Source organism: Onychomys torridus, chromosome 23 (genome assembly GCF_903995425.1).
Source record: "Onychomys torridus chromosome 23, mOncTor1.1, whole genome shotgun sequence".
Lineage (NCBI taxonomy): Eukaryota > Metazoa > Chordata > Mammalia > Rodentia > Cricetidae > Onychomys > Onychomys torridus.
Window position 1 is genome coordinate 19635076 of NC_050465.1, and position 72089 is coordinate 19707164.

A 72089-nucleotide genomic window follows, 5' to 3' on the forward strand; every position below is an offset into this window, starting at 1 on the left:
TTAGGCCTGCCTGACTTGTTAAAGACCAGAATGGGGAAACATGGTAACACATGGCACAACCTGCCAACTGGGACACGTTTCCACTCTCTGCAGAGAGCTGCTACACAAAACTCCACAAAGGAAAACTTCCCTACATATGTGTTCTCCAGTGTGGAAGCCACTGGCCATTGTGGCTCTGGGATATTAGGAACAAAATGGGTGGAGCTCATTTGCTGAGTAGTTTAATTCAACTTGAACTGCAGCATATGGCTCTTCTTCTGGAGCATGTCCTAAGTAGACATAGAATAGACAAGCATTAGGCCAAATTTGAGGCCACATTTTGCTCCAATCCTCCTCCCACTGTGGTGGTCAGACCCAAAGCATTGGCTGTCCTGGAAACTTGCTGGTACCACAAACCCTCAATCTTACCCCAGACCAAGGGACTTGGAATCTGAGTTTTACCCATCTTCCTTGAGAATCTGTGCCCTCAATGATCACTGGCCAAGCCAGCAGTCTAGGAGCCTGGGAGTCTCTGCATGTTTCCTAAATAGCCCTTGACTATTTAGAAATAGTTCTATGTACGTTCTATGTACTACAGAGGCCAGAAGACATGCCCAGTGCCAAGTGCCAGAGTGTTACCTCAGGCTCCTCTCAGCTGCCTGCTTGCAGGCCTGCTGATTTTAGGTTTTGCTTTGTTTTTCCCCACACAGAGGCCAAACTGAGCTTCTAAAAAATATCCAGGCTTCTTCCTTGTTTGTTTCTGTTTGCCAACACACTTGAAGAGGCATAAAGTTGTGCCCAGGCTGGAGAACCCTCCCTGACCTGAACTTAATTGTGCACACTTAGTAATTCCTATTAGACCAGCGGCCATGTGTTCCATGCTGCCCATCTCCCCACTGACTGTCTTCACGGATCTCTGGTGTGCTATACAGGGCCTTGGCATAGGGCAGCCTTCTCTCCCTGCTCATCTGGAGGATCCCCCTTTGCCCAGCAAGTGTTTGGTGGCCCCTCCAGCACTGCTCTTTTACAAGCCATTTTCTTGCCTTGCTTATCTTCCCACACCTGACATCCAGTAGGTTGAACTTGCCCAGAATGCAGGCTCTTCATCCTGTCTGCTTGTATCCTTTACAGAACAGGAGTCCCCCATAAATATTCATTTGTAGTTTTTTGGTTGTTGTTTTGTTTTTTAACTCTTTGAGGGCCCTCTACCCAGCTCCCCCCCCCCAAAAAAAAATACATGGAGACTTATTCTTATTTATGACTATCTGGCCTTAGCTTGGCTTGTTTCTAGCCAGCTTTTCTAACTTAAATTAACCCATTTCTCTTTAACTACATTTAGCCTCTGGGCTTTTCCCCTTTCTTTATTCTATATATTTGTCTTTTCTTATTCCATGGCTGGCTGTGTGGCTGGCCCCTGGCATCCTCTCCTTTTCCTTTTCCCCTTGCTCTCTTCTCCTAGATTTCTCCTCCTCTTTATTCTCTCTGCATGCCAGTCCACCTATCCTTTCTCCTGCCTAGCTATTGGCTGTTCAGCTCTTTATTAGACCAACCAGGTATTTTAGACAGGCAAAGTGGCACAGCTTTACAGAGTTAAACAAATGCAACATAGAAGAATGCAACACATCTTTGCATCATTAAACAAATATTCCACTGCATAAACAAATGTAACAAACCTTAAACTAATATTCCACAGCACTCATTCAGTAAGTAAACAATAGGTTCAACTCATGTAAATTTTGAGAAGCAAAAATTTTGATTTCAGAATGAAAGGATGAAAATCCCTTAACATTTAAGTATTATGGACTTAGGGATGGGATCATGCTGTCCTAAACTAGTTTAACTCCCTTTTCCAGGCTATCTGTTTACCTTGGGAATTGACATATTACATACTCCAGTCAATGAGCTGTCAAGGGCAATTAGTCGAGGGCTTGTGAAAGAGGCCTTTTCTCTCTGTCTTAAGAGGAGCTACCATCTTCCTTTCATGCAACAAGTTCACTGTCAATACTGTGGGATAGTTGATGGTAGGGCAAATGTAGACATTTGCAACCCTGCAAGCACAAGCCTGAGAACCAAGATAAAACCAAGTAAAGACAGAATAGAGGTGAGGTCCCTGACGCTGAGTGGCTAAATGAACCAGCTCCAAACTTCTTCCATGTGAAATGATAAGCTACTTGATTTGCAAGTCAGTTCAATTTAATGTCATGTTTCATGCTCATTTCAACTGACTCTCTCAGGGTGTCATCACTACTCCAGAAGACAACTTTCATATATTCACTTTGCTGAATATTATATGTTCTTTGAGTGGTTTTTCATTGGTTGTATACCTGAATGTGAGAATTTAGGTGTTCAAGCTGTCTACTGCTGCCAACCACCTTGCACATTTTCCTCAAAATGTTTAATAAAACTGATTAACTCATTGTATAACAGAGAAGTTTTTTTTTCCTTGACCATAAGGTGGGAAGGGGGAATTTAAAAATTGTCAAATAATCAATGATGTGAGTAATGCTTGATGAGTGAAAAGTTATCTTGACATATCTACGCAGAGAACATTTTGACTCAAATGTGAAATTTTTGACTCCTGTGATATAAGATGAACCTCTAATGTCAACCAAAAAGAGGAAATGTGGGGGAGGAGGGAAGGGGTAGGTGTGGAAACTGAGTCCATGGTGGCTAGCTTCTCTGAAGCATCTCACCCTTAAATAGCCTCAGATATTTTTTTATTTGTGTCATTGGAGAATGAGATGTGGATTTCTGAATCTAGAAACGAAGGAAGCTGTGGAGCAGTGTTGAATAAGATGATTGTTCTTGGGGGGTCTAGTGTTCTTGATTCTCAGCCTCTGCATTGCTTCATGGTTTTGTTTGCTTGTTCATGTGTTTGGTTTAATTCACAGCAGAGTCCAAGATCTCCAAGGGAGTGTTAGTGAGGACAGTGTGTCCCTGGTGCTAAGTGTGTCCTGCTTCACTAATCCAAAGGCTTCAGTCATTGGTTGGCTACAGCAGAAGGCTCAAAGTACTTGCCTTTCCTGGAGTGGGTTTCTTTGTCATAGGCAGAACCAAAATAAATTCACACTGACTCTATGAAGTGGGTTTATCCAGAAGATAAAAAAAAGTTATGCCTCCCTTGTATCTTTTGTCTTCCTAAATGTATTTTCTAAGTACAGTGAATACTGTTTTGAAATGTAAAATTATAGTAAATTCCACAGCTTTATCTTCACAGAATTTATGATATCTTTAATCAAACCTGAATATACTTGGATCTTTCTTCCGGCCACCAACCAGCTCACAAATCATAACACGGGGACTTATTATTAGTTTTGAATGCTTGACCTAGCTTAGGCTCATTTCTGGCTAGCTTTTTTAATTTAAATTAACCTGTTTCTCTTTATCGACCTTTGCCTTTTACTTTTCTTTCCTTCTTTATGTTTTATTTTAACTGCTTCTCATGTCCGCTGGCTGGTGGCTGCCTGCCTGGCCCCTGGCATCTCCCTCATTCTCTTCTCCTTCTCTCAGTCCTCTCTCAACCCTAGATTTCCTCTCCTATCTATTCTTTCTGTCCATTAGTCCCACCTATCTCTTCTCTGCCTAGCTATTGGCCATTCAGCTCTTTATTAGACCAATCAGTTGCCTTAGGCAGGCCAGGTGAAACAAATGCAACATATCTTTACATAATTAAACAAATGCAGCATAAACAGAAGTAACATGCCTTTACACAGTTAAAGTAATTCTGCAGCATAAACAAATGTAACACGTTTGCCAAGTTAAAATAATATTCCATAATACCTGAAGGCAACCACTTTCAATTTTTTATCACACCTGAAGGCCACACTTCCAGTTGTTTTTTTTTTTTTTTTTATCATACTGTCAATTAATAAACATTAACTCAGCTTTTTCATTGGTTAAGGGACCTACGCTGAGCTCTGCAGTACTTCTCTCTAAAGAAGTCTAGTAGAATTAAGGTGGCCTGGAATGGGAGAGCAAGAGGGTATGTTAGCATAAATGACAGATACTCTGGGATTTCAGAGGAGGGAGCAACTCAGCTGAGCCTAAAGGGTAGGTTCATCCCCAGTTAGGATGGGAGAGAACAGAAAGTTGAGGAGAATTTGGTGGGAATTTGTGGAAGAACAAATTAATAAGAGGTAGGACAGGAAATGTCCTTGACTAAAAAATCCCTGTGCTCGGGATCTAGACATTATACTCTACATAAGGAAAATAAATGGTTGTATGTATGTTAACACAGGTTTAAAAACACTGCAAATATGAAAGGAAATATGGATGTGTGTATTTTCCAGAAAAAACTCCAGTTGGTCACATTGTTTAATCTGTTGTGAAGGAAAGGATATGCATGTATGTCTCAGAATTTGTGAATTTTTTATTCTAGCCATGTCATGCTTCATTAAGGCAATTATGAAATTTAAATGCCTTATTCATGAGTTTGTTGATTCCAGAGCTCTGTAATAAAATACTCCAATGAAACCCTAAGACTGGAAAGGTAAAATATAATCTAAGTTTGGACAGAACAGTATTTATTATAAGGTTATTAAAGTAGCTCCATTCATTAATCTTCAGTAAATCTATTTTAGGGGTATGTTTAATTTGTCAACCATGAACTTAGAAATATTTGTTGCATGGACAAGACACTAAAAATTAGTAAGATACATATGAAAATAGTGTTAGCTTTGTAGGTGATCTATATATTTTAACGTTCATTTATTTTAATGCCCATTTAGAGCCTTGTCATAATACAATCTTTGGGGACTCTGCCGTTAAACTGTTGTTATAAGGATGATGTTGTTTCACTCAGTAAAAATATACATTAGGTAAAGAGATTAGGCCACCATCTCCCAAACTCTTCCCTATTTACATGATGGGAAATGAGAGCACTTTCTAGTGAGTTCTAGCAGAGACACATATTTATTCCTGATACTTTAATACATAAAGGGGAAGGGAATGTCTTTGATGCATGTGATTCAAATCAAAAGAATTCAAGGAACAGAGTGGTAATGGCAAAAATGGTTGGTCTTTGAAGTGCTGCACCTGGCTTCATTAAAATCTCTAGAAATAATCAATAAAAATGAACCTGATTAATATTTAAAGGAGAACTATTTGGGCACCTGGTATCAAGGAACCAGGAGGTTGTCTGGAGTTGTGAACTTTCCAGAGTTCCAAATAAAAGGCAATTTGCTTGTCTAAACCACACAAAGCATGGTTGAAATGGAGAGGGTGTGGCTACTGCTGCGTTCTGGGACACTGAAGTTTAGAAAGCAATGTGCTGGTTAGTTTTTGTCAACAATGCAAACTGAGTCATCACTTGATGACTTGCCTCCATTAGACTGGGGGACTGTGGGTATGGTACAGTTTGGTTTTTTGATTAATGATAGAATGCCTACCACCATCCATCCACCTCCACCCCTAGGAAAGATGGTCCTGGGTTGTATAAGGAAGCAAGCTGAGCAAGCAACTGGAAGCAAGCCAGTAAGCAGCCTTCCTTTGTGGGCTCAGCTTCAGTTCCTGATAAGTGGTCATAAGGTAGTGGTTCTCAACCTGGGGTTTGAACCACCCTTTCACAGGGGTCCCATATGAAGTAGCAACAAAAATAATTTGATGCTTTGGGGTCCCCACAACATAAGGAACTGAATTAAAGGGTCACAGTGTTAGGAAGGTTGAGAACTATTGTGATAAGGTGAAATAAACCCTTTTCTCTCCCAGTTCCTTTTTGGTTATGATTGATGTTGGTCACAGCAACAGGAAGAAATTAGGTTAAGGAAGGAGCAAGGGGTGGGGGTGGGGGAGTGACAGTGGAAAGAAGGTATCTTTATTGTTAATCTTTTTGGTTCTCTTCATCTTTCAGAAGACATCAGAAGTAAAATCATAGCACTGTTACATGGTACCTAACATTCATCATGTCATGGCGGGCATTGTAGACCTATCTTCTGTCTCTTAACCTTCATAGCCACACAATAATGTACACATCTTTGTCACACTCATTTTATAGTACAGAGAAGTGAAGACAGGTGGAAGTGGATTCCAGCCATTGTCTATGCAGGGGTCTGAAAACCTTAGCCAGAGATAGCCCAATGATTGTTTTCATAAACACATGGAGTCAGTGGTAGTGTTTCTTTACATATTTTGTATGGCTACCTTGTAGCTAAATGGTAGAGATGAGCTTGCAAAGCTGAAAACATTCACTAGTGGTCCTTTCTAGAAAAGAAGGTGTTGGGAGAGGCTGCAACCTCTTAGAGGATTGCGGAATAGGGTTATTTACAGGAGTTTCCACTTCAGAGGGAACTGCCACTGGGGTTGTCACATCAAGGAGATGTTAATTAGAGAAGAGAATAGGAAGTGTGTGGTGGCAATAACAGAAGGAATGCTGGATTGGTGTCTGCCAATCTGGATCCTAGTCTTAATTATACCAAATGCTGCTGTGGGACCTTGAATAAGTCACTCCATCTCCTAAGAAATTGTTTTTTCCCCTGGTCTAATTAAAGCCACACTGTAGAGTTTCCAAATCAGGTTTTCGGAACACTTTTTCTGGTTTGGGAAGAGTTCTTTCAACAGATGAAATGTATTTTAACTGGTTCCCCATGGCAACACTTATAGCTATTTCCAAATAACCTTTTGAAGTCTCCCTGTTTTGGTTGGACACCTTTGGGTGTTTAGGGTTGGGAATAGAATGATCTTAACGCAAAAACTTATTTTTGTTTTCTTTATATTTATAAATGCCAGTGATTTCTTCCCCTGAACAACCTAAATCTGAAAGACTATGTTCGTGAAGCTTTTCTCTCTGGAGAAGCTGAAGACAGAATTTGAAGGGCAGTGTGAAAAATTCTGAAAGGATTGTATGAAAACAGCTGTGAGTCTTTACTGGAAGCTCATGAATGTCATGTGTCCAGACCAGTGAGGCTGAAACAAGAATTCCCTTTAGTACACTGGCTGAGCTAGGCACTCACCAGATCTCAACGAACTTGGTCACTGAGCTGGAGAGATGGCTCAGCAGTTAGGGGCACTAATGCATTTGATGCGCTTGTAGAAGACCCGTGATCTACCAACCCCTGTAGGACACCCATAGCAACTTCTGACTACAGCTCAAAGAATCCTGACTCCCTCTTCTGGTCTCCTCAGGCCCTCACTCACGTGCACAAACCCACACACACACTCACAAACATACACATGATTGAAAAAAAAAAGAAGATTAAAAAAAGAAATAGGTGAATCTGAAGAAGAAAGGAAGAAACCTTTGTTTTGGGCTACCTGTAGTTAAGAATTAGTCTTACAATAGCCCTGCCCTGAAAAACTAAGGGAAAGGACTGGCTAGGAAGAGCAAAGGCTTCCTTGGGGAATGGGCCACACCTTATAGGGCAGTGGGTGCTGATGGAAACCTTGTCTGCTCTCGGAATGGGTCCTGATGGCAGAGGCATGTGTTAGTCATCCGCTCCTGTCTTGACTCTTTTCTATTTAGAATGTGAAGAGGAAGAAGGTGTATTCTGTGTATATTTTTAAAATCCAATCTCGGTCAAAGTAAAGTCCAAGTCTAGTTATATGTGTATTTTAGGAACAGAGAGATATCAGAAGTTCAAACTCATTTAGCTAACACCAGCTGTGGCCAGGTGGCTTTACATGCTGACTCAGCACTGCATATACTGAGCCTGCTTTACATCCATTTCCTCTTAGGAGATACTTGTAGTGGTTTGAATAGTAGCTTCCAAAATGATGCATTCAGGTCCAACCCCTGCAGGCTATAAGTAGGACCTTATTTGGAGGTAGGGCCTTGGCAGGTGTTGTTAAGTAAAAGGTTTAGAGAAGACACCATTGCAGAGTTCCTGGACCGGCCCTAAGATCACTACCAAATGTACTGATGAGATGGACACAGAGACCAGGTGGCAATGTGACTGTGGCAGGACCAGACCATGGAGGCAGCAGCCGCTGTTGGGATGTGGCTGCAAGTGAGGGAATGCCAAGTAGAGGCCAGGGAACAATGTCCCTAAATTCCCCAGAGGAAGAGTGGTCCTTGCTGACACTGTTGGAATCAGAACATGATGGAATAAGTTTATGGTGGGCTAACAGCGTTGTCATCATTCCTTCTGACTGCCTCCTAGGGCAGACTCTGTGCACCCTGTGGCCCTGCCTGAGAATGAAGAGCTAAGTGAGGGATCATGGGGATTCCCAACACATACAGGTGTGCCAAGATCACAGCGGTGCTCAGAACTCCATCCGCTTTGATGGGATGTGTAATGTGAAGCTTAGAACATACGTGGAAGGAAGGAAAAGAGTAGACCTTTTTAATGATTCCCCTCCATTTGCACAGAATGCCACTCCTTTTTCCTTTAGGTATCTTGACTAAAGTCTCCTAGAGATGGAATCACTGGATACTTGTCTCTAATATAATATAATTAATATAATATAATAATATAATTAATATAATATAATATAATATAATATAATATATAAATAATATATATTATAATTAATAATATAATTGTGTGTGTGTGTGTGTGTGTGTGTGTGTAGTTTCCATATCTCGGGAACCTTTCATTTTCAGAGCACTTTATATATGCAGATGAAGTTCTACATCACACACACACACACACACACACACACACACACACACACACACACCACCCCTCCCCCAAGTCTCACAGTAACTCTGAAGCAGGTCAGACCATGTAAGGTTGGGTCCTTGAAAGTCTTGTGGCACAAAGCCAGGGAGCTGATAAAGAAAGTCAGGCTGAAAAGTAAGCTTTCCCAGCACAGTGCACGGCTGATTGGCTTACCCTGTGGGGAATGACTGACAGACTCAACAGTGAGTTGACAAACAGAAACTGCCCTTACCAGGAAAGGGTTCTTACATGAATAAAGAGTAAAAATCAGAAATGAGGAAAAACAGACAGATATTGTGGGATATATGGTAACACTGTCAACCCTGAGTTTACATTTGTGTTAATTAAATAAAATCAACTTTGGGCCAGGAGGTGGAGCCAGCAACTCTTAAGTAGTACGAGAAAGTAATCATAAAGCTGGATAGAGAGAAGTAATAGGGAGGGACTTTGAGTGTCGTGGTCCTTTTTGGTTTGGCAGAGTAGAAGGAAGGTTTTTTTTGTTTGTTTTTTGGTTTTTTTTCCAGTGACATCAGGGAAGAGAGAAGGTCAGCTAGTTGTTCCTCAGCCTCTTTGAGCTAGCAGGTTTTCACCCCATCCTCTGACTCCTAAGTCTTATTGATAAACAGAATGATAGAGATTTAGTTAAAAACTGCATTTGGATGCTGGGCGGTGGTGGCGCATACCTTTAATCTCAGCACTCGGGAGGCAGAGCCAGGTGGATCTTTGTGAGTTCGAGGCCAGCCTGGTCTACAGAGTGAGATCCAGGAAAGGCGCAAAGCTACACAGAGAAACCCTGTCTTGGAAAACCAAAAACCAAAACAAACAACAACAACAAGAAAACCCCTGCATTTGGTGGCAGGAGGTAAGATGAAAAAGTCCTGCCTTGGCCACTACCAGAGAAGCAAGCCAGCAACTATAGAGCTGCAATTCCCGGCCAAAACAATAGATTCAGGTGCAGCCATTATGCCGGAGATAAAACAATAGACAGATATATATCACATACCAAAATGTAGAGTATCACAGATAGTTGGATATAGGATATGATGATGGAATAGAGTTGATCATTTAATAATAGCAGAGCATTAATTAGGAGGAAAAATAAAATTAAATAATCCATCTCAAATAGATGAAAATGGATTTGTACACTAAAGATCCAATTGCAAAACCAGAGGTTGTATGTACAATGGGATGAAAAGGATACATTGTAATTGTTTGAAAGTAAAGGCCTTTCTAACCTTGGGGTAAACTTGAGCACTACAAAAAAAATCAACTACTTTGATTAGAAAAATTAAAAATGACGCTGCTGGTGGTTGTGCACACCTTTAATTCAAGCAGTTGAGGGGCAGAGGCAAATGGAGGTCTGTGAGTTCAAGGCCAGCTGGGTCTATAAATCAAGTTCCAGGAAAGATAGGCAGAGCTGTTAAATAGAAAAACCCTGTCTCAAAAAACCAAACAAAAAAAATTTTTTAAATGATGTTGTTAAAGATGCTATACAGGTAAAAGAAAATGAAAAAGTATTTGCATTATATGTTGGTAGTTTCTTTAGCAATCACTGTGGTACAACAGAAACTGTAGTCACTGCTAGGGACAAAATGGAGATAAGTAGTCTTGACCTCAAGACACTTGGTCTAGTGAATAAGGGACAACATGGGAGAAATGCTCCAGAATATGATGGGTATTATAAAGGTCACATCTAGTTGTCATAGGAACATATAATGCAGACAAATAAACAAGACTTTACATCTCTCATGTATAAAGAATTTATCAAAATCAATGAGAAAAATGTTAACATAGGCAAATTGGCCAAAGATATACATTGGAGATTCCTTGATGAAAAAAATACAGTTTACCAATAAACGTGAAATTATCTTCATGAATAATCAAATGTATGCAAATCAAACAAAAATATTATGTCTACCCACTAGATTAGCAAATTATAATATAATCCCTAATAAGGTTCTACTGACAACATGTAGGAAATTGGATGCTCTCACAGACTTTGATAGAACTATAAACTGTAGAAAATCTAATGATATACATTAATATTTATAATTTCAAAATCCACTTTTCTAGTCAATGTTGTGAACTAACTTGTTTTGTTCCTCCAAAATTCATGTGTAGGGTAGTAACTTATACTGTGATATTTGGAGAGACACAGTCATGAAAGAGGGGCCTTGTGATCATTTTTAGTGCCCTTAAAAATTGAGGTACCAGCAGGCATTAATTGCCTATAACCCCTCATGTAAGGATGGGGCCCTGGGATATTTCCCACATCTTTGTTGGCATGTCCACTAACTCCTGGTGTCATTCATTGCTCAGGTCTTGATTAGGCTACCACATCGTTGACATTTAATAGATGCAGTTTCTCCATATAGAAGACATAATCTCTTTTTTTTCTTCTTTTTTTTTTTTTTGGAGCTGAGGATTGAACCCAGGGCCTTGTGCTTGCTAGGCAAGTGCTCTACCACTGAGCTAAATCCCCAACCCCTAGAAGACATAATCTCTCAGCAGATATCCTGGTCATACAATACTGAGTGGTTAGCCCTAAAACCAAAGACGTATGAGCAACACTAAATGACTGAGCAGGTTGTATTTGTACATTCACATGTGTGTAATGTATCTGTTTTATCATAATAGTAATCAAATAAAAAGAGAGAGGAGAGAAAGGTGTGCACTAAAGGGTAAAGTACACATTGAATTTTGAAGATGCAGTAACCAAGAGAGGATGAAAAAAAGGTTATAATGTTTAGATTAAATGCTGTACATTTTACAAAGACAAATAATATATTGAGTTAAGTATATTAAATTTTTAAAAGAGAAGCACCAAAAGAGCTCCCTCTTTCTTTTCTTCCCAGACCTCTAATAACACTACAAAAAAATGAGGAACCATGAAGCTCCTGGCTTCTGTAAGGAGAGCCCTCACCAATAGCTAACCAGCATATATTTTCATCTTGCGGCCTGGTCTCTAGAGCTATGAAAATCACATTTTTGTTGTTTGAAGCTGCCAGACTATGGCATTTTGTTATGATGACCTTATTTGATACTGTATATGTGTATGCATGTATATATGCATTTAAAAAATAATAGAAGAAGCAAGACCATGGAAACACAGTAATATCTATCCAAACCTTATATCAGAAATTCTCAAGCTACAGACCACAGCCAGGTCTAGTTTTGAAAATGAAGTATTGTTGGAAAATAGCCATATTCATTTTTAAATTTACCATCTCTGGCTGTTTTGTTTTCATAACAATAGAATTGGATAACTGCAAATGGAGGCTTTATGTTTGCATAAGCTGAAAATATTTATTATCTGATTCTTCATAGGAAGTTTGCAACCATTCCTTCCTCTGGGGAATAGATTAAAATTACAAACAATTAGAATATTCATTAGTTATATTTGTCTAAAATTATCATCTATCCATACTGTACAACATTATACAGCAATTGATAAAGTAGATTATATATAAAGACATGTAAATATTTGTTAAGGGATTTTGATAAGTGAGAATTATAGCTCAATATGTAGAGCATAACTCATTTTATGTGAACACTGTGTATACAGATGCATATTGATGCATGCTTCCATTTACTAATTATAGGCGGTGAATTGTGATATTGTCACATTAATGGACAAACATTGAAGCCTGTCATTTATGATCATTTCCTAGCCATTTAATTAAGCAGTGATCAGAAAACTAAATCAGAAACGGGACAGCAGCCATTTCTCTAGGAAACTCACAAGACATGGACCGTAGTAATGAGAGTCTTGGCCTTCGTCTAGAGCAATCACCCACCATGGATTTCTGAAGTGTGCTGTTGGTGAGGTTAGAATTTTCTTGCCATGGCACGTGGCCTGGTGGAAATAGGTCTCTACTAAAAATGCATTAGGCTGAATTAAAATAAGACTTGGATGTAACCCTTGTCTCTGTCATTTTACAAGCTAGGTCATTAAATGACAGACAAATTGTTTTCAGTCTTGGAATTGTACTTCATGCTTAAAATGGGAGTTCAGTCTTTTGCTTTCTGAGTCCATGTACCTTAGATCCTCTGAAGCAGCCTGTAGATGACCACCATACATTACTACCATAGATTGCCACTATAGATTGTCACCTGTAGAGATTGGCACCTATAGACTGCCACCTGCTGTGGAACAATCCTTTTCCACACTATGACTATGCATTACTCTCATTGGTTAATAAAAAACTGACAGGCCAGTAGCTGGGCAGGAAGTTAGGTGGGAAAGCCAAACTGAGAAGGATAGGAAGAAGGAGGGTGGAGTCAGGAGAGATGCCAGCCATCCGCCCAAGAAGCAAGACATACTAAAGGACAGGTAATGCCATGAGCCATGTGACAATAAATAAATAGAAATGGATTAAGTTGTAAGAACTAGTTAATAACAAGCCTGAGCTATCAGTTGAGAATTTATAATAATATAAGCCTCTGTGTGGTAATTTGGGAAGCAGCTGCCAGGTATTAGGGAAAAGGTAGTCAGGAGAGAAAAACTCCGCCTATAACCACCCATTAAATGGCCATCTGTAGACTTCCACCTCTAGACTGCATAGCTGGGTGTCTTTGTGGAGACATGGTCCAGGCTGTCCAAACTGGGAGTGAATTTGGTTCTCTATGATCTTCCTGTCCTTGGCTACACAGTTCATAAAGAAAGTGTTTTTCTCCCACTCTCTAGCAAAAGTCAGCAACAGCACCATCCAGCCTGGATGGATGTCCATCACTATGGTAACAAACACCATCTCCCTCCTTCTGGCTTAGTGCTTATGCTCCATTTTCTTCTTTACCCCAGAGCCAGACTTGGTCTTGTGACTCCCACTCACAAGTTGTTGTTGTTGTTGTTGTTTTTAAAGAATAGACAAAGTATAGAAAACAGTAATTATGCATGATCTGTTTTTCTCTCAAAGAAAGTTATCACTATAACCCACGTTTTTAAAAAGTGCCTAACTAAATATGACATTTCCTTCCCATAACAACACAAGTTTTTGTCTAATAAAAATACATGGAAGAGAATGGGATTTTTAATAATGCTCGTGAATTTTCTCACTACTCCTTTTTGGGGAATATTTATTTTTTTTACTGCTCCTTTTTAATGAACTTTATATCTGTTTGGATACTTTGTTCCCCACTGATCTCCCTTATCCTCCCTCTCCCCTCTGTGGGCTCTTCCTCTTCCATTAGTTCTCTCCTGTTTTGATGTCACATGTGTCACATTACTCTCTCTTAGCCATCCCCTCCCTTGGTGTGTCTTCCCTTCTCTCACTGTTCCCTTTAAAGCCCAGTGCTCAGGTGTGCCCACTGAGGAACTGTAAGAGCAGCCCCTGCTCTCGGAATGCTTCTGGTGGATCTGCAAGTCCATGGGTTCCTGCGGTGTTGGGAAAAGTAGGCTAACACAGGTGAGGGGTGAGGAACACAATTGGAAATCTAGACCGATATCAGGATATGAAGAAATGACACCGATTATGTCATCTGCTCCAAAGACAGGCCATCTGTCGTCACTGTATGGAGCTCTTTCATATGCTGCATTCAAGTAGGTTGCCGGGGCTGTGATGGCAGCAGGAGGTCCCCAAGGACAGCTCAGCCGTAGTTGGTCATAAGCAGCTTACCATTTATGGCACTATATATTAGTCTCCAATGAATTGCTCTCCTAGTGGCCAGGCTCCCAAAGGCAGACCTCTCCAGAATACCATTTGACAGGAAGACTATTGTTTTCAAGCATTGAGTGGACATCTTCATTCCCAGAAATCATTTGCTGTGTGCCTCTGACTTTATGAAACCAATGGACTTCTTTGTTTGGTGGGGCATTGGAGAAGGAAGTCATTTTTGGTCTGTCAGTGGAAAACTGTATTTTAAAACACTTCACAGTGGGTCCATGGTGTCGCTTTCAGGCTTTGCTGAGAAAGGAAAAGGTGTTGCTTCCTTCTGCCAAAAAGCTCTTTTACAAATCAAATGTGAGCCCAGGGAATCTAGATGACTACATCTTTTTATAAGCCCGCATGCTGGGGGTGGGGTGTGATAGGTGCTGCAGGGAATCCAGCTACCTGAAAGAAACAGGAAAAGCCCTTTGTGTTGCTCTGAGAGGCTGGCTAAGAGGAGGGCAGAGAGGAACTAAAGACATCAGACACGGATGACCCAGCTCTGTGGCCTTCCCGGGATTGAAAGGCAGATGGGGAGATGTGGTAGCAACCCACTCCACGAACGCAACTTCATTCTGGCATATGTTCAGACCATGTTTGGCTTGACTGTGTGTCTAACATGGTGCCAGGCTGGGCTTCAGAAACATGTGGATTCTCTAGAGGGCTGATCTGATCGCTAGCTCTCGCTCAGTCTCTTCTTGTCCTGTATGATGCTCTGTCTCCCAGGGAGATGGAAGATGAAGGAACTGGTGGAGCAGAGAAGAGCTATAGTAGAAGGAAAAGCACATGAGCACGTTCTTACACCCAGAGCCAGGACTGCAGCGCAGGATGCCCAGCATGGAGAACTGAAACAGACCAGCCACACTTCAGTGGACACCGTCACTGTTTCCTGGGCACTGGATCAAACACACCAGAAAACATTCAAAACTGACAAGGACCCGGAGGACAATGCACAACCCTAAAGACATTTCATTATGTGTCACAGTAAAGCGTGACATAAACATGTATTTTTTGATAATATAGGAAGGGTAAGATGCTAGGAAGGGGGCAGAATAAAACATAGGAAGAAACTGAACTTTGAGCTTTCCAAAACCAAGTTTGCTTTTAGCTAGAAAATGGAGAATAAAGCTCTGTCTATGCTCAGAGTGGTAGCTTTGGAAACTCCTAAACCAGCATTCTTAGCCACACAGAGAACACCAATGCCTCCTGAGAGAATAAATACTTGGCTTGGAGGTCAGTTATTTTAATGTGTTGTAAATCACCTTTTCCACTATCATCTTAGCTATCAATTGACCTACCTGTTATCTACAGAATCACAAATTTCTAGTGAGGGCCTTGGGGTGTGTTTTCAAAAACAAACAAGCAAAAAACACACACACACACACACACACACACACACACACACACACACACACACACAAAAGCTTAGGTCTGGAAAAGCAAATTTCTTGGTCTTGATCATTGTGCTTCTTAATGGGAGAGCCAAGTTGAATATGGTAATGGTTCTTGGTAATTCTTGAATAGAATCAAGCAATTTCTGTGTGTAATATGCAGAAGTAGAGTGTGCTGGAGAGTGGGATAGATAGTTACATGAGAGACACTTGAGTGACCCTGTCATTTAATCAAACAATGCTCTTTTTCCCCTACACCCATCACCACGACTCTCAACGTTCCACTGGAGGAGCTGGCTTGATAAACTCCTTTAGCATCGACTTACTTTTCCAGACCAGGAACATGGGAATTTGGGTAGTTGGCATGTACTAGTGATGAGTCTCTGGAAGAGCACACTTGCTACCCAAACTTACACACAGGGCTGTTTCCCACTGGGACACGAAAATCCTCCATGATGTGAGGCAGGTGTGGTCCCAGAATCAAAACCACTCACCCACCCATAAAATGTCAACTTTCTTTGAAAAAGAAAATGTTCACTGAAAATGTGGCGATACATTGTGTTCCCTAATAAACTTGCCTGAGGATGAGAGGACACAGCCAGCCACTAGATTAGACATAGAAGTCAGGCAGTGGTGGCACACATCTTTAATCCCAGCACTTGAGATCTCATGCCTTTGCTTGGGAAGCACACACACCTTTAATCTCAGGAAGTAACATGGCAGGGCAGAGAAAGGTATATAAGGTGTGAGGAAACAGGAACTCACTATTTAGGCTGAGGATTTTGTAGAGGTAAGAACAAGGCTGTTCTGCTTCTCTGATCTTTCAGCTCTCACCCTGATATCTGGTTCTGGGTTTTTTATTAAAAGACCATCTAAGATTCGAACAACAGAGGAATGTACAAGCAGACTGCTCTTATTTTGTTTTGCAATGCAGAGAAATTAGACATTGAGTCAAAAGACAGTTTCTTCTGGAAGGCACAGCCAGGAGAAGGTGCGGACAGGGTTCCCCTATAGTCAGGCTCTTCTACTTACCTAAACACGACGTGGATTCTCACCCTGGTGTCTCCAGCAGAGTTCCAGGCTTTGTCTTGCAGCTCTTCAGCTGCAGCTGCGTGTGTTCTCACTTCTAGAGGCAGTCTACAGCCTGTTTGAACCTGCCTGCTTGTTTACCCAGGCAGCACTCAGCAGTCAAGACTATTAGGGGACAACCACAGAACTACTTAGTTTTGTTTTCTTACAACTATTGCAAGGAAATCCACTCCTAGGGAAATTATCTGCTCAGACGAAATTGGTGATGGGTGTGCCTGACTTTCCTTGGGTAATAAAATCTAGAGTGTTCTTAGTTCTATCGCCTGGATGTTCAGTCAAAACTCTAACCTCCTGTGAAGTTATAGCCCAGCACCCTCCTGTCAGTACCTCTGGGGAAAATGAGCAGAATGTGACCAGCTTGTTTGCTAGTTCCCCTCTGCATTCTTTTTAACACCTTAACAAGATGGGACTAGGAGGTAAGGGTACGGGGAGGTCTTAGTAGACTGCCATCAATTTAAGAAGGACATTTGAGTCAATTTCTGGCTGTCCATTTCTGGAAATCCTTGTTATAGGAAATAAGCTTTAGCTAATCCTTTGCTCTCCCTCCCACAGCTCCTGAGTACCTGTTTGTATACATTCATCTTTGAAGAAAATGTCTTCCGATAAGACAGCTCAGTTTTCCATTAGCCCCCTTGTAGGCATCTACTCTACCATGGCATTAACTTTTTTGTTTCTCAGGCATGAATCACATACCAAACAGTCTGGGATCAGAGACCACATCACAGGGGTTTCTTGAAGTCCTCATAGAAACCAGACCAGAGCCAGTACCACCTTGGCATGGTAAGGAAAGCTCTAGAAGGATTGGACTTGGCACTGCCGTACATGCTGTGTGAAGAATTTTTTTCATAATCACTGTTCTCCAGATATTTAATTTCAACTTGTGTACTCTTTCTTTTGAGATAAGGTAAAAGTTGAAAAACTAGATTTAGATCACCTCACTCCAAGTCCTAAAGAGGCAGTCCTGCACATCATTTGGAAATCAGTAGCAATTTCCACCTGCTGAGATCTGTGTAACCTTGTTAATGGATGCAGATCTGGATGGGGTGTGTACTTAACTTTAGTTCCGAGCTCCCACTTGCTTCTACAATATCCTATTCCCAGAACTTTGTTTGCTCTGTCACTGGTTAACCATCTCTTTATTTTGTGACAATGTTGGCATAGCACCATCCATTCTTTGGTTCTGTGTCTTATTACAACACAGCAGGTTTTGGTTGTATATCTGTTGATTTACAAAGCCAGGGCATTTTGGCCTTTGTTCTTGTCTACTGGATCTAAGACTATTATATATAAAGAGGGAGGGCTATAGGTCTTAGCAAGGCTGATGGGACCATTTACCAGTTCTCTGGTTCTTGGTCTCCTTTGTACTTTATCATCTTGCCTCCCACAGATTCTTGAGCTCATCAGATTCTCATTCTCTTCTGCTTGGTGAGACGGAAGAGACTGATGTTAGCTGCTTGTAAGAAGCGTGGTATTAATCATTGCAAGAATCATGTTGTGAATTCTCCTTGCCAGTCGTATTTTAGCTGGTGTGTGCTTGTCTTGTTCCACTTCCTTACCCTCAGTAGAATAACAAATAAAGGCAAATGTTAAAAATGCCTTTGGAGAACAGACAACATGCAAGCCCAACTGTCTGTCTCAGACTCAACTTTTTTTTGAAATATTTTATTTGCTGCTGAGAAGAAAATGAGAAAGTACATTAAGATGGCATAGATGTGGAGCTAAGAAGCTGTTCAAGTCAACACCTCGAATTATGCTGTTATCAATAATAACATAACATCAATAATAACATGTATGGATGTGTTAAGTGCTGTCAACCTTTCTGCAAATTGCAAAAAGAATGTTTCATCAGACTAATCTACTTTGGAAAATGATTTGAATTTAGGAAGCTTGATATTTAGAACAACTTTGATTGGATTGCATATTAAAGAGAGTTTATATATTTGCCATTAGTAATTCACAATCTAATATTGCCAATGGGAAAGTCTCAAACAGCTGCCATGTAGGATTCTAAAATATCACTCGTTGATAAATGTGCAACATAAGCCCCATGGTTCACCAAAACGAAGTGCAATTTTCTCTCCAGTCAGAGAAAGAGCAAGCTCAAGATTAGTTATGCATCCAGCAGTCCATTTGGGGAGGCTAATTAGAGAGAGAAGACCTTGAAATAGAAGTCACCAGAAAAAGCTAGCAGATGAGACATTTTGGAAGTTCGATTTGTCCTTTGTCATAGACAGATCGAAAAGTGCAAAGTGTATGTTACCCTCATGCAAAGAACAGTTATGAATTCAGAGTATTTCCTGAGGTCTGAGGATTCAAAACAAAACCAAATGATACTAGTTCATGAAATTATCTTTAGGGCTTCTGGAATCTTCCAAGTATCAAGTTTCCAAATTAGTATAACAGGCATGCAAAGTGAGTGCCCAGAAAAGACACATGCACACATGTGTGGTGGCCGCCTTGCCCCAGACTTCCTAAGAACTGAGAATGAGCAGACACAGTCTTAAAACAGGCAAATGTGTAATAGGAAGTTGAGCATGTAAAAAACCCAGCTCTGAATTCTTTCAAATTTCGGTGCTCTCAGATTAAGATAACCATCCTACCAAGCACTACAACTCTGGGAAACTGCCTGGTCTCACTTGTCAAATGCTCTGTTCTGTGTGGGCTGTCCTCAAGGACGAGGTGGGAGTTAATTCTTGCTTAAGGTGTATTTAGTATCTCTAATGAGCACGTGTCTCAGAAACCTGGAGTTGATGTTTTTTCTTGACAAACTGGCAGGGTTCTTAGTGTGAGAAGATTCTCAGGATTTTGTCCTACAAGTTCTATATCCCACCACTCTATTTGGAGTCTGAAAATGTTGACTGTCTGTGATGGGAATAGCTACCAGAATTAGTGATGGTTCCCATGTTAATAGTTCTGATAAGACTGACATACACCTGTCTGTACAGGACTGGAGTAAGTAACCTTGAGAAAACATCAGAACTGTACATTCAGCCTCCTCCCTCCCACCCCCACCCAGAGCTGCTGTTTTCTGAAGAGTTGGCAGCCTGTGCCTTAAGTGAGGTGGGACAGAAGTTTGGCTTTTCAACTTCATCCACGTCAGAAGATCTCAGATGATCTGTTTAAAATCTGAGGTGTTACTTTCTTTTCAAAAAGCTATTTTTATTACACAAACCTAGTTCTTTTCTTTTGCATGAACAAGGTAAAGACAGCTAGTTGTGAACACTTCATAAGGAGGCTTAATGAATGGTGGAGCCTGCCCCTCCTCTGAGTGAGGGCTGACGGCACTCAAAGGCTGAGAGACTGTCTCTGAGGTCTCGCTACACTGTGCTCTTAAGGCCTTGCTTCAGTTTCTGTAGCTTTTCAGGGCATATATCATGGTCCCCAAGGGGAATATACCCTCCTGATTGGAGCAGAGTCTGTGTATACATGCTGCTTGTACAAATTTCAAAGCTCTGTAGGTCATCGTCTCAGCCACGTGACCCATCCTACTCATGTTTTATTCCTACACTCAAGAGATGATGTTCAAAATGCAGAGCAGCTCCTGGTTTTCCTCCGTGGGTCCTTCAAAGGACACCACGCCACAGTGTGTGAGCATAGATCCAAGGGCTTCTCTGCATATCTTGTAGGATTGGGGAGAGATGTAGACTGCAGCTTTGGGGAAGCCTGGAGGGAAGCTCACCAAATTGCATTGATGTGTTTCCACATTTTAATGGTCGGTCTACCAGTGTGCACTGCCTGAAAAGAACCAAGATTATAATCTCTACTTTATAATCTAGGAAACCAGGGCCCAAGAAGGGTGAATAATCTTCCTACCACACACAGGATACAGGAAGGGAGGGAACCTGGAAAGCATGCTAGATTTACATGACACCAAAGCAGTCTCTCCTCCTTGCTCTAGACAGCATCTCAGTTCGTGAGGCCTAAGTGATCCAGGACCTCGGTATGTGATGTGTTCTGTCAGCCCAGCTTAGAAACAGCCTGCTCTGAGTAAACAAAAAGGCACACATGTGGGAGAGAGACCTGTAGTGGAGAGAGTGGAGGTGGGAGGGAGATTAGAGCAGGTGGGAGGTGGGAGACACAGGAATCAGAATGTGCTTTATTCATGAGTGAATATTGTCACCGCGAGGCTGGTATAGCTAGATGTGTGAGTCCAGCAAGGTGGGCCTGAGCTAAGGCAAGGTTGTTCAGACCCTGCCTCAGGCAGCTGCAGGCGACCCTAGCTATTTCCAGGCTTTCAAAGTTCCTCTTCGATGGCTGCTTCCCTGAATAAGAGATGGAAGTCCACTGGGCTGTCTTTTCTGAAGTTGTTTTGGGACTAGGAATCTAAAATACACTCTTTTTCAAAGAATGTTTTTTCTTCTTTCATTCTTCATTCCAAAGATCAATGAAATCTACAGAGGGGATGAATGATTTTCTTTTTTGAAAAGCCTCTACTTAAAAAAAAAAAAAAAAAAAGTGTTGGCTTACCTCTGAACCAGCATATACTCATGGCAGACAACTGAGAAAAGGGGAAAGCTGCCTTGAAGTCACAGACGTTACTACTCTTATTTTATTACATTGATTTACATAAATAGTCTTGAAATCAAGCTCTTTAGAAATTTAACCTTATTTTTAAATTATTGCTTTTTTAAAGCTAGTTTTTGAAACACAAATAAAACAAATTTAGCTTTGAAATTATTTTTGCATTTTTCTCAAGTTTGTTACATTATTTAAAGCTTTTATTTAATCAAAGCCTTATTCTTGGATGTTGTGGGCATTTCCAACATTTTCATTTTTCAGCAGTATTTCCACACTCCATCCCAATCCTAACGGGGCCTCTGACTCATCAAAGACTATTGCCTTAGACAGAACCCTAAAGATGAGATCTCAGAGACTAGAGAATATTCATACATTGCACCATCCCATCCCAGAAAGCAGCGCCTACCTCAGCTTCTGTCCAGCTGTATTAGAGGATCCACTTTATCTCAGTCTTGCTAACACTAATGATTTAAAAATCTTCTCAAGCTGAAAGATGGAAAATCCTTTCTTTTTCTTTAAATAATAGTTTAGATTGTTAAAGCACTATTGCCAGTTCCAGGGCTTAGCATTTTACCTTAGATCATTCCCAGTAATTCAGATTACCCCTATAGAATATCTTTGGCTTTTCTTCTAGAGAGATCTAGAGGCAGAGAAAAGTCTCTGGCCTGACGACCAGTTTTGAACTACATGATCCATACTCTGGGGGTGCCTCACTCTTCCTCTCTGCCACACCACTCTACTTTGTGTGGATACAGTGAAGAGCTACATGTGTTTTAACATTTGCTTTTCCCACTATGACAAAAGGGATATGAGTTCATTGAAAAGAGAGCAGACGTCCAGAGAGACGGTAAAGTCCCCAGCTTTACAGTCACTATTGCCTCTCTGTGTCATTTACCTTCTCTCTCTCTCTCTCTCTCTCTCTCTCTCTCTCTCTCTCTCTCTCTCCCCCTCTCTCTCTCTCTGTTTCCCGTCTATTTCTCTCTCCCCTCTCTCCCTCTCACTCATTTGTATGTAATGTACAGTATTGTTGCCATAATTGTTAGGGTCAGAGTCTGGATCTTGGCAGCCCACACAAACTGGGCTCTGGCACTGGTCTCCAGGCGACCATTTAAACAAGCCATGATGACAAGCCAAAAAAGGTGTATTCAATGAGGCCACATTGCGAAAAGGAGCCAAGAGGCCTAGTACCCCTAGAACCTCCCCAGTTCCTCTTTGGGCCCAGCCATGGTTGAAGGAGGTATGCCTAGCCTATCAGGCCAGATCAAGGTGGAGTCCTGTGTTTCATCGATTCATCATTGTTTCTGTTGGTCTCTCCTGCAAGGTGGTCTGGTAAGTTGTCAGTCCCATTCCCAGAGATGAGTTCCTCTGCTAGCTGGCCCAGACGTCAGCTTTTGCCTTTTCTCAGCATGCGATTCCTGGGGAAACTTGCGTTTCTCAGGAAGCAGTGTCTTAATAGCATGATAGACTTACTATCTCTCCTTAGAATATCTTCTTTCCTACCAGGATTGTACCATATTGTTGAATCTGCTTGGTATTCTGGAGTCTACACCATTCGACTCTCACAAAGAAAATGACTTTAAATGAATGCATAGTTGTGGAATATTTAACTACATAACGATGTGTTAATTTGTTTCTGCTGTGGAATATTACTTTAACTGTGTAAAGGTGTGTTACATTGATTTACACTGTGGAATATTACTTTGACTATGTAAAGGTGTGTTACCTTGGTTTACACTGTGGAATATTACTTTGTGTTAATGTGTGTTACATTGGTTTACCCTGTGGAATATTACTTTAACTGTGTAAAGGTGTGCTACATTTGCTTTGGCTGCATTTGTTTAATTCTGTAAAGATGTGTTGCTGTTTTGCCTTGCCTGCCTAAGGCACCTGACTGGTCTAATAAAAAGCTGAACAGCCAATAGCTAGGCAGAAGAGGGATAGGCCAGGCTGGCCAGGCATAGAGAATAAATAGGAGAAGAAATCTAGGCTCCAGAGAAGAAGAGAAGATGGAGAAGAGAATGAGAGCGAAGGAAGGGGAGATGCCTGGGGCCAGCCAGGCAGCCATCGGCCAGACAGACATAGAGTCAGCAAAAAAGTGAAGTAGAAGAGGAAATAAAGGTGAAAAGCCCCAAGGCTTTTAAAATACAAAGAGAAACAGATTAAGTTATAAGAGCTAGCAGGTAAGGAGTCTAAGCTAAGGCTGAACATTCAAAACTCATAAGAAGTCCCCATGTCATGATTTGGGACCTGGTTGGTGGTCGCCCCCTCCCCCCCAAAAAATGAAAGTCTGCTACACATAGTGTTTTATTGCAGAAATTACCAGGGTTTAATCAAATAATCCCTTGGGGTCTGACCTTTTTGTTTTCATCTTCAACTGTAAATAACCTTGGTAAAGATGTATAAAACTACATGGAAAGTGATGGCAGCATTTGTCAGAAAGCCAGGAAAGCATCTTATAAAAGTTATTTGTTGTGGAATATTATTTAAAGGTGTGTTGCTTTTGTTTATGTTGCATTTGTTTAACTCTGTGAAACTCTGATGCTGTGCCTGTGAGGCAGGCTCTGTCCTGCTGCTGCTGTCTATGTTCCATGTAGCTGGCCCGAGGGACTCTGGGAAATTCCCCTGCCTCACTACGGCCTATTTTGCCGCAGGCGTTTCAGCAAACCTTTCAGCAGTTTAAATGCACCCGGACCGTTTCATGAAGGTATGCACGTACACCGCACTGCACCAGAGCAGCCTTGCACACGTCATACCCTTCCTCCACTGGAATTTCCCCAGTGCCAGCCTGTAAACAGTGCATTTCCAGTGATCCATGTTTTAAATGCTTAGGAAAATTGAGAGTTCATGTGGTCCACGTTCCACCACCTCACATCTAGGAAACTAGGGAATGCCTTAACTAATTCTTTGTTTACATTTTTATTTGTGTATTTTCACCATACAAAGTGAAGGGTTTTCAAGAGATATTTTAGTAAGTATGTGGCATATTTTGATCTTGTCGGCCTCCCATTACTCTCTGCCATCTCCCTTCTCGTTCTCACTCATCCTTTCTTGTCCCTGTCTTTCTTCTGCGTTCTTTTGCATGTGTGTAAATGTGTATATTTGAGATTCTGTGTAAAAGAGGAAATATACAATATTTGTCTTTTTCAGCCTGTAAATGTTTTTGTGTGTGTTTTCATAGTTCTGACACATGCTTGAAATAGGAGAGTGCATGGAAACCGTGTGTGGTGGGGGTGGGCACAAATATGAGGGGAAAGGAAATACCCAGGGAACCAAAGGACTGGTGTGAACTTGCGCTAATGTGTCATGTCTCCATCTTCCCACCCTATGCTTCTAATCGGAAACCATTCAGGGTTCAAATTGTCTTCCCATTTCCTCACAGCACTAGGAGTGGAATTTTATCCCGACTGCTCACTCCCAAATCCGGCCTGACAGCGTACTGTATATGCCCATATCAAACAGGGAGAGATGGTTTTCATTGTCAAAGTGATGGGATTTCAGGGCTGGAGTCATTTACAGTTAATGGTGTGACATTAGTAGTTGATGGATTTAGCTTCTGCCTCGGGAGCTAAGTCTGGCTCAATCATCTGACTTCAGTGATGCTATAACACAGTTCAAAAGGACATCTCAGAGCTGCCAGCTGCCAGCATGCCGCTTCTCAGATAAGTCAGGCCCGTTCCCTTGGCTTCTTTTTTAGCATAATGCGCTCACAGCGATTGCCAAAACTCATTAGTTGCAGAAGGCGAGGACCCACCTTAAGCCCACTTGAAGTACGAAATGAAACCCTGTAGCTAACACATGTAACTCACACAACTGGAAGTTGTAGGCAGCATGTAGTGAGTGGTGAAACAGAACACGTCCCCGGACACCACACCGCCCTTCTGCTTGTGCCTCTTTGTATTGGTGCCGTTCTTAAGTAGGTCCTCCCCAGATAGTGCTCCCAGCGGTTTCTACTGATGGCTTATCGACGCCAGCAGAGTTAATTTTTTCATTTTAATCATCTGTTCTTTCCCGTCTCTGAAATCTCTCTCTGGAGCACTGGAGGGCTCTTGTCACCTGTTCCTAGAGACTCAGCGTTTGGGTTGTCCCCAATCACATTAACTGCATGGGCAGATGTAGCTCCCCCACCACCACCACCACTCAAAAAATAAAAATCTTGTCATGAAGTCATGAAGTCAAACAATGGCTGGATGTTGCACAGGAGTGGTGGCTAATGCCATATATAACTCAGTGAGGCCAATATAGGACCCGAGACTTGATGAATATTGGCTTGATGGGTGTTTGGGGCAAGACTAACCTTTAAAACTGATAAATTCAGTGAACCAGATGACCCACTGCAGTCTAGATGGGCCTTATCCAATCAGATGAAGGCCTGCTGTGCAGAACAGAAGATACTCCTGTAAGGGAGGAGTAGGGATTCTTTCTGCCAGGTTGCACCGGAACCGGACCACTGGTTTTCTTACCTCAGTATTCAAACCAAAGCTGAAGCTCTCTCTGGCCCGAATCACGTGTGTTTGTTGTTTATTATTTACTGTTTTGTGTGTTCCCTTATATAGTGGTTGGAGGACAGCCCTCAAAGGCCAGTTCTCGTCTACCTTTACTTGGGTTCCAGGGATGGAACTCTGTTATCTTGGCAACAAGCACTGTATCTACTTTGCTGTCTCCTCTGACTCCGTTCATATTCCTAAAGGCACACTTGGGCCCTGGAATGACTGTCGAAGCTGTGGGTAAGTTCTGAGGCCAGTGACTGTAAACCAAGACGACAACGAACATCGGAATCCCCTTGAGTGGCAAGTTAGAGGCATGCTAGTGGAGGCCCCTGAGGGTCAGAGCCTACTGTATAGAATAAGGCCAAGATGAAGTATGGTGCTATTGTACTATGCTGGGATCCAACATCAGTGACATCAGGACCCACAGGAAAGGCCCATGCAAATGTCTGTATCACTTTCCAGCTAAGGTTCATCTTCGGGGCCAAGCCTGACTGCACTCAGCACCACAAGGAGACCTCTTCTGTTCCCTGGGTTTGTTTTCTATTCTATCACATGAGTTCATCAGCCTATAAGGCTACCTGTGGCTGTGTGGACTCTGAAGGATCCCATGGGACTCTGAGCTCAGAGCAGCCGCATGCCTGTGCTGTTGCTGGGCTGGCTGTCCCTGGCTTCAAATTTGCAATGATTTTCTTACCAAGGAGCCCAGTGTGCTCTGTTTGTACAGCACCTGCAAATTACACCACTGGCATGTGGCCCAGGTCAGCGAGTCCAAGGACTCCTGGTGTAGGCCTGCACAATAAAGGCACCAAGGCCCTGTTTAATTAGAAGGGGGAAAAAAAAAAAGAACTCTCAAACAAAACTGAAAATGTTTCTTTATTAAAGGGTATCTCAGAGTCTTTTCTATATGAACATGCTTTGTAACCCAGGTTCAAAAGTCACGTTCTAAACTACCTGGCCACAAAGTCCCTCCTACCATTTATTATATTTATTTATTTAATTAATTTATCTGTTTATCTATTTATTTATTTTTAAAAGGACATAATCTTATGCAGTAAATAGTATACAGAATGCGTTCTGGATGTTTGTTTGCTTAGGTGTCTGAACTCTATAACCTGAACTTAAATGGTCTGATTATTGTCAGGAATCACATGTCACATGGAGGGGGGGCCAGAGGAACAAGGCTGGGGTTAAGTGAAAGACTCAGAGCCAAGTTCCACATGCAAAGGGGAATAGTGCTATTGGTTTACCTACTGTCCGCTCACTAACGCCTGTATTCACCCCAGGTCTTTTGTCCTCTGGGGTTTTGTTTATGTTACTTTGTCTACAGTATTGTCATACTCAATCTAGTAAATTCTTTTTCTTCTTTTTCCAACATGTATCTTTCATTGACCCACCTTTAACCCCTCTGGATGTGTAAAACACAGGCACAGATGAATCAATGCGGTACGTCCTGAAGTTGCTGCTCAGCTCAGCCCGTTCTCTACTCGGTACTCTGAACTCACAAATGTCCTCGGGCCACTGGCTGATTTGAAGAGCATGCTACCTTCAAGGGAAAATGCTCTCCTTGTGGTGGCCACTGCCTTGTGAGGCCGGAAGCCGCTTGCGTCTCTGGCTGCATCTCCAGCTGGCCTGCTCTGTGTTTACACAGTCAGACCACTGTGACCTTTGGAGACTTTCTAGTTAACCTCAAGCTCTCTGGTTTTTGTTTGTTTGTTTCTAGCTTGGCTTTATCACCTTTTCCACTTTCCAGTGGTTCTTATTCATCCTTCAGGTCTCCACCAAAAATTATGCCCTTATCCAGACCTTCCATATCCACTTTTCCACAGAAGGTGCCCTCCCACCAGCCAGTGCTGAGGTAGGATAGAAGGACAGGCAGAATTACCAGGACACAGGAAGGGACATATCAAAATAACAGATACAAGGTAAAGTACCTACAGAGATGGCGGTGTTTGCCTAAAGAGCCCTCAAGGAAGGATATTAAAAATTTTTCATCTAGAATGTTTGTGGTCTTGGCTTTAGTGGTATTCACATACTTCACATATCCCTAAATCTAAGCAGCATACCTCCCCAAATCACCTCCCAATTTCACTTACAATAGGAAATTCATTAGGAAAATTAAGTAGATGAACTCTTATATATAATTTTTAGACACTTCAACTTTAAGCTTTGCTTGTTTTTTTTTTTTAAACCATGTTGTCCATCACTTGAGCAACTTAGAAGAGGACTGCCTGGGCTGCTGGTGGCCTTCTAAGGATATGTCTTCTTACTGCTGCTTTGGGTGACGCCTAGTAAAGACCATTGCATTCCACTACCCATACCAGAAGTTATTCATTTATTTTCTTATTGTCTTATACCTAGAATACAGATGCCTTGAAGGAAGGGGTCATGTCTCCCTTGTCTCTCCGATTCTTATCAAATGTCTGGTATATGTTAGTATATGTTCACTAAGCATTTGTTCACAGAATGACCTTGTGAATTAATTTCTGGGTGCTTACTTCATATACACAACATCTCTTCTGGCTTTTACTGGAGTCCCTTGCTCTGAATTCCTGTAGCTGTCTGTTCTTCTTCCACAGCCCCTATGTTCTGTTTCCGTGTATTACTTGGGGGCTCGTCACATCCTCCTTGAGTCATAACTCAGAGTAATGTATTCTGTAGCTGTGGTAGGCACAGAATAGGCACTCAATAATTCTGATTGGTTTGACTTGAATAAGTGAAAGCTTTCAATAGAATTGGCAACTGAAAACCAGTAAAGAGTGTCTTTGTTTTGCTTTATTTATTTTAAAATAAAACCAGAGTCTGGAGAGACAGCTCAGTGGTTACCATTGCTGGGTGCTCTTCCAGAGGACCTGGGTTTGATTCCCGGGACCCACATGGCAGCTCACAACTGTTTCTAATTCCAGTTCTGGGGGATCCAACCCTGTCTTCTGGCTTCTACTGGCACCAGGCAAGGAAGTGGTGCTCAGATGTATATGCAGGCAAAATATGCACACACAAAATAAAAATTAGAATAAAGAAAAATAAAGTCATGAGAAGTATTGAGCTCCTTGCCCAAAGTGGGCACATTTCCCAGCCATTCAGCAATCTTGGAGAACAGCCTAAGCACTGATCTCCACTGATCCAAATCAGCTTCATTAAACACTTCCTGGGCCTGTGAGATGGATGGCATGTGAACACAGCCTTGACAGCCTGGAGGAGAAGATCTCCACCTCCAGGTGCTCCTGTACTGCTTCTGGCCCTGACACACTGGAAACTTTCAAGGAGAAACTGCTGTGGGCACAAGAACTAAACAATGTCCCTGTTTCTAGACCTTTTACAAGTTCCCTCCATTTGGAGAGCAAGCTTGACTAGATGTATTGATGTAGGATTGTAGTAGTGATACTTTTGGTAAAGAGAACGTTCAAATGCAAGCGACCATTGCCTCTCTCAGCTCACTTTGTCTCCTCCACAAAAGCAGCACTACATCCTGAAAGGTCTGTCAGGAGGTTTAACACATTAATCTATTGAGTGACCAACAATGAGATGATGTACAGTTAGCACCCGTCACTTCTGCACCCAGCAGACACGTGATTGGAAATAATTTCAGCATGGACAGGAGCAACTTTTTGATGCCTGGTGAATTTGTAGGCAGAAAAGTCCTACAGTCTTACAGGCCCCACAGAGACGAAACTTTGCCAAGAGAAGTTTAATGTGGGTCAACCGAAGAGAGATGTTAGAAAAGTCACCATTTCCTGCCTTACAAATACTGTTTCCCCTTTAGGGTGAGGGGTTGTCATCTGTACATCTGGAAGCCCATTCAGGACAGAGCCAAAGAATAGATGACCATTTGGCACCTCGTACTTGAAAATCTCTGTCAGATAATTGACTCTTACCCCAGTCAGAGAGGTGTCAGACGGCATGCAGACGGCCATGTTTATGTCTTCCTCCCTTGATCCAGTTCTTGTGTGCAGGTAGAGATGGCATGCTTCCTGAAGGCAGAACCCAGCTGAAAAGTTAGTTACTGATGCCCAGGAAGACCCTGAACTGTAGAGATTCACTAGTTTCTGAGAATGTAGAATACGATAAGCTCACTTGTGAATTCAATGAAACAAAGTGCTGGGGGGGCTCTGGGGGTTCCTGTAGCTGGAACACCCCTGGTTTGGTCAGAGAGAATGACTTCTGGAACATAAGCACTGGGACCTGTTTCCTAATCCACATGTACAGTATTTTCCCCAATTGGTCTGGTTTTTTGTTGTTGTTGTTAGTTTGGTTTTTTGTTTGTTTGGTTTTGGTTTTTCGAGACAGGGTTTCTCTGTGTAGCTTTGTGCCTTTCCTGGAACTCACTTGGTAGCCCAGGCTGGCCTCAAACTCACAGAGATCCACCTGGCTGTCTCCCGAGTGCTGGGATTAAAGGCGTCCGTGCGCCACCACCGCCTGGCATCCCAATTCGTCTGTTATGGGCAAAAGATGACTAAAGGCCATGAACAAACACAGACCCCCAGAAGCAAGCCTGTCTACAAGGATAACGAATGGGCTTTGAGATTCATCTGTGACAACGACAGTCATTTAAAACAGCTGTCTTTAAATGTTTTACTAACTTTAGAACGGCATCTACATTGTCTAAACAGTGTATTGTTTTGGGTTTGGTTTCTTGGATAACTGTGCATTGTGGAAATGAAATGTACTAATGAAAGATGACTTTAAATAGACTTTTTTTTTTTTTAAGTAGAAGAGAAAAATGGTCATCATCCCTGACAGTCAATACTATAAAAGCAGATGCAGAAAAATGACGAGAAACTATAGCAACAGGTTTCAAAATGTTAACATCTCAAAGAATTCCTATTTATCATTTCTTTGCCCCATCCCACTACTAGTTTCAACAGTAGCTCAGCGGCACTAGGGGCATTTATTAAATGAATCTGTTTAATGGTCGAGACCATAGAGTGGAGACACATGGTGACTGAGTGGAAATACATGTGGGAATTGGCCACAAGGCACATTAAAGTGGACCGGTGTGGACACAGCACAGAACAGCCCTGGAGAAAGACAATCACGTCCTTCCTCCAGCCCCGAGCAGACCCTCTTAGATACATATGGGAGGAAGTTCTCTGATATCGGAACATACTCACAAAAATGGCTGCATAAATATTTCCCCTTACCCATTTCAGAGCAGGCTCATCAGAGAGGCTCTTGAAAAGCAATATTTTTATCTGAATCTCGAATTTATTCACACCCATTAGCTGCTCAATTAGGTGAAACAAACTTTTAGCGGCATGCCAGGAGTTGCCTGGGATAAGCAGTTGGTCTTAACTGCGTGTGTGTGTGTGTGTGTGTGTTCATAGATACTAAATCGGAGTAGTACATTTAAAAAAACAACTGCCTAAAATGCCAGGTATAAATTGGCTGTAGCTCATACTGTACAAGACATTAAAAGAGACTTAATAGCCAGTGTAGAGACACGTGGGTCCTCCCCTGCTGCTACTCCCTTCCAGGTGTGTGTTTTTTCCTCACTTTAGATCCACATGTGCTAAAGGCAGAGAACTGCATGAAGACATCAGTTCCTCAGACAAAGGAAGCTTTGTGTTTGGCTCTGTCTGGGTGGGTGTTTAATTTGAGCAAGTACTTAGCAAAAGAAAAGTTGTCTTTCAGAAATCCGTCTAATGGATTTTTGATTCAAAATTTAACTCCTTTTAAAATGCTTTGCCGCTGTCATGCAATTTGCTTAGCATTTCTGCTCAGCAAACACATCTGGCCTCAATGTGCCACAGAAAAAGAAATAATTTAACTTTGTAAGAAACCATTCCTTTATTTTTTTTTTGATCATGTAAAACAAGATCCAACATGCACTCTTACATAAAGAATAGCTAGAAGCAGGTACAATAAGTATACCCAGGTGTGCAGCCCTGTTCCCACTGCAAGTTGCTGACATGTGTATTGTGTAGAAGAAAAAGCATACACAAATAGGCCTTCAGAAGGTCAGAGCACAGACTCTTGTCTGAGGCTGAGAAGAGTTGTGTGCTTTGGAAAAGTCATTTGAGGATCACTTGATCACATTGTCTTCATATGCCAATCTATGAGAAGGTAAAGAAACAGAAGGTATAGTGGGGTAGACAGGCTGTCTTTATCAGAAAGAGATGGACGTGTAGTCAGGAAAGTCAGGTGCAGTGAGGGTGTAAATAAGAAAGGTGAGGTGGAGGAAGAAAGAAAGGGAGGCTGCGTGAAAATTTGGAAATAGAAGGAGTGTGTGGTCAGAGAGGAGGATGGGCTGACGGAAGAGTATCAGTAGGCTGCATGAGTGTAGAGATGCTGTGGAAAGATAGATGAGATGCCATGATGGTGGGAAAGGAAGAGGCTTGTAGACAATTTCTAAATAGTCTTATTAAATAAACTCGGAGCCAAATATAGAAAGGAGAGCCTTAGAGAGATCAGAGAAATAGGGAAAGCCACCAGCTAACCTCACCTCACCGACTCTGCAGCTTCCAAGAGAGTGACTTCCTGTCTACCCAGGCTTATATATGCTTTGCTGTTTTGCTCTCTGTCTAGTTACATCACTTCCTTTTCCTGGCCAGCTCTGTCACTTCCTATCTATACAGGCCTTCAGAACTCTATGGTTGGTACTGGGATTAAAGGTGTGTGTCACCACCACACTTGGCTCTGTTCCCTAGTGTGGCCTTGAACACACAGAGATCCTGCCTAAGTGATAGGATTAAGTGTGTGTGCTACCGCTGCCCGACTTCTTTGTTTACTTAAAATGGCTTGCTATTTCCTCTGATCTCCAAGCAAACTTTATTTATTAATGCACAAATAAAATATCACCACAGAGCCTTTTGAAGATGGGGAATCTTCTGCCTTGACCCAGCTGCAGTGTACACCTTCTGGTGACTGCCCCCATGCTCTAATCTAAACCCGATAGAATTTGTTAAAACCTTCAGAGGTGCAATTAGGTCCAGGGAAGGAATCAGTGACAAAAACTGTGTTGTGTTGATGACTGAGTCTTCCGCCAGGCCTGCTAGACAAGAACAGTTCATGCGGTGACAGAGAGTGATGAGGTGAAAACAGGGAAGTCAGAGCACAAGGAAAATAAAGCTACTGGGTCTTCAACGCCCGAAGCTTCTTGGCATACTGGATTCATTTTTTAAAAAAGGAATGGAGGGCATGATTGGCTCATGAACTTTCTTTTTAGAATTACTTGTTTAATTGCTAATGAGGGAGAAAGGCTGCTTGCAGGTGAGTTGCCAGGATGAATAAACATGAGTTATAGTAAGAAATTAGCAGAAGATGAATTTCAAGTGAGTTTCTGGAAAACACAGTCGGATGACAGAGATCTACTGAACCATGTAATAGCCTCTCCGTGAAAGGGGAGGGGATGCCATCACTTAGATATTAAAACAAGACCAGCTAAAGCATCTGTTAGACTCTTAGCCAGGAGGGAAAGATTCAGAGTGGGGAAGAGATGAGGTAACTGGTGTCTGGGAGCTCTCACACTTCCCATTCTTGATGTTCGAAGTTGTGGTCCAGTCCCTGAGTACTCGAATAAGCACACTGAAGACTAGGAGCCATGTGATTCATTAGCCATCCCTACAGTCCCTGGTACTCTGCCAGCCACAGAACTCTGAGCAGATGTGGCAAGGCAGCCAAAACCACCTTTTGGATTTGGATCCTCTTGTCTCTCACTTTAGTTTTATCCTTGGAGGATTCTGAGCATATTCCGAAAGGGCAAGTTAGGCAGTGAAGTGGAGTTGGAAAAGAGAGAGAGGGATGTCGGGTAAAGGGAGAAAATGCCGCAATTCCTCATTTATATTAAGGAGAGAATTGCAAATGCCTGTGTTTAAGTCCTGTAGCCTATGCCTTTATTTAGTCATTATCAGATCTGCCCAGCTAGAACAACTGTCAACTGATTATGCATTGAAACATCATGTCCAGTGAGCAGGTAGTTCCAGCCCATTTTCTCTTGCCATCTATGTGTTTCTAGCCTGTCCCGGGGCTAGAGGCTAGCAGAATGAAACCTAACCTTGACAAGGCTGCCACTGGAGGTGAAATACATCTGGAAGGACAGGCAGGATGTACTGGAGAAAAGTGCTTCCTTGATGAGTGCTAACAGCCATCTGCTAACTCGGAATCTCTGGTCTAGGATAATTGGGGGAAAGACAGGTGTGGATCGAAGTTGAAAACACTCCTCTCGAATGAATCTGTCAAAGTTTGGCTTACGAAATTTGCATGAGACACTAAACCAATTGCTTTGAACTGACTCCATGAGAGTTGTATTTTAATTGCTTGTTGCTTATAGAGTTACGTTGGAAAACAGAGAGAACTGTGGCCAGGACACGTACTTGGCATCAGTCCTGGATCTAATGTGGTATCAGCTGGTGACTTTGGACAAGTCACTCAACTGTGTGTAATCTGTGCAATTATATTGGTAAATTGTCCTGTGTCTTTTCCTTTGTTGAGGGCTGACTCTGATAACAAGAGATGGGCTCTTTGTCTCAGACTCAAGTGTATTTATTTCAAGTGTACCCCAAGACTCCTGGTCCTGGGGCAGGCTGCACCCTGGCTCTGTAAAGAGAGGAAGAGTGACATCAAACAGCAATGCACCCGAGAGAATAGCTTTAAAGTAATCCATTTCCAACAGACATTGTCAGTGTTTATCCCAGAGCATAATGTGCCAACAGCTAGAATGATGAGCTAGATATTCATCCATCGGAAGATGCTCTGCAATCCTGGAAATCTCTCAGGGTTTCACCAGTTACTTCTGCTGGTTTGTAAGTGCCTGATTTGGAGATCGTGATAGTTTGAATGTAATGGGCCCCCATAATCTCATAGGGAGTGACACTATTAGGAGGTGTGGCTTTGTTGGAGGGAGTATGGCCTTGTTGGAGGAAGTGTGTCACTGTGGGGGCGGGCTTTGAGTATCCTATGCTCAGGATACTGCCCAGTGTGACAGTCGACTTCCTGTTGTCTGCAGTACCGTGCCTGCCGCCATGCCACCATATTCCCCACCATGGTGATAATGGACTGGACCTCTGAAACTGATGTAAGCCTCCTCAATGAAATGTTTCCTTTATAAGAGTTGTCTTGGCCATGGCATCTCTTCACAGCAGAAGAAACTCTAACTCAGACAGAGATGTTTCACTGTCTGCTACCCACTACTCACTCTTACTTTTGCTTTCTTCATGCTTAATAAAATCACTCACAGGAAACGCAGAGCGTGGCTATGGTAGATTATTCTCTGGCCAGAACATGGCACTGTGGCTGTTTCCTGACATTGAAAAGTGAGAGAAACTACTATCCATCTTTTGTATACAACCCAGAGGAACGTCTGAAGTGGAAACGCATAGATTACAAAACTGGAGGCTGGCGACAGAGCAGCAGCTCCTGACTCCATAAGGAACACCTTCTGTCTTTATTCATCAAAGATACACGTAGAAATGGGGAGAGAGATCTTAGGCTGTTGTACCCAGTCTCCCCTCTGTCCCATGTGATTTCTAGCTTCGGGCCCTCTTCTGAACTCCAAATGCACACCCAGGTACCTCACAGCATCTCCAGTGTCCAATACATTTTTCATACTTCGTGTGTCCAGTGCATCACTCAGCCACGGAGAGTGAACTGCCAGAAGGGTCCTGTGAGTGTTCTGCCTTCTCCAGGCCCTGCGCTTCATCTAGTCACAGACTGCACATCAAATCTTGCTGCTTTCCACCAACATCAGGACAAGGGGCCCTCCCTTCTGCTGAGTCACTATCCTTTTTCATGTGAACTAGTGCAAACAGCTCTGACACACCATTTTACTCCAAATCTGGACTCCATGCAATACTCTCCATGACTTTTTACATGCTGCCGCTTCTCATTTGAAGCTCTTCAGTGTGTCCCCATCATGACTATGATAGAGTCCGAGTTATGGCTTACTTGTATGATCTGGTCCTTAGGCTTTGCTCAGTTACTGTCCCTCCCACTGATGAATCTCTCAGGTCTTTGAGGAAGTTTGCAGTGTTCCCCTGAGCCTCTTGTCTACAGCAGTCCTTACTCCCTGATGTGTTACCTCAACCTTTTTTTCTCTGGAGAGTATATTAGTATGTAGCATTACACTTTTTAATTATTTATTCTTGCTTTCTTCTATTTTCCCAAATTAAGCTCCCCGAAGATGAAACTTTTAAAGTTTACTATTATTTCTTCAATATGTAAACTAAATGTAGCAAATTGTAGTTCCATGGTGATATATTTCTACCTTTTGTTTAATGGTCTATTTTTTTTATATTAGCTTTTCATGCTTAAGGATATGTGTGTGTGTGTGTGTATGTGTGTGTGTGTGTGTGTGTGTGTGTGTGTGCATGCACACATGCATGTCTATCAATAAACAATAACACATCCAGTGTCTTTCTCAATTGCTCTTCACTGTATTTTTTTTTTGAGATATGGTGTAGAATATTATTTTAAGGTGTGTTACTTTTGTTTATGCTGCATTTGTTTAACTCTCTGAAGCTGTGTTACTGTGCCTGTCTGAAACACCCAATGGTCTAACAAAGAGCTGAATGGCCAATAGTGAGGCATGAGAAAGGATGGGTGGGGCTGGCAGACAGAAAGAATATATGGAAGGAGAAATCTGGGAGGACTAAGAAGAAAGAGCAATATAACAAGGAGAGAGGAAAACTCCAGTGCCCAGTCACCTAGCTACCTAGCTACCCAAAAATCCACAGAATAAGAAACAAAGAAAGGTATACAGGACTAGAGAAATATAAAAGCTCAGAGGCAAAGATAGATGGGATAATTTAAAGTTAAGAAAAGTTGGCAAGAAACAAGCCAAGCTAAGGCTGGGGTTTTATAATGAAGTATAAGCCTTCATGTGTGATTATTTGGGAGCTGGGTTGTGGGCCCCTCAAAAAAAAAGAAAAGAAAAGAAAATAACATTTTGGCGTTCTAACCTGGGCCTGAATTTCCACATAGGGCTTATGAAAACTGAAGAAAAAAAAAGGGGGGATATGACTCCTTCAAGAGTTTCTGCCTGCTGGCAAGACCTTGAGCAGCCAGAATGTTAATTAGGAACAAAGTAGCTAAGTAAAAATTCCTGTCACAGTGCAAGCATCAGCATTCTAGAGCTATTGGAAGGCTGAATGCAGCTCTTGGTCACTTACCTACAATTGGGCATGAGCTTTACACTCGACTTTCACAACCCAAGAAGCAGGCAGAGCCAGCCACCAAAGCAGGGGTCAGAGGTCTACTCCACTTAGGAGTTTTTTGCTCATGCAGAAAAAGAAGTCTAAAACATATGCAGTAAAAGAGGTCCACATGGAAAAACTTCTAAAAAGGTTCCAGTGTGCTTTACAATGTGCATAGGCTTAAGAAAGAAAAGAAAGTGGGTATAGGCAGTTATAGAAATAAATAGTTTGAAAAAATAAGTAAAGTCTTTAAAGAGACAGTACAAGTAATATAAAAGAATAAGCCACATAGAGATAGGAAATATGCAAGGAGTCTAGATCCTGTATGTTATTGTGCTGATTTTGAATATTTTGAATACTGACAAGCAAATAATAGCAGCTAAGAGACAAGGAGTTGGCAACTGCACTGCTAAATTGAACCAATCTAGATCCTTTAGGAATGCCTTAACTTTAAAAAAGAAGTCAAAAATTAGATTTGTCAAATGGAAATAAAAAATGCTTTTGAGTTTTGTTCCCAGAGGAGAAGAGAGGTTGTGGATTTCATCTGGGTTAATATGAATCAGGTTTGATCAGGTGAGACCTCCTGAACCTTGGCAGGTGATCTCTATCAACAAAAGTTACTGATGGTCTTCCCAGGACTTAGTCATTAGCTCAAGTTTTCTCCCTGGGCCTCTAAAGATGCTTCATCCACAGACAATAGGAAGAAGTTTGGAGAATACTATGTCCACATTCCCAAAAGGGGTTGTGGGAGGCTTTTGGTTATTTGGTGAGTTACAGATGTTTGTTATCATTTAGGGAAATATAGTATATTAATACAAATTTAGAGTTATTTTCGTTATACTCTATATGTTATATATATATATATATATATATATATATATGTTTCTACTCTTGTTTAAGGTATTATAGCTATGAAGTTCATTTAAAAATGCAAGATAAAATTCTAGTTTTTGAAAGTTATTATTATGAACTATTTAGGATAAATCAAGAAACACAGGTCAGTGGTCATCTATAACAATCAAATTTGTAGATAGGTATGTTTTCAAGATCATATAGAGATATATTTTAGATAGAAAAAATGGTCTTCAAACCTTTCAAAGACCCACAGAATATGATATTTAAAATATTTTGTTAACTTAGTGCTTTTCATGACAACGAGACACATCTGCTCTTGGCAGCACCAATTTACTTCAGAGATGATGTGCATCAAAGAAACTCTTTATGATGTTTGCTTTCAATGTGGCAAGGCTAGCAAGAAGCTGTTCTTGTCTGGACTCCTTGACTCTATTCTGGACCCACAGGAGAGTGACTACCGAACTTTGCCAAAACAAGGTGGGATGGTCTTTCAGGTTCCTACTTCACAGAAGAAACTGCCAGACATTCTTCAGAACACAGAGGAAAGTGACTGACAAACTTTGCTAATATAGGCAGAACAATTTTTCAAATTTCCTGCTTCATTGAAAAGTCTGTCAGATACTATGGGCCTATAGGCTGAAAATGGATGCCCCTACATTACAGAGGAACTTTGGGTGACTTTCCAGATAGCCAAATGTCTCTGTTGTTAAATAATATTATATCCTTCTGGGGTCTTTGATGGAGTTGAAGACTACATAGTCATAGCTGCAGTTTTTCTTAGTTATGATAGAAAGTAAGTTAGGTGTAAAATCTTGGATTCACTAAGATAAGATAGGTAATGCATTATTTTCTCTGAATATGCCAACTATAAATTGACAGAATGTTGTAATTCTTACTTGATAACTGTTTTTATTGTGTATAGTTTTACTATGTTAAAGTTAAAACCTTGCTTTTTATTTGGACAAAAGGGGGAAATGGTAGGAGACCAGGTCCAACCTGTTGAAGGGTCCTTGGAGGGAGGAGAGAGGAATAAGGAAGTATTAGATATAAATATAGGCAGAGACAATGAGAAAGAGACACAGGATAGCTTTGGGAGGGCCCTGGTCAATACCCAACCACCTTTATTTCTAATGGGCTTTTTATACACTAGCAAGGGGAAGGTCAAAAAACCTCTCCCTTTCAAGACCAAAGCACAATATACAACCAAGTGTAGACCCTTCAAAACACCTGGTAACCGCACCTTTGGCCAAATCATCCCATTATGCAGCCCTGCTAGGCAAAGCAAGCTCAGACTTTCTGACTTTGAGTAAGGCCTTACTAGAGAGCCTACATGGGACCCCACAGAAAATGTTGTAGGATATTATTTTAAGGTGTGTTACTTTCATTTATGTTGCATTTGTTGAACTCTGTGAAGCTGCTTTACTGTGCCTGTCTAAAACACTTGATGGTCTAATAAAAAGCTGAATGGCCAATATTGAGGAAGGAGAGAGAAACAGGCAGAGCTGGCATGCAGAGAGAATAAATAGGAGCAATCTGAGAAGAGGGGGGAAGGAGAAGCAAGAGAATGAGGAGGATATGGGGGGGGGGTTAGCCACTTAGCTACCCAGCAAGCCACGGAGTAAGAAATAATGAAAGGTATACAGAAATAGAGAAAGGTAAAAGCCCAAAGGCAAAAGCTAGACAGGCTAAGTTAAGAAAGCCGGCAAAGTCTTCCCTGGGGATTCAGCTCAGCCTGGTAGATTCAGTTGAGGCAGGTCCAGTCCCCTCCTTCCTACACCAAGGCTGAGCAAAGTGTCCCTGCATAGGCCCCAGGTTCCAAGAAGCCAGCTCATACACTAAGGATAGGTCCGGGTCCCACTGCCTGGGGGCCTCCCAAACAGTTCAAGCTAATCAACTGTCTCACTTATCCAGAGGGCCTGATCCAGTTCCATGGGGGCTCCTCAGCTATTGGTTCATAGTTCATGTGTTTAGCTATTTGTCCCTGTGCTTTTTCCAATCATGGCCTCAATATCTCTTGCTCATATAATCCCTCCTTTCTCTCGCCAATTGGACTCCTGGAGCTCCACCTGGGGCTTGGCTATGGATCTCTGCCTTGGAGGAGGTGGGAATGGGGGGTGGATTGGGGGAGGAAGGTGGGAAGAGGGAGGACAGGGGAATCTGGCTAATATGTAAAATAAATTAATTATAAAATAAAATTAAAAGAAAAGGCAGGGGTTGGGGATTTAGCTCAGGTGGTAGAGTGCTCGCCTAGCAAGCGCAAGGCCCTGGGTTTGATCCTCAGCTCCACATACAAAAAAAAAAAAGAAAAGGCAAGGAGGCTCGATCATACACAAATATCTATAGGCAACTAAGGAAAGCTAGGAGCAGGAGAAGTCATTTTTCACAGGGAAGAGCACAGAAATTGGTATATAGGTATACGTATGTATGTTTATGTATAATACATCATATATAATTATAATATAAATATAGGAATATATTAAATACAAAAAATATCATTTATATATTAAATATATAAATATATTTAAGCATATAAAACTATATATATATAAATATATTTATTTTTAATAAACAGATATACATGCAATAACAATCAGGAAAAAAAGAGGCCATGAATTTGAAAGAGAACAGGGAAGGGTATATTGGAGGATTTAGAGTGACAAAAGGGAAGAGAGAAACGTAATTATAATTTCAAAAATAAAATTACATATATATATATATATATATATAAAGCTGGCAAGAAACAAGCCAAGCTAAGGCTGGGCATTTTAAGTAGTAATGAGTCTCTGTGTGTGTTATTTATTTTGGGAGCTGGGTGGTGGGCCTCCCAAGAGAGCAAAACCAAACTACAACAGTTTGGTGTACCAACCTGGAACTAGAGTAAAAGAAAACTCAGCAGCTGTGTGGTCTCTCTCCATACCTTCTGCTCACATAGTTGGTTGGTCTGCAAGCCCCAAGAGTCCTATTTCCACCTCCCCAACTCTGGGATGACAGGTGTGTACCAATGCCACGGGTACTAACTATCCTGGGTGCTATGGATTTAACTCAGGTTCTAATGCTTGCACAAAAAGCATCTTCCTGATCTGTCTCCCCATCTCTGAGTGCAACTTTGATGAATCAGAGAGGTCTTTTTTATGGGGTCAGGAGGTGCTGCATTGTCGCCTGACTCCAGTGCCCTGCCCTTTGTCATTGTAGTGACGCCAGGCTGCAGAGTATGTTTGGAGGCTGATTCTTTACAGTTCCAACCTTGTGTGTGTGGGTATTTCTCCTCAAGAAGTTCTAGATATGTCAGCATCACACACGTCACAAAGAAACTGACCAACTTTGATGGGCTTCAGAACTGGCTCTTGGGTGAGTTGTTTTTTTGTTTTTGTTTTTGTTTTTAAAGCCTGGGTTCTTTTATCAAATCCTTTCCTGAAACAGTTGTGTTGACATAGGGACTGGAAGAGAGCCTTTAGAGTAGACAGGGGAAGGGGAGAGATAGACAGAGACTTAGTTAGATTGGGGTTGGGCCCCAGCACACTGAAACAGAATCACACACTGGCAAGATGCCTCAAGGTAGAGAAAAGGGTCCCTATGGAGATGGAGGTGTTGATGGCCAATTGCAACAGATCTGAGCCACTGGCACGGCAGGAGAGTGGAAAATGACAAAGGAGACACAGACTTCCCCATGGGAGCTTTTGGATCATCCTTCTGATGCACTGACCACAATCTTCCTCCAACTTAATTGCTGATTTAAGAATTTATTAAGTGCCCACAACTGCCAGGCACAGTGCCAAGCCTTAGGGATGGGAAGATAGAGTGTTCATAGCCCAGTGCACTTCCGGTCCTCCGTAGCTCCGGGCGCATATGATGTTGGGAAAAATGAAGACAGTGAAAGCTGGTTGAGGTTAGGGGTCAAAAGAGAGCGACATGAAGAGAAGACGAAGACATAGGTATCTTCTCATGAAGGAAGAACTTCTCCAGTACTTCATCGCTTATCAAAGATACTATCAACAGGATGCTTCCCCCAGGCCCCGCCGTTTTTCTCCCTGCCTTTCACATGGAATAGGAAAAAGTCAGTTAAGTGAACAAATCATCTCCTGTGGTGTTAGAACCATTTTGTACAGGGCATCTTTAATGTGTGCCAACACTTAGGAATGCTCTTATCACCTGTGATCTCTCCTCCACTAAGACTCTTTTAGGAGAAGTTTGTGTGACACTCTGATGTAAAATCAGCATGTGTCCCAAGCAAATCGACAGCAGCTATTTTAAATAACAGATTGTATCTCAAAATACCAAGCCAGGAGAGGAACTATGTGGATGCCCATGTTTACAGAGAGCATCCTGGTGGACCCCCGCTTCTGCATGAAGAGACAGTGGTAGCTGGGAGATGGTGGCCTGTTAAATGGAAGGGCAACTGCAGTTGGAGAGCTTCTCTCCAGGTTCCACCAAGCCCCAGCAGTCCCACAACCCACGTATAAAATAATCATACAGACACTTATATTATTTAAACTGCTTGGCCATTAGCTCAGGCCTACCATTGTCTAGCTCTTACTCTTATATTTAGCCCATTTCTGTTAGTCTATACTTTGCCACATGGCTTGTGGCTTACCGGTGTCTTTACATGTTGCTTCTCATGGCAGCGGCTGGCAGTGTCTCCTCCCAGCCTTCCTGTTCCCAGCCTTCTCCTCTTCCTTGTCCCGCCTACCCTATCCTTCCTGCCTGGCTACTAGCCAATTAGCACTTTATTTATACAGAGTGATATCCACAGCAGGCAACAGTTGGGAGTTGGTGTGAGCTGCAGGTTAGAGATACTGGTGTGATGGCTCAGCCCCACACAAAGGAGTCATGTTTCTTTCGGCTGGAACTTCTGCTCAGAAAGGTTTTTTGTTTGTTTGTTTTAAAAAAGATTTATTTTACTTTTGTTTATATGTATGATGTGCCTGTGTACATATTTATGTATGTTACAAGCATGCCAGTGTCTTCAGAGGCTTGAGGACATAGCATCCACTGGGAACTTACACTCGAGTTACAGGCTATACTAATGCAGTAGGAATCAAACCCGGGCCCTCTGCTCTTAACTGATGAATCTGAGCTGTCTCTCTAGCTCTCTGGTTTGTTAGTATCAACAGGTTTACCCCATACCTGCTCACCCATTTCTCTAATTGACAGTCCATAGCCATCCTCTCCTAGGAATTGTTACGATGACAAGCACGCCATGAGTACCCCGTGTCACCTAGAAAGCTTGGGTTTTCTGTCCTTTGACAATGACAGCTGCCACCATCTCAGTTCTTTGCTCTGATTTCAGAAGGTGATCTTGGCATTCCTCCTTATCTTCTTACAATGCTCTTTAGAGCAACACGTTTTCCTTAGCCAGTGCTGACAATCACGGTCCTTGCTTTTTGCAACAGCAAAGCCGAATGGTAAGACAGCGCTTCCCGACATTAGGTGGCACATGTGTAACTCAGGAGCCTTGACCTAGGCAGGCAGCAACACATTCTAGGGACTCTGATTTTGAGGGTTGGCTGAGGAGCCATCGTTATATGAGGTGACTGACACTGTATCAACTCTGGGCTCATGTGGCTCCCTGCCTGTTTTTTGCAGGCTTGTCTGAGGCATAATGCAGCAAGTCCTTGTGGTCAGTCTTAGCGTCTTATGGAATTCTGGACTTGACCTTGTGACCCATGTTTTCTGTGGCCTCCCAGCTGCCACCCCTGGCTCAGCACTCCAGTAAAGTTGTTTGTTCCATAGCCAGGCTCTGCTCTTGACACCTGTATGTTCAGCCTGCAGAACCTTCCCTGGCTGTAGGCAGGGATTTGGGCCTCATTGCTTTTGAAGCAAAATATGTGATTTGTCTCCACTGACCCTATATCCCACAAAGGAGTTGCTGAGAAATCTTACTTTCTATAATTTATATCTGAGGGGGTCAGAATTTTTCCTGATGCCAATAAAAATATAAATCTAGAAAGCTCACTAATCAAGTATGGGTTTTCCTAACACTGGCTGCTTTCTTCTTTAGAGTGCATGTCTCATACTAGAAAGACTCGCTGGTGTGAGTCATTCATGTTATAGAAAAGATGATCAGGAAACAAGGTGTGGGTTCATATTAGATCATAACTATTAAAAAGCAGAAAGCATGCCCCTGCCAGTGTATGTAGACTGTCATCCTGGCATGTTCCAATTCCACCAACTGTTTATAGCACTCTTCAGATGGTGTGCAATGCTTTGAATCTGAAGCAGTGAACAGCTTCTTGTAAATTCTCATGGCATTTTATCTGCCTTTTATTCTCAATTGTAGTTGATAATCTATAACTAGTTCCTATGGACTCTGTGGATACCTGTGCACAGATGAGACTTTTTCAAAGACAGGGTCTTATGCATCCCAGACTAGGATCTCTTTTCTATCTAGCTCTGGGGTCAGAACCTTAAAATTGGATCATCCTCCTTTCACCTTCCAAGTGCTAAGACTGTAGGCATGTGCCAACACACTTATTTAATCAAGCTAGACAAACACCCCCCCCTGGCTGCATCCCTGGCCCACAGCGAGGATTTTAAACATGTTTGTTGAATGTAAAATACTTTGACAAGGTTGTCCTAATACTGTGGAAACAACCAAGTTGGAAATGTCAGAAGCTCTGCTCCTTGCGTGTTTGGTTAGTGCAAGGTGTCCAATGAGGTGGGGACCGTCTCAGCCTATCCCAGACCACCCTCCACAGGCAGGTATAAAGTCAGAGAAGCTTGAGTCCAAGTGGGAAGTGGTTAACAAGGCTTGTACGAGGTGATGCGGACCACTCACCCAAATCACCATGGAGTCTAATTAATAAGCACAGTCTTGACTAACTTGTGAATGCAGGAGTTTCCATGCGTGGTGACCTTGACAGGGAGAGCTTGTGGGAGAGGACTCTCACAGAATGCCGGAAATGGCCATTTCCTAGATAGAAGTAGCGTGGCTGTGGCAGGGAGCTCTGCTCAGCCCAGGAGATCCCAACATGACTCTTCCAAGTGAACCACAGAAGACCTCCTGGACTTCCAAAGAACGTGTCGTCTGTCTGCTGCTGACTTTACAGAGGCCAAAAGGCAGAGAAAGGATGGAGTCTAAGGAATATTAAAAATGGAGCATCAACAGTGCTATTTTCCTCTCTGAGACTCCTGTTCAGCCTGTGTTACAGCAGACAAGATGTAAAATAAAGTCAGTGGAGACAGCATCCAAGTCGCTCTCTCTGGGAGAGATCCTGACAAATTCTTCAGGAAAGACTCCAGGGAGCAAAATATTATAGATCTTCCCCTCATAATCAACCAGGTTATATTCCCCTGACCTCAGCATCAGCCCACTTAGCCCCGCCTTTCACGGAGACCCAGAAGTTATGTTTCCATGCCTCCTGGAAACAAGGACTGTGGGAAACCCACCGTCTGTGGCCTTCTGTTTACTGCTCTACTGTGTGACACTGAATGGTCATGGGACACATGGAACTAAATCCTGAAACTTTGGCACTCAAAATGGCCTCCTGTGTGGCAGGTATCTCCCGTCATCAGCCATAGGTATATGCAAGTTTGGGCTAGTGAGATGGCTCAGCAGGTAAAGGCACTTGCACTACCAGCCTGATGACCTGAGTTTGATCTCAGGAGCCCAAAGTGGAAGGAGAGAAGTGACTCCAGAAGTCATTCTCTGATCTCCACATTGGTATGGGCCTTCACACTCACATATGCATACATACAGTATGCATGCACATACGCGCAAGCACACACAGACACATAGGGACACACAAACACTGGTGTGCACATGCACACACACAAAATACATACAAACACACCAGTAATAAAAAGCTTTATGTGTACAATTTTACCATCATTCATTATTTGAGTGCCAACAATAAGCAATATGCACAGAAGTTTAGATGCCATGTCTGCCTGTATCGGTATGTGCTGTACCTGTAGTGAACCACTTCACAAGAACACGGTGTATTTCAAAGCTGAGAAAGTCCCAGAGTCACTCTTTCTCCTTCTTCTGAGAGCAAAGGGGCAGAAGCCTGCTTTGCCCTCTGGGTCTCCTTCATTCCCACCCCACTTGCCCAGACTTCTATTTCCTCGCCTTTTTTTTGTTTGGTTTTTCGAGACAGGGTTTCTCTGTGTAGCTTTGCGCCTTTCCTGGAACTCACTCTGTAGCCCAGGCTGGCCTCGAACTCACAGGGATCCACCTCCCTCTGCCTCCCGAGTGCTGGGATTCAAGGCGTGTGCCACCACCGCCCGGCTCCTCAACATTTTTGTGCTCTCAGATGTGAGGGGTTCTCCTTTCCCTGAGCTCCTGAACCACATGCTTGGATCCTGCGTCGAGGGTGCTGAGGATACCCCCAGGGTACTGGTTCAAATCTAAATCCTAGAGTAAGTGCATCCTGCTTTCGGGGCACACATTTGATCTTACCCGAGTAGTCACAAGTCTTACTATCAGCCAGGACTATTGTATGTGTCTTCTTATGAACTTGTGCAGGATGATTATAATGGCCTAGGGTTTTCCTGGAAGAAGTCTGGACAAGATTCCCCTCTTTTAATCACTTCTTGCTCCAAAGTTGATCTGATTCGTAAAAGTGAGATGCAACAGTGTTGCTCTGAACCTTGAATTAATCTGTGTTTGCTGGAGTATCTACTTCTAGTAGGTGTTTGTGCTAGATACAAATGGGTACCAGCTGGGCGAAACAGAAACATCTTTGATTCCTTTCCAGAGCTTACCATGGCCTCCATCACTTGCTTCACCAACTCATCCCCAGACTAATCACTTAGACCAGTTTGGGGGTACAGGAAGGCACTTGACCCTCCCATCCTCAAGGATACAATGCTTGACGTTTCTTTGGACTGGAACCACTTTCCTGCGTCCGCGTCTGCAAAGGTATTCTCATTCAAATCTGTGCTCCAGCTGCTATCTCAACAGGGTTCTCCTGCTTTCTAGTCACAGGTGAATGTTCCTCCAAATGCAGACTCACAAGCTCACTGAGAGTACACCTCACCCTAAAGCTATAGACTCTTGGAAGGCAGAGAACTCTTCTTTAAAAACAAAAAGCCAAACACTTTTCGATCCACATTATCTCCCTCAATAGCTTGGTAGGTATCCAATGTATGTTTAACATGAGTAATGAACAAATAATTGAAAATGGAAGACGATTTCTGCCCCAAGGGGCACGTGTCAGTGCCAGCTGCCAACTGCTGAGACCATAGTATTCTGTACCACACACAGGCTTATTGATACTATCACCTCCTATGCTGTAGAGGAGGAAACTGATTGACAAAGTTGGTCCTTCCGTTTCTTAAACTACTTGTTTTGCATTGAGTACTTTGCAGAAAGGTGAGCCAACTTCATTTTCTTTCTTTAAAAATTATGTTATGTGTGTGCGTGTCTTGCCTGCGTGTATGTCTGTCTATGCACCACATAGATGCCTGATGCCAACGGAAGTCAAAAAAGGACATTGGATCTCCTGGAACTGAAATTCCAGGTGGCTGTGAGCTGGTGTGTGGGTGCTGGGGAACTGAACCCAGGTCACCTGGAAGGGCAGCCAGTGCTCTAACCACTGAGCAACCTCTCCAGGCTCTTGTTTCCTTGGATTCAACATAAAATGGTTGCACATCTCTGTGGATCACAGTGTGACATTTTAGATGCTTGCATACAGCATGTGATAAAGAAGTTGATGTCATTAGCTTTTCCATCTACTTTCATTTTTAATATTCTGACATTTTGAGCTTTCTTTTCCAGTCCTTCTCAAACATAAAATACATTTTATAAACTCTAGTTTACTTGATTGTGCCATAGAACACTAGAACCTGTTATTCCAACCTCTTTGGTTTTGTATTTATTATTATCCAGATCTTTCCTCCATCCTTCCTAGATTCTAGAATTCACAAGTCCGTTCTTTTGTACTCTGAAATCAACTTGTTTATTTTTCATATATTTCAGAGATTCCGGGGTCTTTGTCCTTCTGTGCATGTCTTGTTTCAGTTAACACATGCCCTCCAGTTGCAATAATATTGCCTTTTTATGACCGAATGACATTCCATTGAGCATATGTACTATATTTAAAAATCCACTCACCAACGAACACCTACCCTGGTCCCATATTTTGCCTATTATAAGTAGTATTATGATGAATGTGGGAATGCAGGTGTCTCTTTGAACCTTGGTTCTCTGCCTAGTTGATCCCACAGGTCGATCTACGGTCAGTTTTGAGGAGCCTCTGCACATTTTGAAAGGTTGATTAAATTGGCTGACCTTGACATAGCTGAAGTGATGAGATGCACATGACCTTGTGTCTAGTGGCTCTAACACCTTTGTGTTAAGTGTCGCCCAGCACAGTGCCCTGCACCGCAGAGCTGATCCAGGACCAGGGCCTGTTATTTAGGCTCTTATGGCCTTTGTCACGAGAAGCATGACAGCTCCGGTGTACGTGTGTGTGAACACATTGCCCATCATCTCTAAGTCTGACCTGTCGTCTCTCACAGTGGCTGCAAGAGGAAACAATCTTTGTGTCAAACTGGCATGGAGCAGGCAGTGGCTTTTCCTCAGAAGTCGGGTCACTACATAACGCCCAGAGTTTAACTGATGCCTGATCAAATTCAATCTCATTTGAATGTGGAAATTAAAGTCCTCTACTGTGAACTTTGAGGGATTTTGTCAACATCAGATAGTACTCCTCCATGATAATTACTGAATTTAATCTCATATAAGCCTGATAACAGGCATTTCTCCTGGCAGCTGTGGGGCTGATGGGGTTGTTTCTGAGCAGTGAGGAGCAGTGTCTACCACAGACCCGAATGTAGCATGAAGAAGAAATGGGGAGTGGCTAGCACAGGATAGGAAGGGCTGAGTTAGACACCACTGTGCTGTCAAGTGCTGTGTGCAGGTGCTATTCCAAATCAGAAAGGCATTCTGGATATGTACACACACACTACACACACCACACACACATACCGCACACACAACACCCCCTCCACACACACCACACGTTACACACATATAACACACACAACACACACCACACACAAACGCCACACACACCACACATACACAACCCCTCATACACATATCACCTACAACACACATTACACACACATTACACACACCACACATACCACATACACGCAACACACACAACACACACACAACACCCCCTCCACACACTACACATAACATGCAACATACACCACAAACATACAACACCCACACACACACACCACACACAAAACACACACACAACCCCCATACACATATCACACACATTATACACAACACACACACAACACCCCTCCACACACATATCACACATACTACACACACACCACATACACATACATAACACACACACACACACTACACACCACATATATATACATAACACACACACACACACACTACACACCACACCCACACTATACATACCACACATACCATACACATCACACTTTTTAAAGAAAGCGTTTAGGAAGGTCACTCAATAGCACTTGCCTTGTGATTGTGAAGATCAGAGTTTGGTTCCCAGAACCTGCTGAGGGATGTTCTGTATGTCAAATGTGTTGCTCTGATTGGTTAAAATAAATAAAGTGCTGACGGGCAGGAAAGATAGGGTAGGCACGACAAGGAGGAGGAGAATTGTGGGAAGTGGAAGGCTGGGTAAGGAGACACTGCGAGCCGCCGCCATGACAAGAAAGATGTAAGGTACTGGTAAGCCACAAGCCATGTGGCAACTTAGAGATTAATAGAAATAGGTTAATTTAAGATAGAAGAAGTAGATAACAAGAAGCCTGCCACGGCCATACAGTTTGTAAGCAATATAAGTCTCTATGTGTTTAATTAGTTGGGTCTGAGTGGCTTCGGGTCTGGTGGGTGAGTGAGATTTGTCCTGACCTTGGGCCAGGCAGAAAAACTCTAGCTTCAAGAACCCACATAAAATGCTGGGTGTGATGACACATGTGTGTGATCTTGTTGCTGTGAAGGTGGAGACAGGTGGATTCCCAGAGTCTGTTGATTAAGCAGCATAACAGAATGACCGAGTCTCAGGCCACTGAGAAACCCTAACTCTGCATGGACAGCCTTCCTGACGATGCCATCAAAAGCTGTCCTCTGAACTTCTCACATGTGCACACCTGTCCACCCACTGGCACACATATGTGCACTCTACACACACACCCTCTTACAAATACACACACACACACACACACACACACACACACACACACACACACACACGTAAAATAAGACTATGTTTGTTCCTGTTTCTCCACAATGTTTTTCCTAAAAACAAAGTATTTTTCTCACTTCGTATGCCAATCTAGAAATGTTTCAGCCCAGATCTTCACTGTCTGTGATGGATGGGGTGTGAACAAATTAGTCAGTGACTGAGTGTGGAGATCCTCCCAGACTAACAGGGCAGGAGAAGTCCTCGTCTTCATCGGTGTAGCTGCTAACAAGATCCCTACCCATGGTGCCTATCTGGGTGGTCCTTGTTAAACTCAGCCAGTCGATGTGCAGCTCACTATCTGTTGCTGTGATAAACCCTGTGACAAGGAGCAACCTGGGGAAGAAAGGGCTAATTTCATCGTACCCTTCCAGGTAACCAACCGTCCACCGCGGAGGGAAACCAGGGCAGAAACTGAAGCAAAAAACCACAGAGTAAAGCTGCCTACTGGCTCGCTCTTCACAGATTATTCAACTTGCTGTTTTACACAGCACAGGGCCACCTGTTCCGGGGCGGCTCCACCCATAACTGGCTGGGCCCTTGCACATAAATCATTAATCAAGAAACTGCCCGTAGAGCCTATCTATAGGCCAATCTGAGGGAGGCATTTTCTCAGTTGAGGTATTTTTTCTTTACAGCTTTTGTTAGGTTGACAAAACAAACAAACAAAAACTAATGAATGTAGTCACAAAGCAAAATGACCTGAGCATGAGAAGGGGCTTGTTGGATGGAGGAAGGAGTAGGAGGTGTTGGCGGGAGAGGGAGAGGGAAGGTGGGGTTGTGAGTATGACCAGAAGGGATATAATCTATAAAACTGTCAAATAATAAACTGCTGAAAACAAACAACTACCTCACAGGCACTAGAAATGCTGCTCAACAGTACAATGCTTACCTGGCATTCGCAAGGCCGAGAGTTCAGTCCCTTGTACCTCAGGCACCATCACCAGCCTCTCAGTACCCCAGCCCTGCCCCCAGCCCTGCCCCCAGCCCTGTCCCCAGCCCAGCCCAGCCCCCAGCCCTGCCCCCAGCCCAGCCCCCAGCCCAGCCCCCAGCCCAGCCCCCAGCCCAGCCCCCAGCCCTGCCCCCAGCCCTGCCCCCAGTCCAGCCCCCAGCCCAGCCCCCAGCCCCCAGCCCTGCCCCCAGCCCAGCCCCCAGCCCTGCCCCCAGCCCTGCCCCCAGCCCAGCCCCCAGCCCTGCCCCCAGCCCAACCCCCAGCCCTGCCCCCAGCCCAGCCCAGCCCCCAGCCCTGCCTCCAGCCCTGCCCCCAGCCCAGCCCAGCCCCCAGCCCTGCCCCCAGCCCTGCCTCCAGCCCTGCCCCCAGCCCAGCCCCCAGCCCAGCCCCCAGCCCAGCCCCCAGCCCTGCCCCCAGCCCTGCCCCCAGCCCTGCCTCCAGCCCTGCCCCCAGCCCAGCCCCCAGCCCTGCCCCCAGCCCTGCCCCCAGCCCAGCCCCCAGCCCTGCCCCCAGCCCGGCCCCCAGCCCTGCCCCCAGCCCAGCCCCCAGCCCAGCCCCCAGCCCTGCCCCTAGCACTCCTGCTATTTGAATTATGTAGGCTTTGAGTGAGTTCTCTCTTGTTCTCTTTCTCTTCTACCATTGAGAATAAGCAAGAAGCTGATGAGGGAATCTCCTCTACTCTCCCGGGGGCACCCAGAAGGGGTAGCTCTTAGAAAGCCCTCGCCAGAGCATGCCTGTACAGACGCTGGAGTTGCGTTGCGGGCAGACATTGCTTTCCTTCTATTGCTTTGTGATTTTGATTGTGCTGCCTCGTGGAGTAAGCCTTATTCAGAAACTCATTGCAAAGCCTCCTTTCAATGTTCCTCAATTCCCATCTCAACCAGAGTTGTCTTCCAAGGATACTCAAGGTGAAGTCATTGTTCAGAGTCCCTGTGGACATTCCCGTGGTTACTGACCACTGCTGGTCCCTCGCTGCAGCTGCAGGCGATTTGTGGTCCTGCCATTACTTCTCGAGGTTGATGGACACTGGGTCTCACCTTGGCCTGCTAACAAAAAGACAGGGGTTCAAGCTTAATGACTGAACGGAAGATGTTGCACTTAGGAATTGGAAGCCACCAGGATTGACACTGCGGTGTCCTCCACTGAGGCGAGCGCTCTAGTTTGGAGATAATTTGTCTCCCCAAAGTTTAAATGCTAGAAATTGGTGCCTAAGAGAGAAAGGCCTACTACAAGGAGGTGACAACATGATGCCACCACCTTCAGAAGGGCTCAGTGCAGTTAGACCAGGACAATGATAGTTTTCAGAAGGGCAGATTACTAGAGAGCAAGACTACCTCATGTGTGGCCCTTTCTGCTTCTTTACCATATTAGGAGGCAGCCAGAGGTCCCGCCCCAGACAATGGTGCCATGTTTTTGAGACTGGCTGACTATCAAAATTAGGGGTCAAATTGGCCACTTTACTTCCAAAGTTTCATGGTCTCTGATATTTTGTTAGAGTAACTCCCGACAGAATTGGACAAAGAAGACTGCACATGAATACAAAGAAAGGATATCCCGATGGCGATGCTTTTCTAGCCTTTCACTGGACAACTGTGGTTACCTCTCTGTGACCTTTAGAACTGACATGGTGCTGTATGTGTGCAACTTAAAGTGTGCATGCTCAGAGCTGCTAGGCAGCCCAGCCCTGGGAGGTGTCATTTCACAGCTTTTTTTGTTTTGTTTTGTTTTTGTTTTTGTTTTTCGAGACAGGATTTCTCTGTGTAGCTTTGCGCCTTTCCTGGAACTCACTTGGTAGCCCAGGCTGGCCTCGAACTCACAGAGATCCGCCTGCCTCTACCTCCCTTTGAGTACTGAGATTAAAGGCATGCGCCACCACCGACCGGCGATTCCACAGCTTTGTTACTACTTTTCTTCCTAAGGTTAGCATAGAATCTGAGAGGGCAGAAAAAGATTGTCATACTGAAGGATACAATATTGCCATGGAGAGAATAAGTGTGAACAATACAAAGAAAAAGATAACAGAGCAGTGGCTTGTAACTCTCTAAGGCAGTCAGAGGAGGAGCCTCTAGGACTGGGAGAGCCAAGAGACTTCAAAGACTGTCCTGACTAGTTTTATGTCTACTTGACACAAGCTAGGGTCACTTGGGAAGAGGGAACCTCAGTTGAGGTTCCATAAGATCCAGCTGTTGGGCATTTTCTTATTTAGTGATGGATGTGGGAGGGCCCAGTCCATTGTGGGTGGTACCATGCCTAGGCTGGTGGTCCTGGGTTCTATAAGAAAGCATGCTGAGTAAGCCACGAGGAAGAAACTAGTAAGCGGCACCTCTCCGTGGCCTCTGCATCAGTTCGGGCCTCCAGGTTCCTACCCTGGTTGAGTTCCTGCCTTGACTCCTTTTGATGATGAACAGTGCCTTAACTGGGGTCTTTCTGAAATGAAACACAATGACCTAGAGCAAGTTGGGGAGGAAAGGGTTCATTTGGCTTACACTTCCATATTGTAGTCTCTCGTTGAAGGAAGTCAGAGGCCATGGAGGGGTGCTGCTTATTTGCTCCTCAAAACTTACTTTGCCTACTTATAGTACCAGGAACCACCAGCCCAGGAATGGCACCACCCACAATGGGCTGGGCCCTGCCCCATCAATCACTAGTTAAGGACATGCCTTATAGGCTTGTGTACAGACTGATCTTATGGAGGCATTTTCTTAATTGGGGTCCTCTCCTCTCAGATGATACCAACCTGTGTCAAGTTGACACAAAACTATCCAGCACAGACAGTGATGTGGTAGTGCAAGCCAAATAAACCCTTTCGTCCCCAACTTGCTTTTGGCCATGGTGTTTCATCCCAGCAAAAGATACCCTAACTAAGACAGAGACGAAGTGACTTAACCTCGTCTTAGAGAATATTCCAGACTAGAGCAGAGGGAGAAGTAAAAACACAGGAGGAACCTTCCACTCAACACATAAACAAAGGTGCCAATCTGAGACAGGGAAGGTGAGGTTGCAGGCGGTTCTTCTGCTGAGGACTGCATTCCTGAGAGAGAGGGACAACCTTTTTTTAAGTTCACACTGAAATTCTCATAAGCCTGGGGTCCACTGGGTGACGTCCTCAAGGTCACAGAGCAGCAGAGGCGGCAGAGTGCTGTGGGTGTCTGTGTAGGTATAGGCTCCGAATGGGTCTCTCTTTGTAGCCTAGCCCTTGTTCACAGCTCCTATCTCCTTTGAAGCTTGCCAAAACACAGGTGCGCTGTGTTCTGATTACAAACCCAGAGAGCTGCTGGTGAGACTGTTTGAATCACGGAGCTTCTGCAGCTGCTAACAACCTTCAAAGGGCCCGGGGAGCTGCAGGGGACGCAGGCCTCTGATTTCAGAGGTTTAAGGGGAGGTATGTGTCTCAGTCCCCTCCTGCTCTCGCCTCCTTTGGAAACAGGGTGTTCTGGCCCCTTTTAGTGGAGACCTGGGCTTCCTTCTGTCCCTACTGGCCTGGAGGTGCTAAATGCCGACAAGAGGTCGCTGCTGCTTTCTGCTGAGCATTAGTCTTAATGGGTTTGGCAGGATTCTAAAATAATCAAAACAAAGCAGGTTAAAAGGTTCCAGGAGGGAGGGATGTGGTGACTGCCTAAGCTTAGATCGCAGGGTATGCTCAGCTTAGACCCAGAACAGCTCCAAGGCCTGAAGCCAATGGTCTGGGCTGAATGGAAAGCTGCCGCGACTTATCAGAAAAATTAGTCCACGATTAGCGCTCTAAAGAGTCACGAGTCTTAACTCATATTTAGCCTTCCCAGGATCCGGTGTCCCATGTGGAGTTTAATTGCTCCTTTTCACACGGGCAGTCCAAAGACTGACAAGGAAGCATGGTGGAGGAAGGAGGGTGGGAAGCTTGGTGGAGGGCGGACTCTTTCTCCACTGATTTCAGTCCCTAAAACGTGGGTTGCAGCCAAGAAGCCATCTTTGATCAGGTTAGGTGCTGTATTTTTGATAGATGGCCAAAATAACTTTGAAGGTAAAGTGGGCTGTCAATTGTATGGAGATGAAGGGCGTTTGTTTTCTACCTGGCTTTCCTTGTGGTCCACTGTTGTGTTGCAGCCCTCAGGAACTAACTCAAGTCTACAGCTTCCAGAGTGAATTGCGGATGCTGGAAGCGACTTGGGGAAATGTGGGGACAGACTGAAGTGATGCAGTTGCTCACAGCTACCCCTGGATTTGCTCTCACTTCTGACTGAGTCTCCTCTGATTCCAAGTACCTTCATCTCCCAACAAAGTGATTCTGGTGAGGACAGGGCCAGCAGAAGGGCCTAGTTCTGAAAGAGGCCTGGCAGTTAGGTTCCCAGCCGTCCATGTGCTAATGCAGATCCAAAGCTGTGCAGGGGACCTGGACAGAGCCAGTGGTGTGCCCTGCTCGCTCTTGGATGGGAGACTCCCTCAGTTTCCCTCACACATAAACTCCAGCAAAGCACAGGGCCTATGCTTAGGAAATGGGTGTCTCCAAAAACCTGGGAGACACTGTGGCTTGGTCTGCACCCAGAATCTGAAAGTGTTTGGTCAGCAATATACATTCTGTCTCACCTTCCTGTCTGTCTTTCTGTCTCCTGCAACCCCTCTCTCTGACCTGTCCACTTGTCACGGCTTTACTTTTGCTCCACGCTCATGTCAGAAGATGGCCACTACTCACCTTCCAATTTTGTAAATCTGGCAGTTCAGGTACACAGGGGAGGGAACTCATCCTCACAGAGCAGCTGCAGATTCACAGAGAGGAGCCTGATGGATTGGAATTAGGTCAGAGAAGGTTAAAAGGTTTCAGGGGAAAGGTTGTGACAAGTGTCTTGAGTTCTACTCTGCACATGACTAACAGCCAGTACCCAAAACAGATCCAAGGCTGTGGTCACAGGGAAGTATGTCAGTGTGCAAAGAAGGTGAGAGAACACTAACAGAGTATTAGCCTGGCTATTCCCAAGATTTTGAGCTCAAAGGCGTGTGTGTGTGTGTGTGTGTGTGTGTGTGTGTGTGTTTTAAATAGAGATCCTTTGAAGTATCTATCATTTCACTTACAGAGGAGAAATTTAGATCTACCATTTATCAAGAAATTTCTTCTCTTAAAGGAACCTTCCCACTGTGCAGTTCTGCCGAGCTCCTCATTAGCATGACCCTCCAGAATCAGGAGATCTGGTCACAGATTCTCTAATCACACTCTGTCTTCCCAGGATGGAGGAGCTGATATATGCTGGGGAGCCCTTTGTGAATTTACATTCCCTTTAATATGCATCTGGTACAGATGGTTACCAGGTTGTCTCCCATCCATAAGTCTTCTTTCATCAAGGGCTGATCAAAATTTAGTGCGAGCAGGTTTAAAGGGACAAGCTTTTAGGCTCGGAATGTGCATATAAATAAAAATGTTGCTGTAGCGGCTCCATTGTTAATGAAAGAAAAATGATCCATGTCCTCTTCCGGGATAACGGAGTCTCTGAATATATTTATTTCAAGATTTAGGTGCTGGGGGAACCGGCCACAAATCACAGAGCAACCATTAATGAGCCTCTGTCCCTACCTGTTAAGCTTATTAACTGCCTGTTACCTGCAGCTCTATACCCACTTGGGGGTGGGGGGGGGGGGGGGGGGGTGGGGGGAGAATGGATTCTTCAGCACAGCAAAGGCTGAAAAAACACGGAAGTTAATCAAAAGCATGGGGGGAGGGGCAGTCTAGAGATGCAACCGGACACGTGCTGATGTGCTGGCTGAGATCATTGCGGGCAGGGAGGGAAGAGCTGGTGCTGCCTCGTTTGAAATTTAGTTAATTGCTTCCATGTCCCCTCAGCCAGTGTCCTTCTGCCCTGTGCATGCCTTCTCTTCAAGGCACCTGTGTGCTACCTGGTGGTCATGTTCTATATACCTAAATCAGGCTGATTTGAGTTTAGGGCTGTTCTGTGTGAGTAAGGGCTAAAACAACAAAAGCTGGACCGGTGTGACACCATAGGAAGGGAGCCTGCGAGGAGACAAAGGACCTTGGGCTGGGTCCCAGCTGTACAGTAGTACAGTAATAGCCACTTTCAGGCTTCTCATTCACCAGCGAGTTTGAACTTGGTCATTTCTAAAGATTCTTCATGGAATGCACTTTTTACACTTGTGAGACAGAAGCAGAGACAGAGGAAAAAAGCTTATTTAGAGGGATGGACCCTTCATGGGTCACTTAGCAAAGTCTGGGGTTCAGTTCATGGGAGGAAGGAAGAAGCTGTTCCTGGTGGGTACACAAGTTATCAGACCTTGAAGTAGGTGTGTGCATGCAAAAGAGATGTCTGCCTTGGAGTATGGGAACCAAGGAAAGAGGAGAGTTACTGATTACAGGCAGAAAGATGGGTCGGTCTATACAGGCAGGTAGACAACACAAAGTCCAGAATCTGAATCTATGATCATGTTCTTCAATGCAAATATTCCTGTAAGCTTCTCAATAGCATTTCATTCTTAAGGCAAGAGCCTTTTCACTGAAAGTAGCAAGTAGAACTTTTGAAGCCATTTGAAGGCAGAGATAAAAACTGAAAATGAAAATGCCTTGGCTATATAATTAATTAAAGGGTTCATCTCAAATTTAGAAATTGCTTAAATAAAAGAAGACAAAATTGCATTCCTGTGACTCTGTATGTTAATTATAGCTATTTTTCCTTGCTTTTTTCCCCCTGCTACCACTGTAGCCATGTCTTATCTATCACTTGGTTGCAGGCATTATAATCAATCTACTGTACCATAAACAGCACGCTGTGCATGCAGTAAATGATAGCATCATTTAACCAGACACAAGGAAAAACTTCTGCCTTCTCATCCATCCCATCTCAGGACAGCCTTGAGAGAATTCTTTACTGACTGAGTCAGGCAGACATAATTTTATGAGTTTTACTGGAGCAGAGAAGGCGAGCCCAACAGCCTCCCTACAGAAGAACACCCACTGTGACATCTCCACAGATGAATCTGTCACCCCGTGCCCAGAATAGTGCCTGGCACATGCAGGCACTCAATAGCTACATGTCAACCCAATCACTACCTCTGAATTTTAGTTTCTATGATGTATGATAAGTTTCTTGGAGAATTGTTCTTCACCACCAGAAGGGATGTTTTGACAGTTGAGAATAACAATATGAATCTCTTAGTGACCACCAAGTCATGACTGTGTCATGTCCAACTCCTTATGGATCTGACTGATTTTTCTCTCCTTTCTTCTCCAAACACACTGAGTATGAACAGCTTACCATCAGTTCAGCTTTACATTATACTCCTGTACCCACAGTGCCTGCATGTCTGTGTGTGAATCAAGAGTCAATTGTATTCATTTCTAAGTTTCTCCTGTCCAGTTATCCTTCAAATTGTCATCATTGAACTTATTGATCTCATATGAACTGATGATAAATGTAAGGAGAGAAAACCATTTCAATGAAAAATACATTGAACGTGTTAGAGGAACTCAGTAGAATCAAGTGTTTAAGAAACGTATGTAGAGCTAGTGGGCAAGGCACCTGTAAGCGGTGGGGAACAGCGTATGCATGCAGAAGAAATAGGTGCTCAACTTTAGAGGAACACATTCTGGGAGTAAGTGGTTTGAATGGGTAAGATTTCTATGGACAAGAGGCTTAACACAGGATGGTAATGTATACCTCTAGTTGGCAAGCACTTCCTCAGAGAATGTACATAAAATGCTTAAAAGGCAACAAATTGTGCCTGAATGTCATTTGGGATGTATGGATTTTTTTAAAAAACAGTTCACTGTTTTTATAATTATCTTCAGTCAAACAATGACATTTGTCTCCTGATGGATATGCATGTTAAGAGCTCTACTGAAAAAGTGAATGGGTCCCCCAAGAATCAGGACCCAGAGAATCATCAGGGCACCTCTGTAGTGAAGGCACAGTGACTGATGGCCACACTCTTGGAGACCTCAGCCCTGGGGGATGTAGCCAAGAGCTTCTGGGCAATCAGTGTGCTGCTCCTGAGACACCTTTGATAGCAAGCAGCTTCCAGCAACCACTGTCTAACAAGTTAACACATGCTGGGTCAACCTCTCCATTCCCTCCCTCCCTGACTTCTTCTCTTTCCCCAAATTTTTAAATTTTACTTTTGACATTATAATTACATTTCTCCTTCCCTCCTTTCAACACCACCCCCCCCCCCCACAGAACACTTCTTCAAATTCATGACCTCTTTTTTTTCACTAATTGTTATGCATGCATATATGCATGTATACATACATACCTATATATACATACATATTCCTAAATATATACCTGCTGTATATATACCCTGTATATAAATTTACAGGGGTGACCATTTGGAACTGGACAACCAATTGATTTCACTGGGGAAGACCACCTTTCCCTCTCCCAGACTACTCAGTTGCCTATAGTTCTTTGTGTAGGTTGAGTCTCTCTCTGTGGGCTTTTCTCTACCCAGTTCACATGTTCATTGGTGTGGTCCTTATTCAGCCCCCATCTGAGCAGTCATGTTAGTGAGATTTTATAAGTGTAGCTTCTGACACTAGGAGATACAACCTGATCCTCTGGCTCTCACCATCTCTTGCCTCCTCTTCTGCATGTTTTGTGAGTCTTAGTTGCAGGGATGTGTTGCAGACCCATTGGAAGACTGGGATTACAACTCTGCATTTTGATTGGCCGTGGCTTTCTGTAGTGATCTCCATCTGTTTTAAAGAGAAGTTTCTTTGGGGAGGGGTGAGGACTCCACTTATCTGTAGCTATAAGGACAAATATTTATAGACTGTTAGTGATGGCTTAGTACATTAGTCCTTTTAGATGCTCCTCCCATACCATGGCTTCATTAGTTAGCTAGATTTCCAGTACCAGGCATGGTCTCCCTCTAATCAAATGGGTCTGCAGCACAGTTAGAGTCCTGTTGGTTACTGCCTAGGCATATTTGCCACTTCTGTGCCCTTAGGGTTGTCATACCATGCTGGTCATTGATGTGGTTCATAGACATCATGACTAGTAGAACTGTTGTTTGCCTCTGTCTTCTGGAAGTTTGCATTGGCACCTTCTGGTACTATGAAAGATGGTGCTCAGGAACAGGGCTTTCAGGTTGTTCCAGCTCAAGAGTCTTGGGCCCTGTTTCTGAAATGCATGATGTCTTCAGGATTAGGGACTTATCTTTCACCACTGGGGTATAACTGGGGGGCATAAATAGGCTGTATGTTTTGGGAGACTGTTGGGCAGCCCTGGCCAACATCTCAGAGGAGAGTTTCTCATGTCTGGTATGAGGTTTTTGTAAGACAAACTTTAGCTCTTGGAGGGAGCACTATAAGTTCAGATGAGAAAAATTCATTAAAACTATTCATGTATATTTACACATTGAATTATGCACATTATAGGATTTTTAGGTAAATGCTTAATATTATGGTCCTTAGGCATCCTTATTTTTATTTAACTCATCCCTTTTTCTATATTTGCTTTCATTTCCTCTCCTAACGAGCCCCCCATTTCCCATTTCCCTCATCAGATCACCTGTATCCTGCTGTTCCCCTTTGCCCGCTTCCCACCTTTTTACATATTTACCTCCCTCCCACCGTTTCTCATTTTCCTGTTCAGATCATTTGTACCCTGCTATTCTTTGGTTCCATGTTACAACCCTGGTTTCTGTAGCTACTAACAGCTGGGTGCTCACATTTGAATTTGTGGAGCTAGGAGCCTCTTCTATGAGAGGACATGGAGCATTTGTCTGTCTGGGTCTGGGCTACCTCACCCAATATGATCTTTTCTAGTTTCACCCACTTACCTGCAAAACTCATGATTTCATTTTACTTTACAGCTGAGTAGTATCCCATAGTGTATATGTACCACATTTTAATTATGCATTTGTTGGCTATAGGACGTTTACATTGTTTTCATTTCCTAGCTAAGGTGAATAGAGCAGCCATGAACATGACTGTGGAGTATAATGTCGGGTCCTTTGAGTAGATGTCAAGGAGTGGTGTCACTGGTCGTAGGGTAGATTTATTTCTGTCTTTTTGGGAATTCTCCACCATGATTTTCACAGTGGCTGCACCAATGTGCAATCCCACCAACAGTGACTAAGGGTTCTCCCTTCTCTGGACCCTCCAGCGTTTGTTGTCTGCTGTTCTGTGATCTTTGCCAGTCTAACTGGGGAAGATACAATTTCAAAGTTGTTTTCATTTGCAACACTGTTCAGGTCCCAGGCTCATTTTTCAAAAGGATAATATTTTACTTTTGCATTTTGAATTATTTGTATATTTTGGATATTAATCCCCTGTCAAATGTAGAGCTGGTAGAGATCCTCTCTAATTCTGTGGGCTTCCTCTTCACCTGGTTGATAGTTCCTTTAGCTGTGCAGAAGATTTTTACTTTTGTGAAGTCCCACTTGTCAATTTTGGCTTTGATTTTGGACACATGGAGTCCTAGTCAATAAGTCCTTTCCTACACCTATATTTCTCACATAAGCTACTGCCTATGTTCTTTTCTAGAAGCTTCACTGTTTTAGGTTTCAAGTTTAGGTCTTTGATCATGTGCAGATAATTTTTTAAAGATTTATTTATTATGTACACAGAGAGGGCACCAGATCTCATTACAGATGGTTGTGAGCCACCATGTGGGTGCTGGGAATTGAACTCAGGACCTCTGGAAGAGCAGCCAATGCTCTTAACCTCTGAGCCATCTCTCCAGCCCATGCAAATAGTTTTTGTGCAAAGCAATACCATTCTAATGTCATTCTTCTGCACATGGACATTTAGTTTCTCCAAACCATTTGTTGATGATGCTTCCTGTTCACCAGTTTGTTTTGACATCTTTGTCAAATATTAAGTGACCAAAGTTACGTGCTCTTATGTTTGGGTCTTCAGTTTTGTTCTATGGTCTACTTGTTGGTTTTTCTGTCAGTACTATATTGTTTTTTAATTATTATTATGGCTCCCCAATATATCCTAAGATCTGTAGTGGTAATCCTGCTAGTATTGTTCTTTTTGCTCAGTATGTTTTGGCTATCTGGAGTCTTTTGAGGGTTCATATGAACTTTTGGATAGTTTTTTTTTTTTTTTTTTCTTCTATTTCTGCAATGAAGGGGTAGGTTACAGGGTCTGGCAAGGGTATAGTGCAGTCTGGCCGTGTTCTCTGGAGAACTCTGCTCGGTCTACCTCCAGCGTCCAGAGTCCGGGAACCAAGAGAGAGACCTCTTCCTGATCCTTGGTCTTCCGCTTCCTCCTCCGCCCTGCCTTGTGGGCGTGACCATTACCAAAGCCTCAATGGGGGTTGGAACTTCCAGGCCAATGCTGGGATGGCTATCTACTACATCTCCCCCTTTTGTCTAAATAAGAAAGTTCTAACCTAATACAAGAGTATAAACAAAGAGATGGTTATCAAATATTGTCCAGGAGTAATGAGGGATAATGACCTAGATAAGTTGGAATTACAATAAGTGCAAACAATATCAAGCAAAAAACACATAGTAAAATCCAGGGAAGTCTAGGGCATGGGTAGGTGGCGTGTTACAAAGATCATTCCAAAAGGTGTCCTATCCTAAAGAACCTGAGTCTAATACTTAATATATCCCATCTAAGATATTATATATGTATATATACTAAGTTGTAACTATAACTGCTAATCTCCAACCTCATCAAAGGCCTGAGAAGGAATATAATAATACCTGAGAAATGGGAGAAGGATGCAAGCAACTTTCGGGAGTCTTGCAAGAGTAGACAGAGATAGCTAGCAGCCTGGACAGTCACCTAATGTTTCTCAGCACCGTTGGTGCATTCAAATTGGCTACAGGCCTAGAGTATCTGACAGACCATTTTCAGAAGCAGGAATTCTGAAACACCATCTTACCCTGTCTTGGCAAAGTATAGTGGTCGCTTTCCTTGTGTCCTGCTTGTCCAGAAAGGACAGCATTTGTACTGTCAGCAGTTGAGGCAAGGGCAGTTCTTTGCCCAGTAGGCCATTTTGTGCCAAGAAGACAAACTTCCAAATGGAAATGTCTTAGAAGCCCAACATTCTCTCGGGAACAAATTGGTGCTGCCAGGAGCAATTATGTCTCATGTCAACAGAATTCTAAGTTATTTAAATGCCATGTTCTCTAGGTCCATGAAGTGTTTGAAGATTACCTGTCCATCTGACCTATGTATTTATAAATCTGGATAACCTAACTAACATAATTATAGAGATGACAAGCATAGGTGACAATAACTATGTAAGTCTTATCTACCTAAACAACCTAAGGACTAAGCTTCCTATAAATAAGCCAAACAGTCTGTACGCAAATGCACAGTAAAAGGACAATGACTTTAAATTGTGACAATACACAAAATATCTTTAACAGAGGTAGGAATGTATAGTGCAATATGCAATGTGATAATGATCCTAAATATATATCAGTATACAGAATATCTTAAACAGAAGTAGAACATATATACAGTATGACAGATATAAATTCACATTTGTATCAATATACAAATATTTCACCTAAGAGTAAAAATATGTGTACAATATAACAAACATAGTTCTGTATTTGTATCAATATACAAATTATCTTAAATAGGAATGTAAAAAGTTTATATTTGTATCAACATATAAGAATTCATAACAGTGCAAAGGCTGCTATATTACTAAATTTGTTTACTAATGTATATGACAGTCTACCATAATATCTTATACCTATCCATTCCATTTCTTCTTCCCCCCCACCTTTTTTTTTTGAGACATATTTTCTTTCCTTAAGGAGAGTACTGAGTTTAACAGTTTCTTCCACCCCCAACCCTAGAACCATTATCCATAACCCTGAGAAATATGAAACCTTAGGGAGAAGGGGCATCGTTTTCTTAGAATTGCTTCCTGCTGTTTAGGGGGCGATGGTATCTCTGTTGGGTATTGTGAGAAAGCTCAGATAGTTAAATCTCAGTTAGACTAACTGTAGATTCTGCAGCAACTCTCAGAGTAATGGGTAAGATTGTCTGAAATTCTGGCAAGAAGTGTAGTATGATGATGATTACCATGGCATCATTCTGGATTGGGTAGAGTTGTTGTTGTTGGGTCCCCATCTTCCTTCTGGAGACTTCAGAGATTGCTATTGGAAAAAACTTATTTTTTATCAGAATGGAAGGTTTGGATTTAAAGATGTCATGATTGGGATTGCATTAAATCTGTAAATATATTCAGTCAAATGGTCATTTTCACAATGTTAATTCTAACAATATATGAGAATGAGATGTCTTTCCGTTTATGAGTACTTTCCTCTACCTCTTTCCTCAGGGGTTTAAAGTTTCATTAATAGAAGTCCTTCACTTCCTTGGTTAGTTTTTTTCCCCCACAGGTTTATTTTATGTAAGCATCCTGTGAATGGGTCCACAATCTTCTTCTCTGTGTGTTGTTGTGCATAGAAGAACTATAGATTTGTGTGAGTTAATAGTTTCCTGTTGTGTTAGTGAATTTGTTTATCATTTCCAGAACTTTTCTCAGACTTTTGGGGATTTCTAATATATAGTGTCAAATCCTTTCCAAATAGTTATAGTTTGAGTTCTTTTTTCTTTGTTTTTTCCCCTGAATTTTTTTCTCTTACTGGTGCTTAGAGCACAGTGCTGAAAAGTATTGGGAGTATTAGATATCCCTGACTCCTTCCTGACTTCAGTGGAATTGCTTCAAGCTTTTCTCTGCTTAGGATGCTGCTGGCTGTGGGTTCCTTGTATATGGCTTTTATTGTGTTGAAGTATGTACACACTAGCCCTATTCTCAAAAACCTTTATCACAAAGGTGTAGGCAGAAGTTTCTCTCCTGCCAGCAACTCCCAAATACCTAGCAGCTACTTCCCAAATTACCACACAGAGGCTTATATTAATTATAAATATTTAGTTGGTAGCTCAGGCGTTTTACTAACTACCTCTTATACTTAAATTAACCCATAATTCTTATCTATGTTTAGTCACATGGCTTGGTACCTTTTCTCAGTACAACATTCTTATCTTGCTTCCTCTGTGTGGCTGGTGACTCCTGATTCTGCCCTTCTTCTTGCCAGCATTCTTAGTTTTGTTGCCCCAACTATACTTCCTGCCTGGCTGCTGGCCAATCAGCATTTTATTAAACCAATTTGAGTGACAAATCTTTACAGTATATAAAAGGATTATTCTACAGCACAGAGGCATGTTCTTCTTGTTTGTTTGTTTGTTTTTCTTTTCTTTTTTGTTTTTTTGAGGCTTGTTCATTTTTTGTTTTGTTTTTCTTTTTTCTTTTTTGAGGCATGTTCATTTTTGTCAAAGGCTTTTTCTGCATCTAATGAGATAATCATTTGAGTTTTTTTGTCTTTAGTCCATTTATGTGGTTTATTTCATTATTGACTGGTGTATGCTGAACCATCCCTGCATTTCAGGGATAAAGTCAACTTGGTTTTAATGTTGTCAATTTTAAGTTTTATTGCATTGTGGTAAGATTCAGTGGGTGATTTCCATCTTTTTTTATTTTGTAAAGGTTTGTTTTGTGTTCCAGGATGTGGTTTATTTTTAGAAGGTTCCATGTGCTGCTGAGAAAATGTGTATTCTTTGGTGTTTGCATGGAGTGTTTTATAGATATCTGTTAAGTCCTTTTTTTTTTTTCCCTTCAAGACAAGGTTTCTCTGTAGTTTTGGTGCCTGTCCAGGATCTCACTCTGTAGACCAGGCTGGCCTCAAACTCACAGAGATCCATCTGGCTCTGCCTCCTAAGTGCTGGGATTAAAGGCATGCACCACCACCCCTTGGCCTGTTAAGTCCTTTTAATGCATGAGGCTAGATGACCTATTAGGGGAAATGGTATATTGAAACAACCTCCTATTAATGGATTGATATTAATCTGTGTCTTTCAATGTGATAGTTGATTTTAAAAGAAGATTTATTTATTCATGTATTTTATGTTTATGATTGCTCTGTCTTCATGTATACCAGAAGGAATCTGATTCCATAACAGATGGTTGTGAGCCACCATGTGGTTGCTGGGAATTGAACTCAGGACCTCTGGAAGAGCAGTCAGGTGCTCTTAACTGCTGAGCCATCTCTCTAGGCCTGATAGTAGACTTTTGTGGTGGGTATTGTGTTCCCTGAAATATTGTGTGTTCCCCGAAATGAACATATCTGGGGTCAGAGAACAGACAGCCACTAGAACAGAGCCAGAAATGGTGGCTAGAAAATGGTAAGAGTAAGCCATAGCAGAAGTTGGGCGGTGGTAGTACACACCTTTAATCCCAGCACTTGGGAGGCAGAGCTAGCCTGATCTCTGAGTTCAAGGCCACTTTAGAAACAGCTAAGCATGGTGACCCACACCTTTAATCCCAGAAACACAACCTTTAATCCCAGGGAGTGGGGGCAGAAAGAGAAAAGTATATAAGGTGTGAGGACCAGGAATTAGGGGAGAAAAAAGCATGTAGTGAGTAAAGCATTCGGCTGGTTAAGCATTCAGGCTTTTGAGCACAATTCAGCTGAGAGCCATTGGGATGAGGATTCAGAAGCTTGCAGTCTGAGGGAACAAGACCAGCTGAGGAACTGGTGAGGTGAGAAAACTGTGGCTTGTTCTGCTTCTCTGATCTTCCAGCAATCACCCCAATAACTGGCCTCGGGTTTGGTTTTATTAATAAGACTCTTTAAGATTCATACTACAGACTTTCTTTCTTTCTTTCTTTTTTTTTTAATGAAATTGGGCATCCCAGCTTTGGTGCATACATGTTTAGGCTGGTAGTCTTTTTGGTTAACTATTCCCTTGATAGAATGTAGTGTCCCTCTTATTTCTTAAGATTAATTATAGTTTAAAGTCTGTTTTGTCAGATATTATAACAAAGCCTGGTTGCTTTCTGGTCCCATTGGATTGGAATACTTTTGTTCATTCTTTTACTCTAAAGCATGGGTTCTCAACTTGTGGGTTAAGACACCTATGAGGTGGCAAATGACCTTTCACAGGGATTGCCTAAGACCATCAGAAAACACAGATATTTACATTACAATTTAAAAAAGCAGAAAAATTATAGTCATGAAATAATTATATGGTTGGGGCAGGGGTCACCACAACTGAGGAACTATATTAAAAGGTGGCAGCATTGGGAAGGTTGAGAACCACTGCTCTATACGCAGTCCTCCCTTGTCTTTACAACTAATGTGTTTCTTGTAGGCAGCAGGTGGATTTTCTTGATCCATTCAGTTAGTCCGTGTTTTCTGATTGGAGAACTGGCCACTGATATTTAAATTTATTACTGCAATGTGTGTTAGTTGTGGTTATTGTGTTGTTGAATTTTGATGTTTGCATTCTCAGTGCTATTTTGTCTTTAAATAATTATGGCCTCATGTTTATTTCCATTGTCTCTCTGCTATGCTCATTCCTCTCTTCAGCCACAAAGACTACTTTCTGTATTTTCTTTAGGTTTGGTTTGATATATAGTTTTGCTGGGTATATTATACAACGTTGGCCTCCATAGCTTTTTAGAACTTGGAATTCACTGTTGCAGGCACTTCTGACTTTCTAAGTATCCAGTGAGAAATCAACTGTTATTTGAAAACATGATTTGATTTTTTTTTTTTTTTTTGCAGCTTTCAATGTTATACTTTCTTTGTTATGTGTACTTGGTATTTTAACTATTATGTGCTGTGGAGATTTTTTCTTTTATGTCTTGTGTATGTGGTGTCCTGTGTTCTTCTTATATTTCTATGAGTGTGTCCTTCTTTAGTTTGGGCAAGTTTTCTTCCATGATCTCATTGAAGATTTGGACTATGTCATTGGCTTAGGATTCTTATCCCTCCTCTATGTCTATAATTCAAAAGTTTAGTTTTTTCATGGTATTTCATATTTCTTGTGTGTTTAAAAGCCTTCCATGTTTGTTTTTTTTGTTTGTTTGTTTTTTTAAATTTGGTCTAGATCCTCTGTTCCATCTTGAAGGCCTGATAGTGTGTCTTCTGCTTGATTCACTGTACCTGTAAAATTCCTTCAGAGTTTCCTAGTTGGGCTACTGGGTTTTTCAATTCCCTCTTCATTTCAGCTTGAGCCCTTTTCTGTTTCTATCTCCTGATTGAATTCTGTCTCAATTGCTGGGTTGTTTTTGTCATTTCCATCAGCCTCTTGTTTGTGTTTTCCTGGGCATCACTCAGCTGTTTGGTTTCTAAGCTCTTTCACTTGATTTCATTGAACTGTTTCTTTGTGTCGTCTTTAAACTTCCTAAATTCTTTGATGGAATTTTAACTTGGTGTCCTGGGGTTCAGGTAGGCAGTTCTCATTGGCAAGCATTTCTACAGGACTGGTAGGTTTTGGAGAAATGGTAGTGGCTTGACATTTCATATTGTTGTTATTCCTGGAAATGCTATCTGGCATGTGGTCTTCTTTGTTAGTTTCTGGGTTTCTTATGGATAAAACAACTTGAGGAAGAAGAACAGATGTGGGAGCAGGTTGAGTCTAGGGGATGGGGTATCTGGAATGAAGTCAAGTGGACAGAGGGGAACTGTTCTGGTACACAAATATGCTTCCTGTTCCAAGCCTGGATTATGTAGATAGATCTGTCTGGGCAGAAAGTTTGGATATGAAATAGGAGGGTCCTGTGGTTTGGGGGATAGGTAGAGGGAGTCCTGTTCCAAATTTAGAGCTTCTTCCCAGCAAGGAAGGCTAGAGTGTACTGGTGTACTGGTTATAAAACCCAGATAAAGCTAGTGGGCTGCAGCAATGTGTGAGCATGGAGGTCAGGGTACTAGCTTAGAGCCTAGTGGAGGAAGGGGTCAGTCTGGGAACCTAGTAGGGTGGAAGTAGCTGTCAAGCAGGGACCTGTGTATAAGATGAATTGCTAAACGGTCTTATTAATAAAAACCCAGAGCCAGATATTGGGGTAAAAACTGAAAGATCAGAAAAGCAGAGAGAAGCCAGCCATGTTCTTACCACTTGGAAATCCTCAGCCAAAGAGACCTACTTCCTGTGAACCCACACCTATATGCCTTTCTGTTCTGCATCTCACTTCCTCTCTCCACCAAGATCTCCAGACCTCTATGGTTAGTGCTGGGATTGAAGGCCTGTGTTACTATTGCCTGACTTCTGTGTTTAATATAGTGGCTGGCTTTTTCCTCTGATCCTCAGATAAGTTTGAATGAATAAAATATCACCACACCTGTGGGTGGGAGCAAGTAGGAAAGATCCTTTAGGAAGCCTAGAGCCAGCTAAGGTACCAGGAAACTGGCTCAGTTTCCAGCATTAGGCATGGTTTTATTCATGCTGAGTGGGCCTTAAGTCTAATTAGATAGCTGTTGGTTACCACCAACATGTGAGTGCCACTTACAGCATCTCTCTGCATATTTGCCATGCTAGTAATTATCATGGCTCATAGGCTGTGAAGCTGGTTAGGACAGTTTAATTGCCTCTCCTCCCTGGCAGCTTGCCTAATATTTTCTGGAACCATTGAAGGTAGACTGCAGGATTGAAGCTTTTGGGTCATTTTGGGATCTCTAATCATTAAAGTCCTCTTAAGTGTGCAGTGTCCTCAGCAATCATGGCCTACCTTCACCCCCTGAAAGGCAACCAACATAGAATATAGACTGTGTCTATAGTCTTCATTGTTTAGGGAGCCACTTGGACTACCCTGACCAACTGTATCAAAGGAGGTTTCTTGTGATGCCTAATGCTGGTGAGATTGTGGAGAAAGAAGAAACCTCATTCAATGTTGGAGGGAATGCAATTTGCAATAGCCACTCAGTAAATCACCATGGAGAATCCTGATGAAACTTAATAAATCTACCACATGGTCCAGCTATACCACTCCTTGGCATATGTCCAACATCATATGCTCAAACATCATACTCCATAGATACTTGCTCAGCAATGTTCATTGCTACCCTAGTTACCATAGCCAAGAAATGGAGACAAACTAAATGTTCTTCAACAGACAAATGGGTAATGATGATGATGATGTAGTTCATATATATGCACTAGAATTACTATTTAGTTATAAAGAAAAATGATGGGCCTAGAAAAGATTATATTGGGTGAGGTCACCCTGACTCAGAACGGCAAAGGCTGTATGATCTCTCTCATCTGTGGTTCCTAGCTCTAAATCTTCAGGAGTGAGTATACTGAATAGAGGGCCCACAGAAACCAGGAAAGTACAAAGGGGCCATGGGTCAAGGATGGAGGCACTAGAGATAGGGATAGCAGTCTATCAGAGGTATGGATGAGCGATGGAATGATGTGGAGAGACTCCATCTGGAGAGGAAGGACAAAGGTCAACAGAGAAGGAATGACTAACAACACAAAGGTTATTTGACAAAGCCTCAAGGAATCATTTTATATCTACCTAAAATTATTCAAAATGCCTATAAGTGGATATGAAAGTGGACTTTCAAAACTGTTCAATATGTCCACAAGTTGTAGTCAAGATGTGTGTGTGTCTGGGATTCCTATGTGCTTTCCTCCTTCTTATGCTGACCCCACAGGTTCTTATGCTTGTAATCTCTTTGGTCTTGATCCCTGCTGTTCTTGTCCTATCCTGGATATAGACTTAAACAATGGAAGATGAGGTGTGTGTGTGTGTGTGTGTGTGTGTGTGTGTGTGTGTGTGTGTGTGTGTGTGTGTGTGTTCCAACAAGGTCTTATTGAATGGAGTTGTTGGGCAAAAATTGAGGTAGCTTGGAAAATGCTATGCCATGAGAATGAGGAAAAGGAGGCAGGAGAAGCCTTGTAGAGGACTGTCCTGAGAGCGAACTATGGGAATAACTCAATGATAGCTGTGGCAACACTGGTCTCCTTACAGTGGGGCACTACTCTCTTCTATATTGTTCAACCAAATGAGTGCTCATCTGCCTCATGGCCTTCAGATGCATTGTTTATTTATTCATTCATTCATTCATTATTTATTTATTTATTTATTTATTTATTTATTTATTTATTTATTTATTTCTGTATCTGGTCCCTACATGCACTGATACTTTAAGAACTATTTATTTAATTTTATGTGTATGTGTGTGTGTGATCCTGAGTGTATGTACGTGTGCCATGTGTGTGCAGGAGACCACAGAGTTCAGAAGAAAGGTTGGGTCTTCTGGAACTGGAGTTACACATGGTTAAGCTGCCATGTAGGTGCTGAGAACTGAACCTAGGTTCTCTGTGAGAGGAGTAAGTGCTCTGAAGCGACAAGCCATCTCTGCAGATGTAAAGCCTGATTTACTTGTTCTGTGCCATTAACATTTGTGATGATCATATCTCATGCACCACTGTTATAGTCTCCACTTCATACGTGAAGAAAGGTTTCAAGAGGCTTGCCTACCATGCTATAGTTGATGGCCAAGGGTTCTGTCTCCAGAAGCTGATCCCTTCTCAACCATATTTCTGGATATTTCAAAGTAGAGTTCATAGAGGTAATTTTTAATGAAAGTATGCTTTCCAATGTAATAACCTGATGTTGTGGTTTCTGTGGTGATATATTGTGTATCCTAATAAAGCTTGCCTTGAGGATCAGAGGACAGAGCCAGCCACTAGATTAGACATAGAAGTCAGACAGTGGTGGCACACACCCTTAATCCTATCACTTGGGAGGCAGAAATCCATCTGGATCTCTGTGAGTTCAAGACCACACTAGAAACAGAGCCAGGCAGTGGTGGCACACACCTTTAACTCCAGAACTAGTAACCACATATGCCTTTAAATCCCAGGAAGTGATGACAGGGCAGAGAAAAGTATATAAGGTGTGAGGAAACACGAACTAAAGCAGTTCAGCTGAGCTCCTTTTAGGTGAAGACTCAGAGGATTTTAGTCAGAGGATTTATACATTTGGTGAGGTAATAGGTTGTGGCTGTGGTTTGCTCTGCTTCTCTGATCTTCCAGCTTTCACGCCAATATCTGGCTCTGGGTTTTTTATTATAAGACCATCTAAGATTCAAGCAACAGGTTTCCCCCTAAAAAATGGCAACACAGCTCAAATTAGTGATTCTCATGAGAAATAGCAATGTTTGTCATGACAGATGGTAGCTGGACCAGTGGGAAGGTTCAAAAGAGGTCTCGGAGAAGCTGGGAAGAGTTCTGTACACAGAGCTCTGAAGGCACATTTTAGAGTAGTCAGAGATGCTTTCAAATTGACAGACTTAAACAAACAAGAAATACACATGGTGTTCAGTTTAGACCTTTTAATAAAGAAAATGTCGTTTTGTGTGTCTATGCTTGCTCAAATAAGAAGGTATGGTTTAGAGGAAGTCTATCTCAGCTGGAACAAAAAGAAGAAGCAGTTTTCTTTATTCTCTAATAGGTCCCATATCAGCTTCATGTGTCTGACTTCGAATTGCTCTTTGAGTCATC